Source organism: Vitis riparia, chromosome 8 (genome assembly GCF_004353265.1).
Source record: "Vitis riparia cultivar Riparia Gloire de Montpellier isolate 1030 chromosome 8, EGFV_Vit.rip_1.0, whole genome shotgun sequence".
Classification (NCBI taxonomy): Eukaryota; Viridiplantae; Streptophyta; class Magnoliopsida; order Vitales; family Vitaceae; genus Vitis; species Vitis riparia.
The window spans coordinates 2,638,494-2,690,321 of record NC_048438.1 but is presented as its reverse complement, the minus strand read 5'-3'; the positions used below and the strand labels follow the sequence as shown (position 1 = coordinate 2,690,321).

At 35.3% G+C, this 51,828-nt stretch overlaps 1 protein-coding gene across 3 annotated transcripts; it reads left to right on the top strand.

The window, feature by feature from the left end:
- Positions 1-10,337: 10,337 nt before the first annotated feature.
- LOC117920299 (FH protein interacting protein FIP2) lies at positions 10,338-48,206 on the top strand. 3 transcript variants are annotated; one of them, XM_034837734.1, is made up of 12 exons: positions 10,338-10,430; positions 10,834-10,943; positions 12,106-12,240; positions 20,378-20,536; positions 20,914-20,997; positions 21,466-21,512; positions 21,707-21,780; positions 34,194-34,252; positions 39,731-39,790; positions 45,242-45,322; positions 47,840-47,940; positions 48,077-48,206. In XM_034837734.1, the coding sequence occupies exons 1-11, from the start codon at positions 10,388-10,390 to the stop codon at positions 47,894-47,896; spliced, it is 909 nt and encodes a 302-aa protein (XP_034693625.1). In that variant the 5' UTR covers positions 10,338-10,387; the 3' UTR covers positions 47,897-47,940; positions 48,077-48,206. The 3 variants fall into 3 exon arrangements, with proteins under 3 accessions (XP_034693625.1, XP_034693626.1, XP_034693623.1); XM_034837735.1 differs by having other exon boundaries at positions 47,843-48,206; XM_034837732.1 differs by having other exon boundaries at positions 47,840-48,206.
- Positions 48,207-51,828: the final 3,622 nt, after the last annotated feature.

Genomic DNA, 51,828 nt, shown 5'->3' with positions numbered 1-51,828 from the left:
TAGATATCATATCCCTAGGCACTATATTTATGAGATATGTTATTTTATGTTTGTATTTATTTTGTAAAATGATAAAAAATGAAATGAAAAAATATTATTTTTTTCAAATTTTGATATTTTTAAAAAATAAAAATTAAATTACATTTCAATATTTGCTAAAATAAAATATGAAATATCTCTTACGTTTATTGAGATTTAGTAAATATTTATTTATTTATTTATTAAAATATTTAAAAATGATATAATTTACCAAATATATTTTATATTTTTTAGTTCTTATTTTTTAACTAAGAATTTAATTTTTTTAATCATTTTTTTTATTATTCTAAATAAGTAATATAAAAAATAATAATGAAAAAATAAATTTAGGATACATGGGATATGTATATCCTATATCTGAACTTAAGTAACATATTTCATATAGAAATAATATAAAAATAATGATAGATCATATATCCCATCACTTTTTATACTCTAAGTTTGATTGAATTTAAGATGGGATAATTCATAAGATATCTTATGGGTTATTTAACAAGCAGGACAAAATATGCACAAAATTGCAAAAATGACTTTCTTATTAATTTTGTTAAAATTTGACAATCTTTGGACAAGTTTGCCCTTCTATTTTATTTCCTTCAAAAAACATCTTTTTTTTTCACTCCAATTTCTTTTTATCCACTTCAATTTTTCTAGACCCATTTGTGTCTCTAGCTCTCTCGAGAAACCCAACATAACTTCATCTTTAACTTTGTCTCTCAACACCAAAACTTTCATTTTTTTTTATCCGTCTTTTAACTCACTTTCATTCTTTCTTAGTCTCGCTCTTTTTTTATTTATTATTGATTGATGTTGTTTTAGGAAGACCTCCTCTCATTTCATGATGTCTTAATGATGCTTTCTCTCATAAATCAAGTTCTCACATTATTGCAACCATTAAAAAAACCTAAATAAATAAATAAAAATTGAAGGAAACATATGACAAATCACTCTTCTTTTTGTTCTCATTCAAGATATTGTTGATTCATAAACTTGATGTAAATTAAAACAAAAAATTCATGACATATAGTGGTTAAGTTACAATTATAAAGAACGTAAATAGAGTTAAGTTCTTGATCAAAATAATCGACTGAAGTGTATAATAGTTAAGTTCCACTTAAAAGGAACTTAATTGGGGTTGAGTTTTGTCTTCAAATTGATAAATAATAGTTTTTTCATTAATATCTCATTTGTTCATGTACAGAGTATATATAGAGGGTGATCACCATTATAAGAATGGGAAAGAATGATACAAGGAAATAATGATATAAGGAAATAACAACTAATATCCTAATATCTCAACTTTCCTAATATCTCAATATTCCTAATATCTCAATATTCATAATATCTCAATATTCCTAATATCTCAACTTTCTTAATATCTAAACATTCCTAATATCTCAACACTCCCCCTCAAGTTGGTGCATAGATGTCACACATGCCCAACTGGTCTAAAAATTTTGAGAACACTTGACTTGAGACAGCTTTGGTGAGGATATCGGCCAATTGATTTTCTGATCGAATCTTAGGCAATTCCACAATCTTATCATCCAACTTTTCCTTAATGAAGAATCTATCCACCTCGACATGCTTTGTACGATCATGTTGTACTGGATTATGAGCAATGTCACATGCGACTTTATTGTCACAAAACAATCGGATTGGTTGCCTAGATAGGTAACCTAAATCCTGTAAGAGGAGTCTTAGCCATAATGCCTCACAAAGTCCTAGAGCCATACCTCTAAATTCCGCTTCTGCACTTGAACGGGCGACGACACTTTGCTTCTTACTTTTCCATGTCACAAGATTACCACCTACAAAGGTAAAGTAACCAGATGTAGATCGCCTATCATCCACTGCACCGGCCCAATCAGCATCAGTATATACTTCTATACTCTGATGATCAACATTTTTAGCGAACAAAATTCCTTTCCCAGGAGCATTCTTCAAATACCTCAAAATACGCATGACTGCATTCATATGTTGCTCTCCAGGATTATGCATGTATTGACTCACTACACTCAATGCATAAGCAAGATCTGGTCTTGTATGAGCTAAGTACATTAATCTCCCACAAGTCTCTGGTATCTTCCCTTATCAGTTGATACTTGATTAGGCTCAACACACAATTTCAGACCTTCTTTATTGGTGTATTAACAGGTTGACATCCCGACATTCCAGTCTCCTGTAAAAGATCTAAGGCATATTTTCTTTGAGACAGAAAAATTCCTTCACTTGATCGAGAAACTTCAATCCCAAGAAAGTATTTCAGAGGACCTAGATCTTTCATTTCGAATTCTCTAGATAGATAATTTTGCAGAGCTTTTCTTTCTTCAGGATCATTTCCTGTAACTACCATGTCATCCACATATACGATGAGTGTCGTAATCTTACCATGTTGCTTTTTCAGGAACAATGTGTGATCTGAATTACTTTGACGATAGCCAAAAGCTCTCATTGACTTTGTGAACCTTCCAAACCAAGCTCTCGGGGATTGCTTCAACCCATACAATGACTTCTTCAATTTGCATACCTTCTGACATTGCTTTTCTGACACCATGCATCCTGGTGGAAGATCCATGTATACTTCTTCAGATAACTCGCCATGTAGAAAGGCATTTTTCACATCAAACTGTTGTAATGGCCAATCTAGGTTTGCAGCTAAAGATAGTAATACTCGAATTGTGTTGATCTTAGCTACAGGTGCAAATGTCTGTGTAGTCAATTCCATAAGTTTGAGTATACCCTTTTGCTACCAGTCTTGCTTTAAACCGTTCAATACTACCATCTGCCTTGTACTTCACAGTATAGATCCAACGACACCCAACTAGCTTCTTTCCTGGTGGACATTCTACGAGTTCCCATGTTTCATTCTTCTGCAATGATTTCATCTCTTCATTCATGGCTGTTTTCCACCTTGGATCAGTTAAGGCTTCCTGCACACTGTTAGGAATAGCTACAGTAGATAATTGATTTACAAATGACTTATTTGATTCAGACAAACGATGGTTAGACACATAGTTGCTCATGGGATATTTGACTTTGGTAGACAATTCAGGTTCATATGTGGGTTTAGGAATACCTCTATTATGACGGTGTGGTAACCGTTTCATGAATGGATCAGGTTCCAAATTAAGAACACTCTCAGCAGACGACGATTGGTTTGGTATTTCAGTGAAGACATCTTCAGACCCAAATTGTTGACCACTCATATCCAACTCACCCGCTTCCTGATTCACTAGTTCAGATTGTCCAGATTCATCCTCCTCATAGATATGATAATCATAATCGAGAGTCTGAATTTCCTTATGGTACTCCCCTGAAGTTCAGACTCAGATGAAAAATACATTGAATCTTCATGAAACACCACATCCATTGTAATAAACATTCGTCGAGTTGGAGGATAGTAACATCGATATCCCTTTTTGTGTAATGCATATCCAACAAACACACATTGCAATGCATGGGAAGTTAACTTGGTGCGTTGGTGTTTGTGTAGATGCACAAATGCCATGCAACCAAAAACACGAGGAGGTAGATTTGGGACGGTTGGGGCAACTATGGCATTAGTAAGAGCTTGGAGAGGTGTTTGGAAGTTAATTGGGATAGAAGGTACCCGATTGATCAAGTATGTGGCAGATGTGATTGCTTCTCCCCAATAAGATATCGGTATTTTTGCTGCTATCAAGGAAGCACGAACAACCTCTAACAAGTGCCGATTTTTCCGTTCAGCGACTCCATTTTGCTGGGGTGTATTGGAACAAGTAGTCTGATGAATGATGCCATGTTCTTCCAAATACTTTTGAAGATTAGAACTCTGATATTCTCCACCATTATCACTACGCAAAACCCGAACCTTTGCATTGTACTGAGTTTCAATCATTTTATGAAATTTTTGAAACAACAAGTTCACTTCATCTTTGGTCTTCATCAAGTATAACCATGTCATTCTGGTACAATCATCAATAAAAGTAACAAACCAACGCGAGCCACTCAAAGTTGAGACTTTGGATAGGCCCCAAACATCAGAATGTATAACCATAAAAGGAAGCGGACTTTTATTCAAAATTAACGGAAACGAAGCACGATGACTTTTAACCAATTCACAAATATCACAACGGAAACCAGAAATATCACTCTTTGCAAACAAACTAGGAAACAATTTTTTTAAATAACCAAAGGAAGCATGTCCCAGACGTCGACGCCACAACCAAATTTCAGACTTTTTCTTCTCCTCCTCAGATCCATCTGCCATCAAAGCTTGTTGCAACTTATTTGAATCCTTTGATTGCAAGTCCAAGTAATAGAGTTTTCCCCGCTTAATACCACAACCAATCGTCTGTCTTGTTTGGATGTCCTTAATCACACAAAATTCAGGCCAAAAAATGACAATACAAGATAAGGCTGCAGTAATTTGAGAAACTGACAAAAGATTGTAATCTAGAGATGGAACAACTAAAACAGAATCCAAATTCAAAGTATCAGTAAGAGTTAAGGATCCTTCCCCAATGACTGGGGTTGTGTTACCATTAGCTGTGGAAACAATTTTTTGTGAGGAAGGTCTAAGGGGTGAAACCTGTCTAGAATCAAAAGTCATATGATCTGTAGCACCAGAATCAATTATCCATGCACTATTAATAACAGGTGTAAAAGTATTTAGAAACTTACCACCATGATCTGTAGCGGCTACCAATGCAGAAGCTTTCTTAGCAACATTAGCCTTTGTTTTTATTTCGGCAACAGTTGCAGTCGAGGTTTTCTTGGAATCCTTCTTCCGTTGATCACGATTATTATCATTAATAACAAAGTGGTGATAGCCTAAACATGATCTAAAGGTCCATGGTTCAAATCTTCGGTTCCTCATTGTTTTCCTGGTCATACCAAGAGTCGTTGCTTTGAAATTGTGGGATATCCAGACTGGTGGGATCAGTCTTATTGCATTGAGTGCATTTGAAGGTTGACTTATCAATATTAAGGCTTGTCTTAGGATGGTTGATCGCTGTCGGACTACCATAGCGACAAAATATCCAGGATTTCAATTCCATGGCTCTGATACCATCTTCAAATTGATAAATAATAGTTTTATCATTAATATCTCATTCGTTCATGTACAGAGTATATATAGAGGGTGATCGCCATTCTAAGAATGGGAAAGAATGATACAAGGAAATAATGATATAAGGAAATAACAACTAATATCCTAATATCTCAACTTTCCTAATATCTCAATATTCCTAATATCTCAATATTCATAATATCTCAATATTCCTAATATCTCAACTTTCTTAATATCTAAACATTCCTAATATCTCAACATTTTGTTTCATCCATAAAGAACTTGATCAAGGTTATATTTTCAGTTAGAACATTTATCTCAACATGAATATAGTTAGGTTTTATTTATGAAATCATGAGGTATTAAGGTTGAAGTTCTTATTTTCAATCAATTTAGTGTGATTGAAGGTTTTCATTAAAAAACCTATTGAAAAAAAAATCAATGAATTTAAGAAAAATTCCAACTAAAATCTAGAGATTTGACTGATAGCTTTTTATTCAACCTCATCTTGCACATTATTGAAATTCATACGAAAACTACAAAAACCCTAACCATGAACAAATAGAAAAATAAAGGATGTAAAGAATCTTAAAGAAGAGATAAATATGATAAATTTTTGCTCTTTGATTTTTGACAGAATCTTTAATTCATTAATCTTTGCTCTAGAGTTTGAACTTCACTGAAAAAGGAGGTGGCAAAAATAAGAGAAAAATGGGTTAGAAATGAGAGAAAAACGATATTCTTAAAAGAATTAAAGAAGGGTAAAAGTGTCTCAAATGAGTCATTTCCCTAAAGAATGTAAAAGAGAGGTCATTTTTCCAATTCAAACTTATTTCATCACTTTTAATCAAATATCTAATAAATTGTCATATTATTAATCAAATATGGGATATGATATATTATCCCCTCTTTTATCTTGTCTCATATTGTCATCCAAACATACCCTAAGTCTCTCAAAGCTATTCCAACTAATATAAACTTTTATTCATGGTTAAATGACCTTTGTGTTTTTATTCCCTTCCTATTTGCATTATGAAATTCTATAGCAAAGCCTATCTATTTAGGTTGATTTTTATTTTAAATAAAATATTATCGTTCATATGTTTTATATATGCATGTATCCAAGCAATTTTGGAGCATATAAATATCCTTTTAAAAAATGTCTCATAAACATAAACCAAATCAATTTAAATGGGAATAAGCTTGAAATATGATTATTTATGCATGACATAGATTTAGGCCCTGCTTGGTAACTATTTTCGAGAATAGTTTTCTAATGTTTTCTAGAACAAAAGTCGGATTGGAAACTTGAAATGTTTTTAATATATTTTTAATATTTTTAAATATATTTTAAAAATAATTTCTATATATAGTGTTTTATTTTTAATCATTCCCCATATTTGTATAATTATTTATTAAAACAATCATAAAAAAATAATTGAAAACAACTAAATAATATTTTCTAAAAACACCATATTTTATGTTTTTAAGAACAAAAAAAAAAAAAATTATAGTTGTCAAACGTGTTTTCCTATTTTTTTGTAATGGAGAATGGAAAATCATTTTTTAAAAACAATTGCTAAACAAACCCTTAAATTCCCTCCATACAAGAAGTTAAATTAATTGGTTGTGAGACATTTTTGAGACCCTTTTCTTTTTTTCTTAAAATAATAAAAAAGAATCATATTATCAATTTAATAATACTTGATTTGCATGTGTTAAGATTCCATTTGAAAACTTTTAATTATAAAGTCATATAAAACTTGGTGTTTTTTTTTCAAAAAAAAAAAAAGTTTTAGATAATATTTAGTATTTGCAAGAATTTTAAAATCATGTTTTTTAAATTACCATAAATAAATTTATTCCAATTGTTATTATACTTTGTGTAAATTATAATGAAATAATTGAAAATTTATTTTATTATCTGAAAATATTTTTCTATTGCTGGTAATAACAATTAGAGTGTTAAAAATCAAACTCATAATTGAAAGTAATTTTAAAAAGGTGTTTTTTTTAAGGGGTTATCTTTATAATATAGGTGTTGTAGTATAAAATATTAGAAAATAATTTTAAAAAATTATTCTCCATAATAGTTTTTCATTACTATTTGTAAAAACCTTTCCAAAAAGAATCTTATTTTTTGTAAGAAAAATAAAGGAAAAAAAAAGCTTTTTTTTTTTTTTAAAAAAAAACTTGCTTTCAAAGGAAATAATAGGAAAAATGTGTTTAATTATTTGAATTTTCATATACACTTGTTCATTGGATTGGACTTATCAAAATGACATTATGATCATCCTTATGCTAATTCCTTTCTTAATAAAATATTATTAAATAGTTATTTATTAATATAATTTTGAATTACATAAATATATCTAAAAAAATGACCCATATGGTAAAATAAAAATTATTTTGTGTTAACAAAAGTGGAGTAAAAATAAATAAATATGGAACCGAAAGCATATTTGTTAACTTCATAGTGCCTAGTCCATGAAAGAGAGAGATTAGTAGTATGGTTGCTTGGTTAGTGAAGCTTGCTATTCACTTTACATAATTTAATGGGATTGGAATTGATATGGGAATATCTAGATCAAAGATATATCTCTATTCTCTCTATATTTATGTTATTTATAGTTTTTATTGTTATGTTTTTCCATCGCGATTATACCTAGAGAGCCTTAGGGTTAGTAACATGTACCATAAGCGATCCAAGGCTAGGAATAGGGAGATCCAAGGATTTCCAACACCTAAAGTTAAGGTCGTTAGGATCAAGCCCTTAAAAGTATGACATGTTGTGAAAAAATAGAAGTTCATTCATATTTATATTATGATTTCAATTTCACTTTATTATCCTACTTTTACATTATGATTTATTTAAACATTCATGCTTACATGATTTGTGTTATGTATGACTTGAGTACATTAAGAGTTGCATTGAAGATTCAAGTCAATAGTTTTTTTTTTCAAGTTGATGAATTGTTCATCGTTGATTCATGAATTTAAGCAATCCATTTAAAATTGTAGTACACCTCCTAATTGCAAAGATGATCTGTCTTGGTCATCAAGATGAGTTTCCTACATTATGGTTATTCGTCAGACAATATTTATGGTAAATCATAACATTGACTATTAGGGTCGTCATAATTTCACTAAACTACTATGCTATATGAGCTCTTAATCCCTAGAGAATATTAGGCTAGTTTTGTTATTTTTAGTGACTTTAACCTACATATGAGACCTAATGGTCATGTATTCCCTAAGAATTAGTGTTATTTAAGTCAGGTGACAACAAGTATTCTTAAAATATCTACACATGATATCTCATGAAATTGAGATAGTATGTCCCATTGGATGATCCTAAAGACTTATGATCATAGAATCTATGACACCATAATATTTCCCTTACTGGAATTTAACATATGCTATTAGTGAGTTAAAGTATGTTAGTTGGTCACATTAAAAGAGGATCCGAGACTCAAAGATAGTAGAAGTAATTTTCAGAGATCAATAACTTCTAACTCATTAGATTACAAATATTAATTCATTGAGAGCTCATATGAAGTGGTTAGTAGGTCATAAACCCAATAAATTAGATTTAATCAATTTATTTCTTAATTTAATTTCATAGGATATTAGAGTGCAATTGACTTTTATAGTGGGATGTTGAGTCACCTTTAAAATTGAATTATAAGGAAGTCAGTATTTTCCAATAAGTCCTAATAGTTTTAGTTCGAACTCACGTTTTTTGGTGACATGTTATTTTGAAAGATATTTGAGTTTTTATTCATATGTGTGCATGAAAGCATTTTGATAAAAATGCAAGGTTATGTAAGAGCTTATAAATTATTTTTCTAAATTAGACTAATTAATTAATTAAAATTTAATAGAATTAATTAATTAATTAAGACCCACTGAGTTAAATTAAGTAACTCAAACCTAAGATGAGATTAAGTCACTCAAACATATAAGTAGGTTTATATTAACCCTTGTAGGGTTAGATACTCTAATTTGGAGTAGCCTAACCTTCATTCCTCAAAAGAGAATTCCATCATTCTCCATTGCAAATATTTAAGGAAGAGAAGAGCCATTGAATGGAAGATCTTTAGGTCTTTGAGATTGTAAATTGTTCTTCATCAATTGGAAAAATGATTTGAAAACATCCAAATCCTTTAATGATCCAACCTTCGACTGGATTTTCCTAGTAATTCAACAAGAGTATGTTAAGATTATGAAAATTTTAAGGTAACGATTCAACATTGTATTCAATTTTAAAGTTTAACTCTTGATATATGTAGTTAAATCTTTACCATTGAATAAATATACAAAGAAATGAGATATAAATAGAAAAAAAATACTACAACCCAAAAATACTAATAATAACAACATAGAACCATTGTCTAAATTTAAAAAAAGGCGTTTTCGCCTTATATTTGTCTTTCATTAAATACTGTTTTTGTAATTTAAAAAAATTAAATTAAGAAAAATTATAGAATTTTGAAATGATATTTATCAAACATGCAATCTATATCATTGAATGGAGGTATAAATAACAAGTTCAAGGTATAAAAATAACATCAAAATAAAAAAAAAAATTGGACGAGCTATAAATAATAACATAGAAATAAATAAAAATAAATAAATTTCATACAAGATAAAATCTTGATAAGATCTGTTTTTTGTAGGTACCAAACTGATTCACTTCATAGGTGAAAAATGAAAATGACTATAAGTGGGTGTTTGGTAAACCGATTTAATTACTTAAAACTACTTAATAACTTAATTTAAGTTATTGAGTAAATTAAATATGTTTGATAAAATAATTTAATAGTATGACTTCATATAAAAAATAACTTTAAGTAATAAGTAAAAATAATTAACTTATTATTATTAAGTTCACATTTTTATTTTACATTTTTACTCATTTGTTCTAATTATCTCTACGATCTTCTTTACTATTTTACGATATTCACTATTACTTGAGTTCCTTTACTCTAGTTATAATTTATGAGAATAAATATATAAAATTGATAATTTGTAATAAATTTTATTAAATAATTTTAATACTTAAAAAAAAAGAAAAAAAGAAGTAAGAATTAAGTAATAAATTTTAAGTAAAGCATAATTTACCGTTAACTAGGATTGTAATTACAGAGTTCACCGTGTGGTAAAAGTGAGGAGGAAGCCACGAGGTAAAAAGGGTGTAGTGAGTTATAAATGTGCATGAAACGGTGGGCAGAGTGGAATCGATTGTCAGCCCATTTTGTGTAGCTGGCAGTTCAGAGGCTCAGAGCAACGGCCATGTGCGCTACCGACTGTTCATCTGTTGTTCGCCTCAACATCGGTGAGACTCCTCTCCATCTCTCCCCTTCCACCCTCGTTTGTCCTGCAGCACTCTCATCGACCAACCTTTTTCTGATCTCAAGGACTTCTAAACCCTAGCCTTCGATTTCCCCTGTTTGGTTTCATAGAAACTGAGGAAAAAGAAATCGTAATTTCATGATTTCTCTTTGTTTTTCTGATTAATTAGGGCTCATTCCAACTAAGCTTAGTGGAATTTTCTTTTGTACGATTCCAAAAGATGGAAAATCTATTAGTTACAATGTTTGTTCCGATTCTCTTTGTTACATCTTTTCTCGGCAACCAAACGGAGCTCTAATGCTGGAATTTTCGATTTTCATCTGAAAAAATAGAGGATAGCTACTGAATTTTTTGCAATTCGCTAGTAATTGGGAGTTTACTTGCAGGAGGGAAGAAATTTTGCACGACTGTTGATACATTGACCCAGCGGGAGCCTGATTCGATGCTGGCAGCGATGTTCAGTGGTCGCCATACTGTTTTTCAGGACTCCAATAATGTACTTGATCTCGTCTTGCTGATCAATTATCCATAGTGTTTTCTCAAATGCACTTTTTATTGGCTTTGCTTTTTGGATTTAGGAATGTCTCCTTTTGCGCTTAAGTAGGTATCTGGTTTTCATTTGCCTTATTTTGGTTATATGTATTAGATGATTAAGCTGCATAACAGTGGCAATGGAGTTGTTAAACCCCCCATCTAATTGCCCTTTCGGCGACTTTGTATATTCCCTGTGTACTTTGGTGCAACTCTTTTGATTAGAGGCTGTCAATAATATTAACTTTTTGCCAAAAAAAGAATAGTGGCAATGTAGTTGAATGTCTTGTTGTCCAGTGTATGATACGGTATTTCCCATTATTCAGTGCTTTTTGGTAAGAATGTTTAATGTTATCATTTTGGATGGAAGGGGTTCTGCAGGCTCTTGAGGCGAATCACAATTGCTGTGAGATTTTTTAATGCTGTTTCCACTTAGATGTGTCGCCCTTCTAGATTCATAGGTCCATTCACTTGGATGCATGCATTCTAGATTAATAGATTCATTAGTTCTAATACTAAGCTCCACTCTAAGGAAGCTGGACTTTAGGTTGGTGGGGGGAGATGGATTATATGCCACCTGAGCTTCTCTTCATTTTTATTTTAGTTTATTTTGCCTTTTTCTTTTTTTTTTATTATTTTTTTATCCTCCCTTTTTGGAAGAAATCTCCTCTTGGAATGATTTTTTCCCATCTGCAAAATGTTTGCTTCATACCAAAAAGGGAAGGGGGAAAAAGGGAAAAATTTGATCTAGGGAAGTAATTTTTTATTTATTAGAAACAAACTGCAAGGGAAGTAAATTCATATGATATGGTTGGCTTGGGAATCCACTGGATATGTTGTAATGAGCAACCAAACCCTCCCCTTCCCTATTTAAACTAAGATATGTTGTTGTATTGGTATTTCTTTTGTCAGATGGGTTAATTTGATAGCTGGTATCATTTGTCACACTATTATGCTCTATTTCTTATTATTGCTCCTTTTTGAGTTTCCATAGATTTCATAGTTTATGTGAATTTCATTTCAATATATTTTGATATTTTTTCTTATTCAAGTTGTACAATGCATACTTCTTTATTCAAGTTCATGAATCAATCTATGTTGTTTGATCACATATTATGTTTGTGCAGGGATATGTATTTGTTGATAGAGATGGGAAACATTTTCGACATATTCTAAATTGGCTGAGGGATGGTGTTGTTCCCACATTAAAAGATAGTGAATATTCAGAGCTTTTGCGGGAGGCTGAATATTATCAGCTACTTGTAAACAATGCTTCCTTCTATTTGTAAAATATCGATTTTGCATTGACTGCATAGTTTCATTCTCATTGCTCTTTGGTTTTGTTTGTTTGGTGTGTGTGTGTTTTGTGCATTCATTTTGCTAAGTGCATGCCATTGATTAGTGATATGTTTAGGATGCTTTGAATTATTTGGTCTACACTTGGGGTGCATAGGAAATTAAGGGCAATGTGATCTGTTACCTATCCCTTTCCTTTATTTTATTTTATTGCTCACTTTCTTGTTATTGTCATTTTGCATACACAAACATAGCAAAAGGTTGTTGTTTGGATGAATTTGGTGGTCATAGAAAAGCCTTAACCTTGTCCCATGAGATTTAACTTTTTATTCTGAGAACCCCAACTTGAATTATACTTGAATTGTATGTAAATAAAAGCAAGAATTTGTACAAAAGAAGGATGAGAAATGTTATTAAAAAGAGGTGTGCAATAGTGTACAAAGAATAAAATGAAAGTCCTCAATATAGAAAGCCTTCAACTTCTCAACCCTGGAAAGATAGAATACCAGAACTGAAGGGGGCTTGAGATGCCCCACCCTGCATATTTAACAAATTGATGACATCCAACTTAACTTGCAACTTTGAGTGCTCTCAAGTTGAGAAGGTCTTTGTAATTCAATTGCTAGCCCAAACTAGGTTCTCTTGGGAAAAAAAACTTGAATAATCTTACTCATACTATCTTCAATGAGTTTTCTGATGCCAGCTCAAGAACATTCACTGAAACTAAGTTTCAAAATACCAACTAGCAAGGGAACCCAGTTTGCTCGTACCCCACCACTTTCCTAATTGGGAGGCTGGTGACCTTTGGTTTTCTAAAACGATGTCAAAAGCAACTTTTTTCGAGGATTCATTGCTAATTGACATCGAGGCCCTGTTTGGATTGACTTCTTGGAAGCCAAAATCTCTTTTTTTTTAGCTCAATAAGGCCATGTTTGGATTAGTTTCTAGAAAAAGAGCTTCTAGATGTGTTTAGGTAATTTTAGTAAGGGAGCCTTGGCTTAAACTTTTACCTAAAGCCAAAAAACGGGAAGCTATCCCAAATGAGACTTAAAAAGCGTTTCTAGATGTATTTAGGTAATTGTAATAAAAGAGATTTTGGCTTAAACAAGAGCTTATATCTTAACAAGAGCTTAATAGGGATCATGTTTTTAAGACGCTATCCCCTTGAAATAATGTTTTTAATTTTAGCTTCTAGCAAAAGTCAAAAGCAAGAAGCTATCACAGACAAGACCTTAGAGAGATGTGAAAAAGTAGTTATTCTCCCACAATTTAGTCACTTGCCTCTTCCCATTTTTTAAAGTCTTGACTTTCCTTTCAAGCTGAATAACCCTTAAAGTTTCTAGGTAGTTTAAACTCACCCTTCTTTTGGGTTTTACAACAAAATCCAAAAGAATATGATGGTTGCATTATAAATGCCTATAGGAGCTACCTGGTTATCCCTTTTATTGCATAATGTCTATGCCACTACTCCAAAGCAAGATGACAATGCAAGAAAAGATGAGTTGTAGATTTCTGATTCCCTAAGCACAAAACACAATGATTTGGCTAATGGTTTGAAGGGGTCTCCTTAGCTAAAGTAGATCATTAGCATTTACCTTTCTATTAGCCATCAATCAAGCAAAAGCTTGAACTCTTGAGGAAGTTTTTGTTTTCAAATGAGTTTGCCTTTGTGAGAGAAGGAGAATCAATTTAGAAAGAAATTGGAAGACAAATTTATAGTAGAAAGAACCATTAGGCCTACGGACTAACACATATCATTAGGAGGAGTACAAGGAAAGTAGAATTTGCAAAGACAATAGAAGGGTTAATAGATCTTCGATTTCTTGATCTAAAGGATGCCTTTGGAATTCAAGATTTCAAGTGGGAGACTCATGCGCAAAAGCGAAGATCCTAACTATAGGGAGAACCTTTGACCTCAAAAGGAAGTAAAGATGGGGGAATAGATGAAATAAAGGCTGATCTTCTTCCCACCATAGATCCTCCTAGAAAGAGTAGAGGATCCTTCACTTGCATAGGGTGAATATGACTAGTCAATTTAGAATAAATCTGGGCTATAGCTTTCCAAGGGCATGAATGTGAGCTTTTACTATGATGATGTTATTTTAGTCATCACTGTGCAAGCCATACTCTTAATCACTTGGTGCTGGAAGGAGTTACTTAGGGAACCATCATAGCCATTATCTAATGAAAGCTTATTCCTAATAGTGATTCCCATTGACTTGAATCCCCTTTAGAATTAAGGCTACAAATGTGGTCTTGTTGAGCTTGGTAGCCTTGACAACCTTCATCTTACTTGGATCATAAGAAACTTTTTTAGTGTTCTCAATTTGAGACATCACTATCATAAGAACTTTAAATAGTGTGACATATATTAGTTAGGATTATAGGCTAATTAGGTTTGAATTAGCCTAATTAAAGATTGTGCAATTAGAAAAGAAATTAATTTGAAACATATTGAGAAAGAAAGGGAACCAAAAGTAATTAGTCCAAGCAGGATGATAAGAATAAACAACTTATCAATGATAGAGGCACATGTCTAAACAATTTTGTAAAATAGAAGTTCGTTGTATAGAGTGGAAAGTTGTATTTAAGATACAAGATAGACTTTATGAGTGGTTTGTCCTGCACTTTGGATTACCTAATGCAACTAGAACATTAATGAGAGTTATTACGCAAGCTTGGTTGTCCTTTCCATTGGAAAATGTGGTCTATTTTGATGCTATCTTAACAATGTTTTCAGAACCAGACTGATTCATGATTCACTAGTTGGACCGATGGTTAAACCGCGGTTGAACCGGTGACGTCATAAATATATAATTTATATATTAATAAAATTAAAATAATTATAAAATAAAATTTATATATTATTTAAAAATTAAAATTTTATTTGAAAATCATAAAATTATTTAAAAATAAAAAATTAGTTTAAAATTAGAAATTTAAATTAAAATTAGAATTTAATTTAAAATTAGAAATTTTTAATTTTATTTTTAAATAAAAACTTATTTTAAAATAAAAAAATTATTTTAAAATTATAATGTTTTCATTAATTTAAATTAAAATCACAAGTTTTTAAAATCATAAAGTGAAATAAAAATAAAAATTAATAATAATGAATATAAATTAATAAGCTAAATAAAATAAAAATCGATGGGGAAGTAAAAGGGCAACTAAAAAGGAAGGGGAAGGGGAAGAGGCAATGTGCAGTAGCAGAAAAGGAAAAAGAAGGGGGGGGGGGGGGGGGGTGGGGGTTTGGGAGTGCATGCTTGGAGCATATTCGAAGTAAAAAAGGATGTGGTGGGGTGGGGGAGGCGTAGGCTAGCAACAGAAGAAGGATAGGGAGGGGGTTGGCTGAGGCGTGAGGAGGCGCACACTGGGAGTAGAAGGGTTGTGGTGGCTGAGGTGGAGCAGAAGGGTTGCGGCGGCTAAGGCGGAGTAGAAGGGTCTCGTCAGCTGAGGCAGAGCTGGAAGTGGGGAAGGAAAGGGGGGTTTTTTGAACTGTTCGATTCACCCGAAACCGGTCGGGTCAACTGGTTCACCGGTCTGACTACCGGTTCGATGCCGGTTCAAAGGCTGCCCGACTCAAATGGATGAACCGGACTGGATTTGTGGCTGGCCGGTGGTTGAACCGATCGGACCAACTGGTCCGGTTCGGTTTTTAAAACACTGTATCTTAACAATACACAATCTCCAAAGGAACATTTAGGTTATCTTAGGGAAGCATTTGAAACTTTCAGTGCAAGGAAACTTTATCTTAATCTTAAGAGAAGCTCTTTCCTTTAGCCTAAAGTATTTTTTTTTATGATTTGTTATCTCCCTTAATGGGTATAGAAGCTAATCCTAAGAAAGTTAAGGTTATTAGAGAGTTACCAAATCCTAAGGCTATTTCTGAAGTTTGCAGTTTTCATCAGATTATTGCTTTCTGTGGATAATTCATTATGGAATCTAACACGAAAATAGCTCCCGTATTGGTTGTATGAGAAAAAGGGAGTTCCCTTGGTAAAGCTACAAGAAAGGCATTTGAGAAGATGAAGAGAAAAATTGATGTTGACAACTGTTTTAAGTTGTCCTCATTTTCTTTAAGGTGTGGCATGCGATGCATTAGGCATTGACATAGAAGGCGTTGTAAGTAAAAGAAGGATGTCTTATAGCGTACTTTAGTGAGAAACTCAATGAGGCTAAATATAGATAATCCACTTATGATAAAGAGTCTATGCTTTTGTACAAGCTTTTTGTATTTGGAGGTATTATCTTTTTCAAAAGTTTTTTAACCATGATGCATAGAGACACTTGAATTCCCAAAAAGATTTAAGTGCCAAATTGCTAAGTGATAGAGTTCTTTAAAGAATGCATAATTTTTCTACCACCATTAAGTCATTGAATAATTTGGTTGATGCCCTTAGTTGAGTAGTGGCCATTTTACAAGTCTTGAATGCACATGTAGTTGGATTTGAGAGGATGAAGCATGGGTGTCATTATTTTGGTTTCATTTATGGGGAAATTCAGGATGTTCATAGTCCAAATCATGTTGATTTTATTGTTTACAATGGTTACTTGTTTAGAGGGTATAGGTTTTGCATCCCTTGTATTTTTATAAGGGACCTTTTGATTTGTCAATTGCATGGTGGAGTTTTAGTTGTTAACCTTGTTAGGGATAAACCCATGCTTTATTAGATGGCTTGAAAAGTGATATGGCTAAAATTGTGCCATGGCATCGAACTTGTCATCTAGAGAATGTTAAGAAGGGAAACATTGGTGTATTTACACCTTAACTAGTGCCACACAACCCCTTGGAGAGACCTTAGTTTGGATTTTGTTCTTGGGTTGGCTAAAGTAGCTTGAGAACATGATTTTGTTTTTATTATGGTGGATAGATTTTCTAAGATTACACTTATTGTCCTCTATGGCAAAATAGCTTATGGCTCTCATGTAGCCAAATTATTATTTTGAGTAGTAGGTCGGCCAATGTTTTACTTGCTTCTACAGTGTCTTAACGGGGATCTCAAGTTTGTCAATTATATTTGGAAGGCACTTTGGAAATTTTTTGGCACCAATTTGAAATTTTCTTCAACCTTTAATCCACAAAGTGGTGGTTAAACTGAGATTTTTAACTATAATTTAGGAGACTCGCTTAGGAGTCTTATAGGAGTAGGCAAGGTAATTGAAATTTATATCGTATTTTGATTGACTTTTGAAAAGCTAAAAACTCTTTTTTAAGATTAATAAGAGTTTCTATGCTTGTTTGACTAATTTTGTTAAGAGAGCTTATTGCTTAAAAAAGTTTAATGTGGAGGTCGGGAAAATGTTGCTTTTTGTAGAAACTCTATTTTGACTTGTACAAGAAGTTCTTTCATGTTTAACAAAACTTTTACATTACTAATATTACCCTTTAAATATTGTGGCTTTAGCATTAGCTTCAGCTTCTTGCCAAAGCCAAAAGTAGGAAGCTATCCTAAACAGACTCTTAATTTACCTTGTAACAATTTCGTCAATCTCTCTATTGTTAGATCACCATTTTAGATAGTTTTTATGTCCTTTTTTTTTCTGCTAATCGAGTGATCTCATCCCTTTGCCTTCTGACCATGAAGAATACTTTTGCTCTAGACATTTATGTTTTCTATGTTAAGCTTAATGCATATTTACTTGGACATGACACATATTGACTTGGACCTAATGCATATTTACTTACCAAGGCCCTGCTTGGCAAGTATAACTGGAGATTTGCAATTGAGGATCAAACCTTGTAGAAACAAGTCATGGCAGGAAAGTTTGGGTAAGAGGTATGAGAATGGCGTTCAAGGGGGCTGTGATATTGTTATGGGGTGGGGTGTGTGTATGGAAGGCTGTTAGAAATGGTTGGAATGCCATAAAAAGCATGTCTCATTTTATTGTCAGGAATGGTAGAAGGGTAAAATTTTGGAAAGATGTATGGTGTAGTGATATGACTTTGGAAAAAAAAAAAGACTTTGGAAGATGCTTTCCTAGCATTATTTTCTATTGCTGCCTCCAAAGATGAATGGGTAGCAGAGGTGTGGGTGGATGGGGAAGTGGTCGGATGGAGCCCCTTCTTTTCAATGATTGAGAACTTGATTGAGTGAAGGCCTTTTGAAGGAATTGCATGTGACCTTAATTAAAGGCAATGAGGAGGATAAGATGACTTGGAAGGAAACCAAAAGTAGCATCTTCTCAAATCTCTCTATGCTTCCTTAGTTAGGTGAGTTAGAGGACCTTGGGTGCCAATGAAAGTTAGCTTTTTTGCATGGGAAGCCATTTGAGGAAAGATTTCGACAATTGATTGACTCAAAAGGATGGGATGGATCATGCCAGATAGATGCTACATGTGTTAAGGTGATGAATAATCAATTGATCATTTACTTCTTCATTGTGCCAAAGCAAGAATGTTGTCACAACTAGTTTTTTCTTTGTTCGGTGTGTCATAGGTGATGTGCTCCATGGTTAGAGAGAATCTTTTAAGTTGACATGGTTCTTTTGTGTGGAAGAAATGGAAGAAAGCTTGAAGGGTCACTCTTTTGCGTGTGTTTTCGACTCTTTGGAAGGAAAAATATAGGAGGTTGTTTGAAGATGTTGAGCAGTTGGATTAAGTAATTAAATTTTCTTTTATGACTATTTTTTTTGGAATGGGTTAAAAGTATACATAGATTGTCAATTATCCATGATAGGCTTTGTTGATTAGCTAAGCTTGAAGTAAGGAGAGGGAGGTTACTTGCTAGGGTAACCCAATTGGGTAGGGCAAACATTGGGAAGTGTGGTCCCACTAAGTGGCACATGGTCTTGGGTTCGAATCTTGTCATTGATGATACCCTAAATTTACCCGGTGGTTGTTGTTGGGCAGTCAACACCTCGAGGTTTAAGTCCCCATAGGGAGTAGTCCTAAAGGCTTGACCATGGAAGGTTCCTTGGTTATCACATAAAAAAAAAAAAAGAGCAGAGGGAGGTTGTTTTTTTGTTCTCTTTCCTTTGTTAGCCTATAGGGGCATATTGCATACATTGTGTGTACTTTGGTGTGCCTTTTCTAAGGCACTATCAATATATTCTCTTTTATTGCCAATAAAATTTTTTTCTTGACTTACCATATGATATGAATACGAGTCCAATTTTCAATGTGAGAGATGTGTTTCCTTATTGAGGCACTTTTGAGCCTCTTATTTTGTCGGATAGTGGCTTTAAAGGTTCCCAAACATCTATTATTTCAATAGACACCCCGTAGTAGATATGGGATATCCTTGATGATTAGGTTAATTGGTTTGGAGCCTTCCATGGTGGATAGTAATGTTTTCTTATCAAATGGAAGGATCGTCCAATGTCTAGTGCAACATGTATTACATATTATGAGTTTCAACAATTTGATCCTGACCTTCTTGAGCATTACCATGCTCAAATTTCATCAGAGTTGTGTCCTTTTCTACTGAGGAAAACTGATGATGTTCAAGACCACCAATTTCTAGTTTATTATAGGCATAGATGTAGGGGATAAGAGGGATTTTGTTCACATGAAGTTACGATTCTTATTCTAATCAAAATTAGGAGTTTATCAATTTATTCTTATCATGAATTAGGAGTTCTATTGTTATCAATATGGTACTTTATTTTATTTAGGGTTCTTGAAATGCTTATCAGTGGAAGGACCATTATCATATTTCTATGACATTAAAAATATTTTGGTTGGGAATTTTCCTTTAATTCCGGTCATGAATCTCTATCTCTCTTTTAGGAACATTATTTGAAATTATGGACATACAATCTACTTATTTAATCCTGGTTTGTTGGAAATGGTTTGAATGATCATGATTCTTGAAACTCCATAACTCTAGTTTCATCAAACCTATATTTATTCAAACATTGGATAATGAATTTTCTTGGATATCTTTTAATCTTAGGAAATTTGTATGTATTATAAATATCTTGAGATTCATATGTTATGCACAGATATGAAATGTTGAACAAGGTTTATTGTGTTTCCTATTTTTTATTTTCTTTCTTTAAAATTAAGTTGTAATTCTCTCAATTAAAGATTACTGTTTCACCTACTTTCTTAGGGAAATGTTATATATATTTGTAATGAAAATTTGTGTGTGGTTTCAGGGACTAATAGCTGGAATTGGTGATGTTTTAAATAATAAGAGGAAGGAAAATGAGGAGTTAGATACTGAATTGACACGCACAGATATCATCAAATGCATACAGTCTGAGAAAGTTAGATTCCGAGGACTGAATCTCTCTGGCCTTGATCTTTCTAAACTGGTAATAATTTTAACTTCTAAATGCCTGAAGAGATTTCTGTAAGCACTTTTGGTAGGCTAGAAATGGCACTTACAGAAAAGTGATTCTATTGCCAATAGCCACTGGCCAGTGTCAACTGGATGTTATCTTGTGAAAACTGTAAACTTTAAGATTAACTATAGGATTTCATTTTGCTGACCCTAAACCTATTTATCTATGATTATTGTTATTAAAAACCCCAGTTGGATGGTTAAATATGCAAAATAAAATGCTCCAAGAGATTTTATTTATTTATTTGTTTTTGTTTTTATTATTTTATTTTATTTTTTTGGGTGAATAGTAAAAATTCTTAAGAGGTATTGCCTCCTTTGATGCATCCATCTTATAAAAATATGCAGGACCTGTCATATGTGGACTTCAGCTATGCATGCCTTAAAAGTGTTTTCTTCTCCCGTGCTAACCTTCAGTGTGCAAAATTCCGGGTAAGTTGTCTTAATGAAATTTATTAATACATCTATGTTAGGAATGAAAACTATTATTTCCATTTACTTGCATATCTTTGTGTTTTTTGTTAGACTATGTCTTTGTCATGAATGGTTGTTATTGTTTCCAGAAGCATGGGAATTTAGAAAAACTGTATCCAGAGTTGTTAGAACTGAACATGACCAATGAATGGTTTGCCTGCCTGTTAATTTGTTTGGTTCTTCATTTTCTATTTGAGTCATCAAGCTGTACTAACCCTCTCTAACACCTCCCAATTGGAAAGATTTAGTGCAAACTGGTTATGGTTGGACTAATTGTTGATAATGTGATTGCTGTGGCATGGTCTTCATTCTTATCATTGTGCTGTTGTAATGTAGGTTTGATAATTATTACCATATTTTCTTCTTTTCCTTTTTCTCTATGCATCTGGGTAGAGCCAAATTTAAGCTTCTGTAGTCTTATTACAGGATGTGGATGCTGAGGGTTCCATTTTTCATAATGCATCTCTGCGTGAGTAAGCCACTCAACAGAGAACTACTGGATTTTTATTTTGATTTATTTGTATTGCTCTAATTTGCTATTGTTGCTGGATACAGACTGACTTATTTTAGATCCTAACTTTTACATTAGTATTGCCTTCTACAGTTCTAGATCATATTTACATTTTATGGACTGCCTTCTCAAATGATATGATCTTGCCTAGGGAAGATGTGAATTTACTGGGGCAAATCTTCGTGGAGCTTTATTAGCTGGAGCAAATCTTCAGAGCGCAAACCTACAAGGCAATTTTTTTTCCTATCATTCTCATAATACTCAGTAATCTTCATATCTTTCTTCAACAAGTACTACCTCTCAAGACAACACTATCTGTTTTCTAGTTCCATTATCTTGCAAATTTGTGATCAGGCATTATCTTGCAAATTTAATCGCTTAACAGTTCCTTGACATGGGTTTTGGTCCTGTTTATTTGGGTATTCATCGACCTGTTAGGTCAATTTGTTAGCATATTATGAAACATTCAATCATATGTTTTTTTTTTCTTTGAGTTCAATGCATTGAAATAATGGCATCTAGTCTCACTTCTATTCTTCGGATTTACATTATTTTCTAAAAGAACATATGGTTGTTATTTTAATGTTCGAAGGTACGACTAGGACTGTAATGTGCATCTCCCCTGTGGCATTGGTATCATTAAATCAAGTATTATGCATGATTAACAGAAAGAAATCACTACCATTGAAAAACAACCAAAACTAAGTTATCATATTCTTTGTTTGCATATCTTATGAAATATATCATTCAGAATGCCATGTGGGCACCCACATCAACCTGGAGACCAAAGATATAATGGTAGTTTTACACACCAAGTAGAGCTCAGCAAAGACACAACCTGAAAATGTATTGCTGATATTTATTAGCTGCAGATATAGTGTGTTGTGGGAATAATGAAAAGAACATCTAAAGGTAACTTGCAATTAAAAATAGTCTAGGTCCTAATCTTGGTAGTCAGGAACATAACTGTAAGAAAAATGAAGGTGAAGGTCTCTGTGAAGAGGAAGACCTTCTTGGTTAGGTTCGAAGGTGAGGCCGGGGGAAAATGGTGTTCGCTTATAGAGCACAATAGAGGCTCTGTTTTCGCCTTAGGATTTGAGAAGGAAGAGGTTGGTTGGTTGATAGAACATTTGACGAAGGCCATTGAGATGAAGAATTTCATGGGTTTCAGCAGAAAATTCAGAGAAAAAACCAGAGTCCATTTCATGGAGGTTTGCTTCAACAATCATGGTAGGTTTATAAGGCTCTCCGAGTTTGCTTCTAACAGAAAGTCAACTTTCTTGGTAATACCTGAGGGAGAGAATGGTAGGGGTTGGGAAAATCTAAAGTTTGCTTTGTCTTCAATGTTGGTGGTCGCCTCCTCGAGTACTATTGAAAAGGGAAGACAGTGCAGGGAAGAAGGGACTTTTCACAAACATGTGGGTCCTTTGTGCCGGTCCTTCGCGAATGTAGTCAGAGAAGAAGGACCGAGGAGAGAAGGCCTTGTTCCAGTTGGGAGATGGGCGAGAGCTGTGGTGTGCGAATGTCATGCTAGTTCTGTTAACTGGGCTGAGGTCGGTCGGGCTTTGGCGAAAAGATTAGGGCATAAAGGTGTGGTGAATATCGTCCCCTTTTCCGGTGGAAAAGGATTATTTTTTGTGGAAACCATAGAGGAAACTTTATCACTCCACGATTTAAGGTTTATCAGGATCAAGGGTGGGCTTACAGTCTTGTTAAGAAGATGGTCGCCAAAGGAAAATTCAGTAATAGAGGGGAAATTTAGAGAAGGTTGGATAGAATTACGGGGTTTGCCATTTCATTTATGGTATGAGGTACATCTGAAGAAAATTATGGAGCAGTGGGGGACGGTGATAGAGATCGATTCTAAAACTGTTTGATCTTAGCAAGGCAAGGGTGAGAGTTGTAATGAAGGAACGATCAATTCTCCCACCTTTGATCAAGGTATTAGATGGGGGATGAGAGTTCACAGTTTCAGTTGCAGTGGCTGGAGAGGAAGACGTTAGGCGAGGAAGAGAAATGGGTGAGTCAACTCGGCAGAAGCTTGAACCCGACTCGTGGACAGGTGGCAAAAAGAGGGCTGAGGAGGCCAAATCAACGGCTGTAGGTAGGTCTTCTGATGGGGCAGTTGGCAGAATGAAGGAAGGAAAAGTTTGTCAAAAGGCTGAATTTGCTCCTGTGGGGACACGTGGCAAGAGAAGACCGATAGAGGGGAACAATTGGTCCCAACCATCCTAGTCTCTCAGTTTGAATTCAAATTTTCTGAGAACAGGGTATGACGGGCCAAGGCAAGATGGAGATGTTTGGGTTGGAGGGGACAAAGCCCAATCAACTGTTGAGGATGGGCTTCGGGCCTCCAAACAAATGAGAAGGGCCCAATCTTCTCTTAAGCCTAGTCCACAGGTTGAAATTGATTTTGGGCCGGAAGAGGGGAGTTTCTTTAATAGGCCTGCGTTCGTTGTTGGGCCAAGAAATGGGAGGCAGACAACCCATCTCTGCGAAGGGCTCTTTACGTAGAGATGACCCCTTTGCAAAGGGAAATGGGAAGGTAGGCTCTGAGGCGTCTGAAGCTCAATTGAGGGGTTCCGTGTTGAAGTGTGGTTCAAAGAAGCTGTGGAATTCCCTGTTCCCTCTAAGTTCTGGTTGTCGACAAGGGGGTTGAAGTCGAAGCGAGCCTCTAACGCTTGAGAGACCGTCGTTAGCTAGCGATGATCTTCCAAAGGAAGATTCTTTCAAAGCTCAAACACAGATCGAACGGAGCTTTAGTGCGAGTCCAAGTCGCTCGTCGGGGAGTCGAAAAAGGTGTTCCGGGGAAGGTACGTCGCCACCGAGTGGAGACGCGGATCCAAGGTCTATTCTTAAGGCTCCTTTCCTTTCAAAAGGGAAGGAGAAATTGTGCAACTCCTCTAAAGGTGAAGACAAAGCAGGTTTTAAGGGATTTGCGGGTTTTCCTCATTGTGGTTCATCAGTCGCGGTTTTCCCTTCTTATCCAGTAACCAGAGAAAAAGGGCTCAACTCGATGGGGTCTAGTGGAATGATGGTAGTGGAAGACCTCGAGGTATCTTCTTATCAACATTCTCAGTCATTTGTCTTTTTTTCCCCCTCCCTCTGGCTTGGCTCTTCCACACCTGAGTCCTTCTGTTCCCGTTCTTCCTAATGCAGTCATTCAGTATCAGTTTCCTACGAAACCTCAAGTTATATATGAATTTTTTTCCAAAAAAGATGACGATGGGGCTTTTTGTCTTGGGTCTGTTGGCAATCTTAACCGAGATGTTGTGGTGTCCCAGTTAGCTAGTTTGAACCATTTGTCCGAGAGTTTTAAATCCTTTAAGCCCAATCCCGGCTCGCCTCTTGGGGCCCCCAACCCGGTCACAGTTAGCTAGGGTGTTGCGGAGTCCCCCCCGATGGGTGGGTTCCAAATTGAAGGCCTTTCCTCCAGCAGAATGGCCAAAGTCTGTGAGGTCTTAAGTTATTTGGACATTAAGGTGTATTCAAGGCGGAAGAACATATTTTACACAGATAGTTGAGATCTGTTGGTGTTGGTTTGGAGGTTTAGGGTCAGTGAGGTGTATTTATGAAAATCATCAGTTGGAATACTAGGGGTTTGGGTTCTAGGAAAAAACGAAGGGTGGTTAAGGATTTTTCGAGGCTCGAGAATCCGGATGTAGTGATGTTTCAGGAAACAAAAAGAGAGGTGTGCGACAGAAGGTTTGTAGGTAGTGTCTGGTCGGTTAGGAATAAGGAGTGGGTTGCTCTTCCCGCGTGCGAGGCTTCAGGAGGGTTTTTGATCATTTGGGACTCAAAGAAATTGAGCAGCGAGGAGGTGGTAATTAGATCTTTTTCTGTTTCAGTCAAGTTTTTGTTGGATGGATGCGGACCACTGTGGCTGTTCGCAGTTTATGGCCCAAACAGTCCCTTACTTAGGAAGGAATTTTGGGTGGAGCTATTAGACATTTTTGACCTTTCTTTTCCATTATGGTGTGTGGGCGGTGATTTTAATGTTATAAGGAGAAGTTCAGAAAATTTGGGTGGCTCTAGTTTCACTTCTAGCATGAGGGATTTTGATGGTTTTATAAGAGATTGTGAATTACTTGATCCCCCCTAACGGAATGCCCCTTTCACTTGGTCAAACATGCAAGAGTCTTCGGTGTGCAAGAGATTGGATCGGTTTCTTTATTCAAATGAGTGGGAGCTTTTCTTCCCTCAAAGCCTTCAAGAAGTTCTTCCGAGATGGACATTGGATCATTGGCCGATTGTTTTGGATACCAATCCTTTCAAGTGGGGCCCAATACCTTTTAGGTTTGAGAATATGTGGTTGCAACATCCAAGTTTCAAAGAGTGCTTTAGTAGTTGGTGGAGAGATTTTGAAGGCAATGGTTGGGAAGGTCATAGGTTCATGAGGAAGTTACAATTTGTTAAGGCAAAATTGAAAGATTGGAATAAGAATACTTTTGGAATGCTAAGGAAAGGAAAAAAAGCATCTTGGATGAAATATCTAACATTGATGCCATTGAGCAAGAAGGGGTTCTCTCTTCTGATCTTTCTGCTCAAAGAGATTTAAGAAAAAGGGAGCTAGGAGAATTAATTTTGAGGGAAGAAATTCATTGGAGACAAAAAATTAAGGTGAAATGGGTTAAAGACGGGGATTGCAATTCAAAGTTTTTTCATAAAGTGGCTAATGGCAAAAGAAACAAGAATTTCATCAAGTTTTTGGAGAATGAATGAGGCTTGGTGTTGGATGATTCCCAGAGCATTACAGAGGAGATCTTATTATATTTTAAAAAGCTCTGCTTGAGTCCTCCTGGAGAGTCTTGGAGAGTCGAAGGCATAAACTGGTCCCCAATCTCAGGAGAGAGTGCATCTAGGCTAGATTCCCCTTTCTCCGAAGAAGAGATCTTTAATGCCATTTTCCAGTTAGATAGGGATAAGGCGCCGGGGCCTGATGGTTTTACCATTGCAGTGTTTCAGAATTGTTGGGATGTGATCAAGGAAGACTTAGTGAGGGTGTTTGTAGAGTTTCACAGTAGCGGGATTATTAATCAAAGCACCAATGCCTCCTTCATAGTTCTTTTGCCTAAAAAATCCAGACAAAGAAGATTTCAGATTTTAGACCTATTAGCTTGATCACTTGTCTCTATAAGGTAATAGCCAAAGTTCTATTAGGGCGATTAAGAGGAGTACTACACGAAACTATCCACTCTACTCAAGGTGCTTTTGTTCAAGGGAGACAAATTTTGGATGCAGTTCTTATAGCTAATGAGATAGTGGATGAGAAAAGGCGATCAGGGGAGGAAAGAGTTATCTTCAAAATTGACTTTGAAAAGGCTTATGACCAAGTGAATTGGGATTTTTTGGATCACGTGTTGGAGAAGAAGGGGTTTAGTCCTAAATGGAGGAATTGGATGAGAGGTTGTCTGTCTTCGGTCTCTTATGCTATTCTAGGGAATGGAAATGCTAAAGAGTGGGTCAAGACATGTAGAGGATTAAGGCAAGGTGATCCTTTATCCTCTTTTCTGTTTACTATTGTCGCAGATGTGTTGAGCAGGATGATGTTGAGAGCTGAGGAAAGAAGTATGTTGGAGGGTTTCAGGGTAGGTAGAAATAGAACAAGGGTGTCCCATCTGCAATTCGCAGATGATACCATCTTCTTTTCTAACTCTTGTGTGGAAGAACTGCAAACTCTCAAGAGTTTATTATTAGTGTTTGGACAAATTTCTGGGCTTAAGGTCAATCTTGACAAGAGTAATCTTTTTGGCATCAACCTTGATCAGAATCATCTCTCTAGGTTGGCCTTGTTTCTTGACTGCAAGGCTTTTGATTGGCCTATACTCTACCTGGGTCTTCCTTTGGGAGGGAATCCAATTGCTCGTGGATTCTGGGATCCAGTGATTGAGAGAATCTCAAGGAGATTAGACGGGTGGCAAAAGGCTTACTTATCTTTTGGGGGTAGGATAACTCTTATCCACTCTTGCCTTTCCCACATTCCTAGCTACTTTCTCTCTCTGTTTAAGATTCCCGCTTCATTGGCTGCAAAAATTGAGAGATTGCAAAGGGATTTCCTTTGGTCAAGGGTTGGGGAAGGTAAAAGAGATCATCTAGTTAGTTGGGATGTAGTGTGTAAGCCGAGGGTAAAAGGGGGTTTGGGGTTTGGGAAGATCTCTTTAAGGTATCTCGCTCTTTTAGGGAAGTGGTTGTGGAGGTACCCTAGGGAGAGTACAACTCTATGGCATCAGGTCATTCTAAGCATTTATGAGACAAATTCTAATGGTTGGGATGCCAACACTTTAGTCAGATGGTCACATCGTTATCTTTGGAAGACTATTGCACAAGTCTTTTAGGATTTTTCCAAGTATACTCGGTTTGTGGTAGGAGATGGGGAAAGAATTCGCTTTTGAGAAGATTTGTGGCGGGGGGACCAGCCTTTGAAATCCCAATATCCAAGACTATTTAGAGTAGTCATGGATAAAAATAGTCTTATTTCTTCAATTCTCGGATCTGCTCGCCCTTTCTCTTGGAACTTTAATTTCCGTCGTAATCTTTCCGATTCTGAGATAGAAGATCTAGAATGCCTCATACGATCTCTTGATTGTATGCATTTATCCACCTTGGCTTCAGATGTGAGATCCTGGTCTTTATCTTCTTAAGAATTGTTCACAGTCAAGTCTTTCTTTATAGCCTTGTCCCAAGTGCCCGATTTATCTCCTTGTTTTCCTACTAAATTTGTATGGAATTCTCAAGTCCCTTGTCTGGTTAGTGGCACACAAGAAGGTAAATATTAATGATTTGCTACAATTGAGAAGACCCTACAAAGCTTTTAGTCCTGACATTTGTAAGTTGTGCATGAAGCAAGAAGAATCAGTAGACCATCTTTTCCTACATTGTTCCTTGTCCATGGGGTTGTGGCACAGATTATTTCAGCTAGCCAAGATGGATTGGGTTCCTCCGAGAAGCATTTCAGACATGATGTCTATCAATTATAAAGGTTTTGACACTTCCAAAAGAGGGATAGTTTTGTGGCAAAATGCGAGCATTGCTTTAATTTGGGTTGTGTGGTAGGAAAGAAATGCTAGTATATTTGAGGACAAAGCTAGGAATTCAAAGAATCTATGGGATTCCGTTCACTTCCTAGCTTCTCTTTAGGCTTATTGTTCCGTGGATTTTAAGAGCATTCCCCTTAACGTGTTACAAATAGATTGGCTAGCAGTGTGTAGTTCCAATGGGATGGTCTAGCCAATAGAGCTTGTTCGTAGTTTTTATAGTGTAGTTTCTTGTTCTTTTATTGTGTTGTTTAGTTTTATCTTTGGTGGGAGGATTCCTCATCCTTCTTTTGTACTTTTTATTCTTTCAATATATTAATTTGTTGTTTCCTATAAAAAAAAAAAAAAAAATCTTGGTAGGTGGTTGTTGGGAGACAGGGGATGGGACTGGGGGTGTTGTATGCTTGGGTTTACTAGGAATTTCTTTGATTGGTGGTTATGAGTTGATGGGCCCTTTGCTGTAATTGCCACTTCCAGTGAAGGGATGGGACTGAGGTTGTTGGATGCCTAGATTTAGGAGAGATTTACTTGATTGGAAGTTCTTAGAACATGCATTAAAAAGCAAAGGTTTTACCCTTTCAGAAAAAGATGAAGATCGTGGATTTGAGGATGCTTGTCGTCTATCAGTTTTGCAGTACTAATAAGTGGTTGTGCTAAAGGATGGGTTAAGGCTTTAAAGGATTTAAGTGATTCTCTTCCTCCTTTTTGTTTAGTGTTGGATATTCTGAGTAAATTGATATTAAGAGTGGAGAAGTGTGGTATTTTTTGGGGCTTCTTGTTGGGTAGAAGTAAGATGAGGGTGATCCTTGTACAATTCACTGATAACACAATTTTCTTCCCAAGAGCTAGCTTAAATAACTTACAGAGTTTGAAACTAATTTTGTTAGTGCTTGGACGCATTTCAGGACTAAGGATAAACCTAGAAAAGAGTACCTTGTTCGATATCAACATTGGTTAGAACATAGTCTTGGAATTGGCTTTCTCCATAGAATGCAAGGTTTCTGATTGGTCTTTGTCATATCTTCTGAGTGGGATGGAATCCTAAAGCTGTTTAGTTTTGGGATGTGATCGTGGGTGGGGGTTTCTTGGTGCTTAAATGGTTGGAAAAGACCTATTTGTTGTTAGGTGGTAGAATAACTTTGCTGTAGTTATGCTTGTCCCATATCACTTCTTATTTTCCTTTTATTTTCACGTCACTTGTTAAAGTGGCATAGGGGGTTGAGAGGTTATAGAAGGAATTCTTATTGTCAAGTATGGGGGAAGGAAAGAGAGATCATCTTGTAAGTTGGGATCAAGTGTGTAAACCAAAAGGTGAAGAGGGCTTGAGAGCAAGGAGGATGGCTTTGAGGAATAAAGTCCTATTAAGGAAGGGGTTGTGGAGGTTATGGAAAGTAGTGATTAATGGTACAAGATCATCTCGAATATTCATGGGCAACACTCTAATGGATGGGATGACAGTATTGTGGTTAGGCTGTCACATCAATGCCCTTAGAAGGCCTTGGCTCAGGTATTTTGGGATTTCACTTGGTATTGAGTGGGTGATGGAACAAATATTTGATTTTGGAAAGATATTTGATGGAGTAATCTACCTTTCAAGGTCAATCTTAACAAGAGTAGTATTTATGGCATCAATCTTGATTAGGTTCATCTTTCAAGATTGGCTGTGATGCTTGATTGTAAGGCGTCCGGATGGCCTATTCTCTATTTGGGTCTCCCTTTGGGCGGGAACCCTAAGGCGTGTGGCTTTTGGGATCCAGTGATTGAGAGAATCTCAAGTAGATTAGATGGGTGGCAAAAGACCTACTTATCCTTCGGGGGGAGGATAACTCTTATCCAATCTTGTCTTACCCATTTGCCAAGTTACTTCCTTTCCTTATTCAAAATTCCCGTTTCAGTGGCTGCAAAAATTGAGAGGTTGCAAAGGGATTTTTTATGGTCAGGGGTTGGGGAAGGCAAAAGGGATCATTTAGTGAGGTGGGATGTGGTGTGCAAACCGAAGACAATAGGGGGTTTAGGTTTGGGGAATATTTCTTGGAGGAATCTCGCTCTTCTAGGGAAATGGTTATGGAGGTATCCTAGAGAGGGTTCAGCTCTTTGGCATCAGGTCATTTTAAGCATTTATGGTTCACACTCTAATGGTTGGGATGCTAACACTTTAGTCAGATGGTCACATCGCTGTCCTTGGAAGGCTATTGCTCAAGTCTTTCAGGGGTTTTCTTTGATTACTCGGTATGTGGTAGGAAACGGGGAAAGAATTCGGTTCTGGGAAAATTTGTGGCAGGGAGACCAACCTTTGGGAACCCAATATCCAAGACTATTTAGAGTAGTCGTGGATAAAAACATTTCTATTTCTTCAGTTCTCGGTCCATCTCGGCCTTTCTCGTGGAATTTGAATTTCCGCCGTAACCTGTCAGATTCTGAGATTGAGGACTTAGAAGGCCTTATGCGGTCTCTTGATGATTTGTATCTCTCTCCTTCGGTCCCAGATGCCAGATTATGGCCATTATCATCTTCAGGGCTTTTTTCAGTCAAATCTTTTTTTCTAGCATTATCTCAATCTTCTGGATCTCCTCAGAACTTTCCTTCAAAGTTTGTGTGGAATTCTCAAGTTCCTTTCAAAGTGAAGTCCTTTGTCTGGTTAGTGGCACACAAGAAGGTGAATACTAATGATATGTTACAAGTGAGAAGACCCTACAAAGCCCTTAGTCTTGATATTTGTATACTGTGCATGAAGCACGGGGAATCAGCAGATCACCTTTTTCTTCATTGTTCCTTGATGATTGGGTTGTGGCACAGGTTATTTCAGTTAGCTAAGATGGATTGGGTTCCCCCAAGGAGCATATATGACATGATGTCCATCAAATTTAAAGGCTTCGGTAATTCTAAGAGAGGGATAGTTTTGTGACAAGCTGCGAGCATAGCTCTAATTCGGGTTGTGTGGTGGGAAAGAAACGCAAGGATTTTCGAGGATAAAGCAAGGAATTCAGAGTTCCTTTGGGACTCTATTGTTTTCCTTGCTTCCCTTTGGGCTTTCTGTTCCAAGGCATTTAAGGGGACTCCCCTTAACGTGATTCAGTTGGATTGGATAGCGGTGTGTACTCCATAGGGATTGGTCCTTAGTGGAAGTTCGTTTGTTTTATGTGTATTTTCCTGTAATTTAGTTGTCTTTGGTGGGAGGATTTCTCATCCTTCTTCTTGTACTTCTTTTTTATATTAATATATCTTTGTGGCGTTTCCAATCAAAAAAGTAATCTACCTTTTTATTTTTTATTTTTGGATATGAAATAGCAATTTCATTGTGATGAAACATCAAGTATAGAGAAGGATGAGCAATGAGCAATTCTTCCAAGTACTTAATCCTCTATACAAAGAAGGATAAAAAGACAGATGAGTGTATTCTAATCCAAAAAGTTAAATCTAACTAAAATGCACAATGGTACAAAATCTTCAACAAAAGAAACCATATGTCTAGCTCCAGGTTTTGCTAATGCATTTGCCCCATCATTGTCTAAGCAAGGAGTCCAATAAAAGGAACATCGTAACGCTGAAGAAATGTCAATAATCTGGAGCAACCACTCTGACAAATTCCTATGGTCCTCTTTCTTTCTTAGTTGCCTATGATATGACAATACCAGAATCACCTTCTTGAAAATTGGAGAAACCCTAACAACCCTGCTAAAAGGGTTAGTATTTCTACCTTAATGGCTGAACCTTAGCATGCAGGTTTAGTTTCACCAGTAATCTACCTCTTTATGTTCAATTCCTTAATCCATTTAGACTAGTGAGGAAAGAGGTACATGTGTTTCTTTGATTCTAGGTTTATCCTCCTATATGTCATGAAATTAATTTCTGTCTGTACCTTTTGGACCATGAAATTGAGGAACTTACTAACCTCATGTTGACTTTACTTCTTGTGTATTTGTCATCTACTTTCTTTGATGTAAGGGTTTGGTCCTTGATATCTTTGGATATGTATTCAGTTAATTCTTTTTTTAAGGCCCTTTCTATTTCCTCCAACTTGAGTTCCTTTCTTCTTGAAGATTTCATCTGAAAATCTAAAACCCCTTCGAAAGTCAAGGCCTTTGCATGGGATTTATTCTATTTATCATCATCCCTATGTGCATTAGCTTGTGTAATGTTTGAGGGCACTCTTTTGATCATTATATTGCTAGATTGGAACATAGTGTGCAGATCTACGTCTACTAGGCTGTCAAAGAAGACACTCCCAATTTGGACTCTTTCTCTATTTGTTGTTGTTAAACTAAATATTGATGGGTGTTCTTTAGGTAAAATCCAGAATAACTAGGAATAATCTTAAAACACTAGTACAGGGATTCTTGAAAGATGCTGGAGAGAGGCTAGCCATTGAGGCAAGACTTTAGCCTTGTTAGAAGACTTGAAGCTAGTTCAAGCCGAGGGTCTCTGCAATCTTCTAGCAGAGGCCAGAGAGAGATTTGACGATATTTATATTGTGGATGAATAAGGAAGAAAAGGTTCATGGAGTTGGATGGGAGGCTTTTCCAATTTTTTCATATTGCCTGAGCATTAGGGTGTTTCTTTTGTTGGATTCCTCGATTAACTAATCAAGTGCAGATTCATTGGCAAAGTGGGGAACCAAACTTTTAATCTTTTTTGTAGGGGATTTTCTACGTCCGTGAGGAATTGATCTTATAGTTGTAACAGTCGTGTTACTTTTTGTCAGGTTGATGCAAGGTTCTTACAAGGGAAAAGATTTCTCATCCTTTTTTCTGTACCTAATTGTTTCATTGTAATCAAATGTATAATTTTTTATTGAAAAAAAATTAAAGATTTATACTCTCTAAATACTAGAGCAGGAGGTTTCCAAAAATATGAAAACACAAAGTCTTGATCTCTTACCTCAGATCTCCAAAACCACCAAGAAAAATTCTTCATTCTTCCTTCTTCCTTCTTCCTTCTCTCTGCAGCTCGTAAACACGGATTTGTTTTTCAGAACAGAAGCCCATGGAACCTGTAGTCTTTTAGGGTTTGCTTATTTATCTGCAGAACCTTCTAATTTCCCCTAAAACCTCCCTACCTCTTCTAGGTCATAGCATAGGAATTTTCCGAAAGGTTTTACTCTAATTAAGTAATGCTCCTTAATTAATTAACAACCTGTGTTTGTAATTCCTAATAAACTAACTATAATTTTAATTAGGCATGTTGCTGTGATTAATTTATTAAACTAATATTAAGACAGGATTATTAATTTACCCAAGAGCCTAAGGTTGGGTTGAGGTACTACTGGTGAACTTCTATAAACCTGATGATTATTTCCTTTAGTTTACTAATAGGGACCTTATGGAAGCAAGAATGAAGAAACCATACCATATGTGAACTTAACATACTGCCATTAAATTTTTACATATTATATTGTTCATCTGGATATCAAGTGGGAAATCCTGTGTTGGATATCGACTCCAATTGTCTAGTTTCAGTCTCTTTTGCCTTCTATTTCCAAGGATGATCGAGTGTTTCAGGTTCTTCAAGCTGTACCACTTGTTGTGAGCTACAGTTTTTGTTTATTTACTTAGTCTGACATTTTTCATGTAAAAAATGCATTTGAATTCAGATTTCCTTTTTACTTGCAGATGCTTGTTTGGTTGATTGTAGCTTCTGTGGGGCTGACTTGCGTTCTGCACACTTACAGGTTTATACTCTTTAAAGTCTTAAGGACATGTAGTTTCCCCATTTTCAGAATTTTGTGGGCTTCTTGCTTGTTTTACGGAATATCCATTTATGAGCTGGAAAATATGGTTTATGTAGTAGGGGATGGTGTCAAATAACTGCATATGTGGGCTAGAGTTTTCTTGTACCCAGCATGTATTTCTATGTTTTGCTCGAGTCTTGACCTAACTCAGCCATAGTCATTAGACTGAAACCTACTATATTTCAACTTTTATTATTGCTTGGCCCTAGTCTAACTTGGTATTGATGGCAGAGTCAGTGAAACAAATTGTTATTGGTTGATGCAGCAGTTATAAACTGAAATAAATAATACATGTTAAAGAAATAAGAAACTTGAAAGAACATGCAAATAATGAGATGTGCAAGTTTTGCATGCTAACATGTTGGTGAACGACTGAATTGCATAAGGTTTGGCTGTTAAATATTCTTAAATATGCCAATAATTTCTATATAAATTAAGCTTTTATATTTTCTTTCACCATCAGAAGATATTTTCTGTCAAATCATTTGTTCAGCCATCTTTTTTAAGATTTCAAAATGAGATAGAAACATTCTAAAAAGGCAATTATGATGTTAAAAAAATCAGTTATTGGTTCTTTTTATCATTTTTTTAGAGTGGTGGAATTGTATTCTTTTGGATATATATAATTTTGTTAAGAATTGAAGAGAAAAAGGAAAAAAAGAAAATATGGAAGAACTGAGAATGTAGGAAAGAACGAGATTTTTCTGAAGCTTCCCTGTTTGTTGCCATATGTTGTGTTGGAGCATGCAGGAAGGAATGCAGTAACCCATAAGTATTACAAGTGCAAGGTGTGTGCAGAGCTGTCCTTGAGCCTGGGCTCAAGGAACAACCCAAGGATAAAGCAAAGTGCAACCAATGTGATGTAGGACAACCCTAGGATGGTTGCCTACACTCAAGGGTAGGTGGGCTAGGGTTTTATTTTTAGGGTGTAAGGAGAGGAACAAGGAATAAACTTTATGGTAGAGAAAATTATAAGATAAGAAATAGAGAGAAAGAAGAAACAATGAAGAAGAGATGGAAAACCTTAGAGTCTCACTAAGGCCTTCTAGGAGTCTCACCTAGAAGAAAATCAATGGAGTCTCACCATTGAGGATTGCAACCTTGCAATGAAAGAAAGTATAATATTATTCATCAAAATTCATTCCTTTGATTTACATTGATTAGCCTATTTATAGGCTTCTCTAAGAAATCCAAAGTCTACTAGGACTCTAATAACCTATTCTACTAGGACTCTAATAACCTATCATGACTCAAATTCTAATTATATTATAACTCAACTAGCTAATCCTAATTAGACTCCAACAAATACCAATCCTAATTTAATTCCAAGTAGTAATAATCCTACTTTAATTACAATTAATACTAATTCCCTTTCTTAATATATATCTTGAATATTCATCCTCATCAATTCCCCCTGACTTGAAAAAAACTCGACCTCGAGTTTTAGTGATTTTCCACGATCAATTGAAATTCCGAGCAATGCCTTCCACCATTTCTTTCTTCGTCGTCTCTTTCCCATGGTAAGACAAGATCTCAAGATCTCTTGAACTTTTTCAATTTCATGCAAGACAAATACTGGACTTCGAAAAACTTTTTGATGTTGTGCAACAAGTTGATAATTCTCGAAATAATTATGTGTCTTCAACAAACTTGTGGGAAGTTGTTTCCCACACTCTTCTTGTAAATTGTTTTGTGGAAGAATAAGATTCTTGAATTCCCTATATTCAAAAGAAATTTTAGCAGATTCTTCATGTTTGCCACCACTCACGATAATGTTTGGCCTTGGGAAGTCAAACATCGATTCTTCTAAAACTTCTTCAACTTCTTTGAGCTCTTCTATTGGTTGATCTAAGATTAGTTTCATCACCTCTTGCTTTCTAGATTCATCATTGATGATTTCTTCGTCCTTTCTAGTAACTTCGACTTGCTTTTTCAATTCAGCATGCTCTGTTGGATTCATTCTGTAGGCTGGTAAATTTGGTAATGATGCACCAGGAATCAAATCAATGGCATGTTGTATGTCACGCATAGGAGGGAGTTCATTAGGTAACTCTGCAGGCCACAAGTCAGAAAAGTCATCAAGGATTTTACGTGCGTTTGCTGGATATTCCTTGTCTTGCTCTTTAAATTCTTCCACTTTCCGAGCCATTAAAGCAAAAATAACTTTAGTTTCCTTGCTCTCATTTTCAAATTGACACATAGTAAGTACCTTTTTTGGTTGTGCATTCTCATCTGACTTCTTAATTGGAGGGACTTCTTTCATTGGACGAAGGATCTTCTTACGTCCGTTGTGTATGAGAGCATATGTATTTTCATAGCCGTCATGTTGAACTTTTCTATCAAAGAGCCAAGGTCTTCCAAGTAAAATATGACTTACTTTAATGGGTAAGACCTCACACCATACAGACTCTTCAAAGTCCTTACCAAAAAGGAATGTCACTAAACAACGAAAACTTACCGGGATAGAGGTGTCATTAACCCATGCTACTCTGAATGGATTTGGATGTCTCTCTGTTTTAAGGTTTAGCTTCTCAACAAGTTCTTGTGAAGCTATGTTCAAACTGCTACCTCCATCAATGATCATGGTGCATAATCTCCCTTGGCAAGAAATACGTGTTTGGAAAATGCTAGTACGCCGCCAATCTTCTTCTCCTTTTACTTTTGGAACGGTTAATAAAGGTCGTACTACAAGACTATGTCCTTCCGTCATACCATCATAGTAGTCAAATTCTTCACTAACTTCATCTTCATTGTAGGTCTCTTCTTCCTTTGGGTAACTTTCCAATTCAGATTCTGGTTCTTCAACACAAAAGTGTAAACTTTTGGTTGGGCATACAACAGCATAATGACCATGCCCACCACACTTAAAGCATAAAGGAGTCACGTCTACTTTTCTATCTCCATTACTCGTTGAATTTTGCCCTTTATTACCATTCTTATAAGCCACATTCGAAGTTTGTTGAGTGTTGCCCCCACCATTCACATGATTAGGAGTTCTGAAGTTTGATGTGCTTAAAGGTTTGCTTGCTGTCCTGTTGGAGAAAGTGCTCCCAATTTGTGAACTTGGACGCCTGGAAACCCGGAATTTGAGGCCTTCTTCTATTTTGAGGGCTAGTTGATAAACGTCATCTACGGTATAAGTGTGTGCAGCTATCATCTCAAGTTGAATCTCCCTTCGAAGTCCAGCTTTGTAGCGGGCTGCAAGTTGAGCATCACTTTCCCGCACTTGATTTCGAATGCTCAATTCATGGAATTCTTCTGTATATTCTTCAACGGACTTGGGACCTTGTTTAAGGGAAAACAATTTTGTATACATAAGTTGTTCATAATCAGTTGGGAGAAAGTGCTCTTTCATCTTCAACTTCATCTCGTCCCATGTGTCAATAGGCGGTTGGTCAGTTCTATGAGCTTGATTCTCAATATTATGCCACCATAGACGTGCTGCTCCTTTCAACTTTGCCTTCACAAAACGAACTTTTCTATTTTCGGGCATTGCATACCAATCAAAGTAATCTTCCATTGACATAATCCAATCAAGAAAAGCTGTTGGATTTAGTTTTCCATAAAATTCAGCAACTTCAAGACGTACCTTTTTTGTCACATCATCATCTAGCTCAAAAAGTTTGGCCCTTCTTTGATTCCCCATCATAAAATTGTCTTGTTCTTCGCGTGATCGATTTGGCGATTGTCTAAATTGATGACTTGCGATCTCCTCTTCAATTGGTCGTTTTTCTAGGCTCTTTTCTAATAACTTCATGATCTCATCAAGTTTGCTATTTAGTTGTATTATAGCATCTTGATGGGATTGTTGTGTGGCTGAAATTTCCTCCAAGCGTATTGTAGCGGCATCTTGATTGCTAGAAGTTTTTTTGGAACTCATGCTTGCATAAGTTGCTCCGCTCCTTAATTGCATATGCCTTCAAGCCAAGAATTTTGGCTCTGATACCAAAATTGATGTAGGACAACCCTAGGATGGTTGCCTACACTCAAGGGTAGGTGGGCTAGGGTTTTATTTTTAGGGTGTAAGGAGAGGAACAAGGAATAAACTTTATGGTAGAGAAAATTATAAGATAAGAAATAGAGAGAAAGAAGAAACAATGAAGAAGAGATGGAAAACCTTAGAGTCTCACTAAGGCCTTCTAGGAGTCTCACCTAGAAGAAAATCAATGGAGTCTCACCATTGAGGATTGCAACCTTGCAATGAAAGAAAGTATAATATTATTCATCAAAATTCATTCCTTTGATTTACATTGATTAGCCTATTTATAGGCTTCTCTAAGAAATCCAAAGTCTACTAGGACTCTAATAACCTATTCTACTAGGACTCTAATAACCTATCATGACTCAAATTCTAATTATATTATAACTCAACTAGCTAATCCTAATTAGACTCCAACAAATACCAATCCTAATTTAATTCCAAGTAGTAATAATCCTACTTTAATTACAATTAATACTAATTCCCTTTCTTAATATATATCTTGAATATTCATCCTCATCACAATGTATTAGCACAAATTTTATAGAATCTAACATGCAGTTTATACAGAGTTGGCAAACTTGTTCCTCAAAATTGCAAATTTAGAATAATGCAGTGATGCAACTATATGGAGTTTAGCATGCAAAGATTTATCACATGATTAAAATATATCCAAATTCAAACACACCGGCATATGATATACCAAATTAAGTAATTAACGACATAGCAATAATGCCTCAAAAAATAGATCTGAAATTCTAAATTCCATACGTAAAAAACCATCCCAAGCAAAAAGGTAAAAGGAGAGCTTTAATTTGGGTTGTGTGGCGGGAAAGAAATGCTAGGATATTTGAGGACAAAGCTAGAAATTCAAAGAATCTTTGGGACTCCATTCATTTCATCGCTTCGTTTTGGGCTTTTTGCTCAGCGGGTTTTAAGGGCATTCCCCTTAACGTTTTACAACTAGATTGGCTAGCAGTGTGTAGTTCCAATGAGACGGTGTTGTGTCATGTTATTTTCTTGTGTTGTTTAGTTTTAATTTTGGCGGGAGGACTTCTCATTCTCCTTATGTACTATTTTATCTTATCAATATATTCATGCGTGGTTTCCTATATAAAAAAAAGGTAAAAGGACCATAAAAAAGCTTGAAAGTTTAAAAAATAAATGTTTCTTAGAAATTGTGATCAATCATAAACTTTTTTCAATCTTCTAAAAGTGAATATGTTAAAGTTTCATCCTATCAAAAAATATGTTAAAAGTTTCAAGGTATTGATCATTGGGGAGATGAACATTTTAAGATATGGACTTGCTCCATACTTTTTCTAGTGAAATTACTTACATCAAGTATGTTCCCTACCAAACCTTGTGAAGAAAATTGGTTGACTAGAATGCTTGAGGGTTGTCAGGATGTATTAATTGGTTTGCCCTTAATTTTTCAGACTGCTGATCTTACCAATGCCAACTTAGAAGGAGCTAATCTGGAAGGAGCAAATCTAAAGGTAAAGCTTCTTAGCATTGTGGTTGTGCATCAGTATTGTTGCTAAAGGATATATTTGGTTAGTGTATTTGGAAAATCATACAATAGAAGAACTTTTGGGATTGAGGGTGAAGTACTACATAAAGAAATTGGGTTGCACAACTTGCAATCATTCTGTGTGTGGATGGTTAAACCTATTGCTGAAAAGGACCTTTATTTTGGAGTCTATTGACAATATGGATTTCTCTTGGCTTGAGTTTTTTCAATTGTTATTGTTATTTTTATTTAATTTTTTCTCTTGAGCAATTTCTTCTCTTTTGTGTAACTCGTATTCTTTCCACATACTTGGGTTGAACCTCTAACATTTTGTTATCAATATCCTGAATCCTAACTTAAAAAAGGAATAATAGCCAAGGAATCTGGAAGTCTATATTGATTTTGGCAATTATAGAATATTATCTTTTAATAAACTTAAAGAATCATTAACAAGCCAGATGTTGGATTTGAAGGTAAGAGTGCCAATCAGATTATCCTTCATGTAAATTGATTTGCTTCTAATGATCTTGTAATGGCAAATATTTTGAGTTTTAAGGACAATTAGAGAATGGTTTTTAGTGCATTAATTTGTTTCTCCCTTTTATCATATCAATATTTTGTAATCTAAGGTCCCTTTTTGATGATTGCGGTTTTTTGTTTGGAATTTTTATTTTATTATTTTATTATTTTATAATAATAAAATTTTCTAGTTCTTGATATCTTGGTTCAAACTTAGCAGCTTAGTTTCCTTCTCATTTATTATAAGATCCTGGATAATGTACTTGCAAAGTTTATTTAATGGGACCATGCCTTGAGAGAACTTCCTAAGTTTGTGTACAAATAAACCATGCCTAACTTGCATAATCATACACATTTAAGTTTTTAGGTTTCGTTAAAGATGCAATGCTCTATCTTGAGGTATTTGGCCCTATCTGAGACACAAGTCAAGTATTGTGTGGTTCAACAATAACTTGGTTTCATAATAAATTGATTCCAATTGGAGGGGATGCAGATGCAGAAGATTTAGCAATGCAATTGGGCTACAAGGTGAGAGGGATTCCATATACGTACCTAGGTCTGCCTATGGGTGCCCCTTTCAGATTGGTAGCAGAATGGGACTTAGTGGAAGAGAGGTTTTGTAGATGGTTGTTGATGTAGAAAATACAATATATTTCTAAAATGGGGAGACTTGCATTGATTAGAAGTACATTGTCTAGCCTGCCAATCTAGTACATGTCATTGTTTGTAATCCCAAGAAAGGTCAAACTAAGGTTAGAGAAAAGGTTAGATAAGATTCAAAGGGATTTTCTTTGAGGAGGTGAGACTTCGAAGAAAAATCCTGGATTGGTTGGTTGGTCGGTTGTTTCCTCATATAGGAGTAAAGGGGGTTTAGGTATTAGAAGTCTCTCTTTTGTGAATCGGGTCCTCCTCGGTGAGTGGGGTTGGAGATATGTTTCTGAATGGGGAAGTTTTTTGGAAGTAGATTATAGAGGGGAGATATGGGAAGGAAGAAGCTGGTTGACACTCTTGTGAAGTGTGATACGGTTACAGGGTTGGTGTTTGGACAGCTTTAAGGAATGGGTGGGATCTTTTCTTTAGGAGAACCTTCTCTAAAGTGGGTAATGGTTGGGGGTTAAGCTTTGGAAGGATAAGTGGTGTGTTACCTCCTTGTATGCATTGGCTTTGTCAAAGGAGGCTTGTGTGGTGAATTTATGGAAAGATTTAGGAGCAGGGGCTAATTGGAATATGTGCTTTTCTAGGTACTTTAACAATTGGGAGTTGATGTTGTCCAAACTTTTTCTCAACATTGCTAGTGAAGTCGGTTAGGAAAGAAGAAAATGGTAGGGTGATATAGAAGGATACTAAAAAGGGCTTGCTTTTAGTTTTAGTCAAATCTTTCTATTCGATCTTGGAACTTGGGAGGTCAATCTCCTTTCCAATGAACATTATTTGAATTCTGTTGGTCTCATCCAAAGTGAGTTTTTTTTCTTGGGAAGCTAGTTAGGGAAAAGTTCTGACTTCATATTAGCTCCAGAAAAGAAGATGACTATGAATGAATAAATATTATTTTTGTGAACTTGTGGGGGAGTCTGTTAATTATATTCTACTTCACTGTACCAAAGTAAGGATTCTATGGCAATTGTTGTTCCCATTATTCAATGTAGTTTGGGTGATCCCTTCTTCGGTGAAAGATACCTTGTTAAGTTGGAATGACTCCTTTGTAGGGAAGAAAAGCAAGAAAGTGTGGAGAGCAAGTGTGGAGAGCTGTTCCTCTTCGCCTTTTTTGGACAATTTGTCAGGAATGAAATCGAAGAGCTTCTGCAAATAAGGAATAGACTGATCAAAAGTTAAAACATTCATTCCTTTGTAATATTTCATCTTGGGTTAGCATGTACATAAGAGAAGGCTTTTGATTGATTTGTAGATTGGGTGGGTTCTTGTAGAGAGTTAGGGTGGTTTTTTGTGACTCCTCTTTCGAGGCCTCTCTTTTAGGTGATCCATGTATTTTTATGTATTTTTTTATACTATTAATTTATACATACCTATCTTTACCTATTATAAATCACTTGGCTAACTCATGAGATGACATGGAGTTGCAACACTAAGACCTGGATCCCATGAAAACGAAAGAGATTCCCTTCATCAATTAAGTTAAAAATGCCTCAATGCATGAGTACAAACAAGAAATTCAAAATGATTTATTTTCAAACAATTATTGACTTTTTATTAATCACATTTTTTTATTTATTATTTTCATCTTTTATTTTCAAGATACATCAATTATTAAAAATTGTTGAGTGAACAACCAAGATACTATGACTTTGAGCCATGGATGGTTGTCTAGGCATAGAATCAACTAAAAAGAACACCCTGACTCCTGAATTTATATGATATCTTGCACGACAATGATTCAACTTCCATGGACCTCTTTCACTTAGAACTCAGGATATAACTGTTGCTGAATTGCCTCCCACCAAGAAGCTGTTGAGGACCAAAGTATCTGCTTGTGTCAATCCTCCTAGTACGATTAGTAATCCAGCCTCTAGTGCAGCCCTACCCCATTTGGCTTAGGAAAAACTATAACCACTCCTCCCTCAAGATCATGGAAAACTGTTCTGATGCTTATTTATATTAGATTACCTAGTGAAAACCATCAAAGTCAAAGTCCAGGCAACTCATCAGAAGAGGAAACCACTTAGAATTGTACTATTGTATTTCTTTTACAACTAGAAACTCTTCAATGCATCAAAATTCCACTTGGCACGATTCATTAAGAACTCTAACAAAATGAACACCCATAGAGAAGAAAAGATAAACACTGCATCCCAAACTGACTCCATAATCCTCCATCTATTCTTGAAAATCTTGGCACTCCTTTCTATCCAGATCACCCAAGCTAAAGCAAGTGCAACCACAGTAAAGTACCCTACTACTAAGGTTGTCTCCAAACCTGTGGAAAACAATCTCCAACATATCAGCAGGCTCTGTAGGAGGTACCCAATCCATGCTAGCATGATGTAGGACAAACCTAGGATGGTTGCCTACACTCAAGGGTAGGTGGACTAGGGTTTTATTTTTAGGGCATAAGGAGAGGAACAAGGAATAAATTTTATGGTAGAGAAAATTATAAGATAAGAAATAGAGAGAAAAGAAGAAACAATGAAGAAAAGATGGAAAACCTTAAGAGTCTCACTAAGGCCTTCTAGGAGTCTCACCTAGAAGAAATCAATGGAATCTCACCATTGAGGGTTGCAACCTTGCAATGAAAGAAAATATAATATTATTCATATCAAATTATCCCTTTGATTTACATTGATTAGCCTATTTATAGGCTTCTCTAAGAAACCCAAAGTCTACTAGGACTCTAATAACCTATCATGACTCAAATTCTAATTGTATTATAACTCAACTAACTAATCCTAATTAGACTCCAACAAATACCAATCCCAATTCAATTCTAATTAATATTAATCCTACTTAAAGTTTACTTAGGTCTTCCCTTTCTTCCTTGAATAAACTTTAAAAGGCTTTCCCCCATCATAGCAAGTCTGAATGGTCTAATCCCATAACCCCTTGCTACTGGGCAATGAAAGAATGGGTGTCCTACTATCCAATACTTGCCCAAACACATATCACACCACTCAAGTCTAAGAGTTCCATTGTGACAAAGTTGTGTTGACCCTCATATTAGCTATTAGTCAAGAGAAGGCTCTAACTTAAGGTGAAACATTTGATTTCTATATGACATTGGTATTAAACCCCTTATTAGCCACAAGCAAAAAAGAGTTTTATATTTTTCTTTGGCTAAGTTTTCATCTCTTTATATTTTTCTTTGTTTTAACTTGAGGTGAAAAAGGGCTCAATTGCATTGGGAAGCAAAAAATTGGAAGCAAGACAGACAATCAAGCATGATACATTTAAGATGAAGAACAAAAGGAATTATATTACTATCTAGGATCTATGATATTGCAAGAATGAAGCCCTTCTAGTTTGTAACCCAAAGTAAGATATATTTGAGGAGAGCAGGAATAGGGGTGTTGGGAGGGTTTGCAATCACAAGCTCATCTCTCTCTCTCCTGGAAGTGGTGGTGTAAGCAAACTTAAGAGAAAAGTGAATGGAGAAAAGATTTGGTTATCAAAAGAATGTCCTTTTTGGTCATTGCAACTAAACTAGTGGCTGGTGGGGTTTTTTTTTTTAATCCTTTTTCTTTTTTCTTCTTCTTCTTCCTCATCTTTATTTATTTATTTATCTATATTATTATTGACTTGAAAGGAAAAGAGAATGGAAGGAATCAAAATTTCTGTTCTGTGTGTGCGATTGAGTTCTGAATGTAGCAAGAACATCCAAGGGCTACTGGAAGAAAAAACTTGGACAAAGAAGATTAATGAGTGTGTATTTTGTGTGTGCACGTGTTTCCTGTGAAAAACATGGCGCTTATGGAGACCAGACAGTTATGACTGGCTAGGCCTTCCACTTTTGCCCTTTTCGAGTGGGGAATATACTGGATAGATGCATTAGTCCTGATGGTTTGATTTGATGTGATAAGTAATGAAAATAGTTAGAGACAGAAAGAACAGTCAAATGCTAAGAAGGAAATCAAAGTGGGGAAGAACTTGGATGGAAAGATCAAAATGGGGTTTTTTAGGCAATAATTTTAGAAGTTTTGATTGATTAGATGTGTAGCTGTTTGGCTGACCTCATGTAGGCCTTTGAGACATTTAAAGAAGATAAGAGGGTTAATTAAAGAAAATGTAGCATTCCCATTTATTAATCCTATTTTAATTTATTCTTTTGTTTTGTGTACAATTATATTTGGTGTGATCAAGTTTATCAAAAAAAAAAAAAAAAAAATTGGTGCGATCAAGGTTAAAATTGATTTCTTTGGGTTTATTGCAACGTAAGCTTACTTTTTTGGAACACTTGTATGTTTTTCAGGGTGCAAAGTTGAGTAAGGCCAATTTGAAGGGTGCAAACCTTCAACGAGCTTACCTACGGCAGGTCAATCTTCGTGATGCAGTAAGTAAAACAGATGCATATTAAGTTGAAGAATTTTTATCTTAATGCTGTTATCCTTTCAATATTTTACATGCCTGAAGATGGAAAAATGTCCTCCCTATTTGTTCTAGCATCAGATATGCTCCTATAATGCCTTTAAGATTAATGAGTTGAAAGTGCATAAATAGTCGTCCAGGGATCAGGTATCTACACTTTATATGCTCCTTCAATGTCTTTGAGATCTATAAGTTGAAAGTGCATAAATCCTCTTTAAGGAGTTTCATCCTGTTTGAGTGAGTCCTTTTTGTGGGTCCTCCTATTATCATTAGGATATTTGAATCCGCTAGGACTGTAAATCCATTACTTAGTGAGGGTTTAAATCATTTCCGTTAAATTCCATCAGTTTAGGACATAATACATGTGCCACTTAGCTCAGTGCTTTCATCCTTATCCCTTGCGAGTGACCAAATCATGAAAATCATCCTTGCTGCCCCTTGTTATATATGTATATATTGTGGCCTTTTTCTGGTTCCTCTTGGTATCCTGTGTCTTCCATTATGAATTAGTTGTCCACCAGAAAAGCATTGATGGATATGTCAGGATCCTAAATTTGACCGGAAGATGGGTATGTTGATGTTGATGGCTGCAAGTTGACAAAAAATAATTGTCTTTGAAAGTTTCTGGAAAAATGATTAAATGGAACTTTGTCAAATGCTGAAAGATGCATTGATTGAAAAAAGAAAGAAAGGAAAAAAAGAAGAATTCATAATGTTCCATATAATAAAATTATAGTTCTTTTTTATATTTGATCAGAAACAAATTAGTTCATTGATCTGAATTTTTGAGTACAAATGAATGATGGGAAATCCTTCGAAAATATACAAGGCTGATCAAAGAAGGAAATAGAGTGAACTTCTGAAAAGAAATAAGAGTACAACTATACTTCACAAGAATATGACATGAACTTGTAGAAGTTAGAGCAACTGTACACTTCCCAAGGAGGTAAAAAGTCTCCTAAAAAAGATGCCCAATGCTTGGCTCCTGTCTTTCTCGAAAGATAGGCAACATTATTAGGTGAATGAAGATTCCCAGAGAAAGAACTTACCCAAGTCATGAGCAACACCTAGAATTCGATTAAGCCATCCATCATACCTCCAAGCCCCCAATATGATTTAGACACCCAAGATATCAAAATAGAATAATCCCCTTCCACCTGTAAGTTCGAAAGACAAGACAAAGAGCCCTATCATGTACCAAACCCTCTAAAAGAACTAAAATCTCTATCTTGATGCTAAATTCTTCTCCAGCTGGTTTTGAGAATGCTCTCACTACTGAACCACTAGGGTCTCTGATCATCCTTCCACTTCAGACCTGTTTTACCCAAAACACATCCATCAAAATTTAACTTAAATGATCCCACCAAAGGTGGAGTCCGCAATTCCTTTCTAATATTTCGATATATATACTAAGTTTCAATCAAGTTGTAGAACACTAAGAGGAGTATCCTTAAAAGCTACGGTAGTAGAGGCTCAAAAAGAGGAATAAGAATAAATCAGGTTTGAAACCTCTATTGTGATAGATAGGTCAACTTGCCTACCAATCTCTGATAGCTCTCCTTGTTTGATTGGTGTGTTGTGATTTGTGATAGGGTGTGTCCCCTGGTCTCATTCCAACATACTAGTCTCCTTTATTAGGTCCATAACATACTTTCTTTGTAACAGAAAGATCCTATGGTTTGACCTTGCAACCTCTATACCAAGAAAATATCTCAGATTCCCCCAACTCTATAATATTAAATTCTTTAGCAATAGATCCCTTTAGTCTTCCTATTTTAGTGAAATCTTCCCGGTTACAATGACATCATCTACATTGATAATAAGAATTGTGATCATACCTCTTTCAGTATTTAAAACACTATGTGATCATTTTGACACTGGAGATATCCCATCTTTGGAATGGATCTTATAAATCTTTCAAACCAGGCCATTGCTAATTTCTCGTCTTCTTTGGTTATCTTCTTTGCGTCTCTTAATTAGGCTGAAATGATGAATGCATTGTAAGCCTGATCCGTCATTCTTTTTCTCATTATGGATCCTTTGGGAAAATTATGAATCATTTCTTGTGCTTTTAAACCATTTTTTCTTTGCTTTAATAGTAGAATAATTTATTTTCTTTACTTACTGTCATTTTTTTCCTCAGTTTTCCCTTTAGATCAAGCTTACCGTTTCTGTCCGATATATGAGCCAATTCAACAATTTTTACATGTGCCTTTATTGCATTTCCTTTCTTAAAATTGAAGAAAGAATGACTAAAGTGAGAAAACTAACTTATTTTCGGATCAAATTCTTACGACACTGTTTTCTTTGAAGGATTTGTAATATTTTAAGTGAGAAAACTATTTTATGTTCCACAGAACACGCGTATGTTTTGAAGAATAATTTCCAAAGAGGCTCTAAATCTATGTTTCCATTGTGAGGATGATGATAGTAGGTAACTAACTGGAGTTGGAGGTGTAATTTTGTGTGATTTTGTTGCTAGGAGTCTATGGAAGGCGCAAAGCTCAATGGTGCAAATATGATGGGAGCAATCAGATGACGTTGAAATGAGATTGGAGCCGGAGCCATAAAATTTGATAAGAGGTTAATAACACTACTCTTGTGAATAAACCTATTTCCCTACTTGCGCTTTCCCTCTCTCTTATTTGTGTGTGGCCCTTGGGGTAAATCTGGACCAACAGCCCCCTTATATGTTAATAGTGTGTAATAATGATTATAGGTGTTGGGTACTTTCTAATGATTTACAACCAGACCCACCAGCGCATATGAAGGAAAATTGAAAGGGTGTCATCCTAATAATTATCCACAGTGGCAACGAAATAAAAGACCTATTACTTTTATTTTCCTTCCGTGACTAATCGGTTTAGATGTTTGGATGAGTTTCCACTTTCTATTTTGAAGAATAGAGGATATAAAAATAGAGCTTCGAGATGTATGTTCAAGGATTTTTCTTGTAAGCGTGTCTTGTTTTGTGCATTTGGGCTGAAGCCCAGCCCGAGTCTCTTTCAAAGTTTTGGGTCAAGGCCCGACCTGGTTATTGAGACCCTAACAAATTCACAAATATTAGGAATGGGATGACATTGAACTTGGTAAAAAGTGGAAAATTTTGGGTCTGTTTGGCGAATAGTTTTTAGTTCTTCAAAACAAAAAAAATTAGGAAAGCATGTTTGACAATCAAAAGTTGTTTTTTATTTTTTGTTCTTAATAATAAAAAACATGGTGTTTTTAGGGAATATATTTAAATTGTTTTATGCTATTTTAACTTGTTTTCTAAGAGTTGATTTAAAAAATAATTATATAAACATGTAAAATGATTAAAAATAAAACACTAGACATAAAAATTATTTTTAAAATTTAAAAAATAGGTTGGATTTGGTTTGGAAATCGATTTTTAGCTTTCATTTTTTGAAAATGGTTTCCATTTTCTTGAAAATATATTTGGTTAAAAAAAAGTGAAAAGGGAAACTTATTTGGTTTTAATTTTTTTTTACATGAAAAATAATAAAAATAATCAAATTGCATTTGTTGACTACTTTTTTTTTATTAGTTATTAATAGTACAATAAAAAATTATAATGTGTTTATTATCAACAAAGGAATTGACCAATTATATATTTTGTTTCATACAAATTTTTTTACATGAAAAATAATTAAATAATTAAATTGTATTTGTTTATTATTATTATTTTTACTTTATTTACATTATTAGTTATTTTAATAGTCTAATATAAAATTTTGTTTTAGGGGTGTAATGGAAGATTTTAATACTTTAATGTATTATAGTTAAAAAAAGATTGATAAATTGCACATATTTTGTTTTATTAAAATAAATTACTTTCAAAAATAAAAAATGTAATATTATTTATAAAAAAAAGGAAAAAGATTATAATACTGTAATACTATTGGTGTTTTAAATTATTTTATTCATCTTTTTTTTTTCTTTTTAAAAACTATTTCCATTTTCTTTTAAGAAAAATTTGAAAATAATATATTGGTGTTTTCATTTTTTTTTTCCATTTTTGAACTCATTTTTCAAGAAAATGGAAACACAAAATAATTATCCACATATTCTCAACTTTTTTTTTTCATTTTTAAAATTGAAATATATTAGTAAATTTCATATAAAAAATAAAATATCTTATACCAAAGGTATAAATTTACATTAGGTCTTTTAAAAGTCACTTGAAAATTTTTTAAAATTTTAGATAGTACTTCGAACCCAATCTCTAGCACGGAACAAGGCTTTGTCTCGGCTTAGCTAGTAATGATTGACCTCAACCTAATCTAACTTGTTTATGTAACTATTTCCTTATATCCCACATTGAATAGGGAAATTTGCTTTTACGACTATACATGTATAAACTTTTTTTAACTATATAGATGTGTTTTAAAGTTATGAGTGTCCATTGGATATTTATATGGTTATGAGCAGACTATTACAAATGGTATCATGATTTTTTTTAACTATATATTTGTAGACCCCCTTTTTTATTTTAGTTTTTCCCGCCACCTTTGAGGAACACTCAGGGAGGAGTGAAACATTTTTATTTTTTTGGAGAAGTGGGGGACGACTTCCATGCTCAACTGCATGAGACGTGTGGCCTTGGATGTGACCACCTCGCCATGGTGGTGGTTGAAACTTCAAATGATGATCTGATCTTAGCAGGGAGTCGGTAGAGGCTTACATGAAAAGAAAGTTGGGTGGGTCGACTGATTTAAGGGGATTGAGACGTGAAGTAGTTTGAGAGGGGGATGGGTGAGTTTTTTTTTTTTTTTTTTTTTTTTTACTCAGAAGAAAATATAGAGGGAAGTGGAGATTTTTGGAGAGTTGGAGAGAAAAATATAGGAGGTTTGAAGGATTATGAAAAAAAAAAAAAAGCTGAGAGAGGAAAGATTTTGGGAAGAAGCTGTCGACTAGTGTTGGAAAAAAAATTGGAGACAACTTGAGGAAGAGAAGGGGTGAGCTGTTTGTTTGAAAGGAACAAGGAACTTGAGGGAAAACGGGAGTGAGAGAAAACAAGAAAGATATAGAGAGTTGCAGGGATTTTTTTTTTTGAGCAAGGAGAGGGAGCTATAGTGTGGTCACCAAAGGAGTAAGATTGCTTGGGCAAAGGGAAATCAACTGGATTTTTCTTGGAAGGGAAAACATAGGTTGGTCAGAGAAATGAGGAAACACACAAAGGAATCGTCTTGAAAGAGGGTGACACAAGTATTATTTCGATAAGCTGTCGATTTTTTCATGTTCATGCCATTTTATTGTGTTTCCTGGGTATTATGAGATTTTATTTTGATGTCTGAATGTGCTTATCGGGGACTCTTGTTTATTTTTATGGAATTTGAGCTTACTTGCACTCACCTTATGCTTGATTTCTATCCTGTTTTCCGACCTCTGTTTTTGAGATTTTATATGAGATATTAGCATTCACGTCTTGGTTTTTTTTTTTTTTAAAAAAAATTCATTTAAGATCTATTTTGGCCCACCCCCTACATCTAAGCTCGTTGATTGAAACATGAAATGTGGCTTGTATGGGTTTATTTTATTCCTACTTTTGGTGCTCTGTTCTTTCTATTTCCCCTGTTTCTAGCTTGCAATGGAAGACGAGCATTCTTTCTGGAAGATTAAAGTGAGTTGGGCAGAATGAGACTGTGGGCTGTGAGTTTTACAGAGAGGCAAGAGGAACAAACAAACAGAGGATGAATATAATCAGAAGTGCTCCTTGAGATTTGGTTATGAATAACAAGAGATGCATGGTGGCTTTATGGTTTTCTGGTTTGCATGCTTTCTGTTGCTGATATACTCACCACTCTATTGGGTATTGTTGGGAAACTTCACTGCTCACCTTGTTGGTGGTTCCTTTTGGTTCTTATGATTGGAGCCACTTATATCAAGAAGGTGAATGTCATTTCAGTAGCAAAAGTGCATTTCCTATTGAAGCCACCTTCATCTCTCCATTCTTTATACTCGTCACCCACAATTTATCTCTCATCATTCTTCACATCTTCCCAAACCCACCATACCCACATCTCCATCTTTCAATATTCATACCCACATTTCCATCTTTTAACTTTCACACTCCATCATCCCCATCATCATATCCGTCACCATGCCCCACATCTCCACCTTCCATTCAACCGCCAAACCCATTTCCTTCAATACCCTGTAAACCCACTTCCTTCGCTACCCATTTCCTACACCATGCATGGCTACCCAAACTCCTTCCAAAGCCTTCATTAAAATCCCAAATCCTTACCTACCCACATGCATAGGAACCATGTATACATGGCCATCCTCCATACCCCCCATGCATTTCCATTTTTCAAATACCTATTAGACCCGTTTCTCTCACACCTCCCACCCATCATACCCATTTCTCTCACACTTCCCACCCATCATACCCATTTTTCTCACACTTCCCACCCATCATACCCATTTCTCTCACCACCCATAGCTCCATTCAACACCTATCCCTAT

Bases quoted from the DNA above. Each gene is read 5' to 3' on its own strand.
- LOC117920299 (XM_034837734.1), top strand. From the start codon at position 10,388: ATGTGCGCTACCGACTGTTCATCTGTTGTTCGCCTCAACATCG. The intron at 20,537-20,913 runs GTAATAATTTTA...AAAAATATGCAG, and splicing joins GCCTTGATCTTTCTAAACTG to GACCTGTCATATGTGGACTT. The intron at 39,791-45,241 runs GTAAAGCTTCTT...TATGTTTTTCAG, and splicing joins TGGAAGGAGCAAATCTAAAG to GGTGCAAAGTTGAGTAAGGC.